Source organism: Manis pentadactyla, chromosome 1, assembly GCF_030020395.1.
Source record: "Manis pentadactyla isolate mManPen7 chromosome 1, mManPen7.hap1, whole genome shotgun sequence".
Taxonomy (NCBI): domain Eukaryota; kingdom Metazoa; phylum Chordata; class Mammalia; order Pholidota; family Manidae; genus Manis; species Manis pentadactyla.
In genome coordinates, this window is record NC_080019.1 from 128786401 (window position 1) to 128858489 (window position 72089).

Consider the following 72089-nt stretch of genomic DNA (forward strand, 5'->3'; position numbering starts at 1 on the left):
GAGGTTTACACCTGTGTGCTTGGCCCACTGGTTCTGACACTTGAGAAAGGCACTGCAGCCGAGAATCAGGAAACAGCTCTTTCCTACCCCCAGGCACCAGCGTCACTCCCCCATGACCCCCAACTCACTCCAGGGGCTGAGCAGTGCCAGAGACTAGAGATTCTAGGCACTAGAGGGCACCACATAGAAATATGAAATGTCCAAAGAACCTGGCTCAGACCAAAATCTCACAAAACCCAGAAAAAGGACCAAATGAAACTGAACTCACCAATATTCCAGAAAGACAGTTCAAAATAAAAATCATAAACATGCTCATGGAGGAACAGAAAAATATTCAAAAACTCAGGAATTTAAGACAGAGATACAATCATTAAGAAATTCCATATTTGAAATGAAACATACAATGGAGGGATTTAAAAGCAGATTACAGGCAGTAGAAGAGATGGTAAATGGAATAGAAATTAGAGAAAAGGAATACAAAGAAGCTGAAGCACAGAGAGAAAAAAGGATCTCTAACAATGAAAAAATATATAAAGAACTGTGTCATGAATCCAAATGGAATAATATTTGCATTATAGGGGTACCAGAAGATGAAGAGAGAGAAAAATGGATAGAAAGTATCATTGAGGAGGTAATTGCTGAAAAGTTCCCCAAACTGGGGAAGGAGATAGTCTCTCAAGCCATGGAGATGCACAGATCTCCCAACACAAGGGACCCCAGGAATATAGCATCAAGATATATAATAATTAAAATGGCAAATATAAAGGATAAAGACAGACTTTCAAAAGCAGCTAGAGAGACAAAAAAGATCACATACAAAGGAAAACCCATCAGGCTATCATCAGATTTCTCAACAGAAACTTACAGGCCAGAAAGGAGTGGCATGACATGTTTAATGCAATGAAAAAGAGGAGCCTCAAACCAAGAATACTCTATCTGGCAAGGTTATCATTTAAGGTTGAAGGAAGGATAAAACAATTTTCAGATAAGCAAAAGCTGAGATAATTTACATCCCACAAACCACCTCTGCAGTGCATTTTGGAGGGACTGCTATAAAATGGAAGCATTCCTAAAGATAAATAGCTGTCACCAGAGGTAATAAAACCACAGCAAAGTAGCACAATGAATTACTAAGCAGATGCAAAATCAAATCAACTACCCCCAAAGTCAATCAAGGGATAGACAAAGAGTACAGAATATGATACCTAACATATAAAGAATGGAGGAGTTAAAAAAAAAGAACCTTTAGGTTGTGTTTGTAATAGCATACTAAGTGAGTTAAATTAGACTGTTAGACAGTAAAGGAATTACCCTTGAACCTTTGGTAACCATGAATCTAAAGCCTGCAATGACAATAAGTGCATACCTATCGATAATCACCCTAAATGTAAATGGTCTGAATGCACGAATCAAAAGATATAGAGTCACTGAATGACAAAAAACAAGACCTGTCTATATATGTTGCCTACAAGAGACTCACTTCAAACCCAAAGACATACACAAACTGAAAGTAAAGGGATGGAAAAATATATTTCATGCAACTAACAGGGAGAAAATAGCAAGAGTTGCAGTGCTTGTATCAGGCAAAATAGACTTCAAAACAAAGAAAGTAACAAAAGACAAAGAAGGACATTACATAATGATAAAGGGGTCAGTCCAACAAGAGGATATAGCTATTATAAATATCTATGCACCCAACACTGGATCACCTACATATATGAAACAAATACTAACCAAATTAAAGGGGGAAATAGAATGCAATGCATTCATTATAGGAGACTTCAAAACACCACTCACTCCAAAGGACAGATGAACCAGACAGAAAATAAGTAAAGAGACAGAGGCACTTAAGAAAGTATTAGAACAGATAGACCTAACGGACATGTACAGAACACTCCATCCAAAAGAAACAGGATACCCATTCTTCTCAAGTACACACAGAACATTTTCAAGAATAGATCATATACTAGGCTACAAAAAGAGCCTCAGTAAATTCTAAAAGATTGAAATTGTACTGACCAGCTTCTCAGATCACAAAGGTATGAAACTAGAAATAAATAACAAAAAGAAAATGAAAAAGCCCACAACACATGGAAACAATAACATGCTCCTAAATAATCAATGGATCAATGACTAAATAAAAACAGAGATCAAGCAGTATATGGAGACAAATGACAACAATATTTCAGACCACAAAATCTATAGGATGCAGCAAAGGCTTGCTAAGAGAGAAGTATATTGAAATAAAGGCCCACGTCAGGAATGAAGAACAATCCCAAATGAGCACTCTAAACTCACAATTAGCAAAACTAGAAAAGGAAGAACAAATGAGGTCCAAAGTCAGTAGAAGAAGGGACATAATAAAGACTAGAGCAGAAATAAATAAAATCGAGAAGAATAAAACAATAGAAAGAATCAATGAAAGCAAGAGCTGGTTCTTCAAGAAAATAAACAAAATAGATAAGTCCCTAGCCATTCTTAACCCTATTAAGAAAAAAGAGAGTCTACACACATAAGCAGAATCAGAAATGAGAAAGGAAAAATCACCATGGACACCACTGAAATACAAAGAATTATTAGAGAATACTATGAAAAATTATATGAAAACAAACAAGATAATCTAGAAAAAATAGACAATTTTCTAGAAAAATACAACCTTCCAAGGCTGATCCAGGAAAAAACAGAAATATGAATAGACCAATTACTAGCAAGGAAATTGGATTGGTAATCAAAAAATGACCTAAGAACAAAAACCCCTGGACCAGAGGGTTTCACTGCTGAATTTTATCAAACATGTAGTGAAGACCTAATATCCATCCTCCTTAAAGTTTTCCAAAAAGTAGAAGAGGATGGAATACTTCCAAACTCTTTCTACGAGGCCAACATCACTCTAGTACCAAAACCAGGCAAAGACACCACAAAAAAAGAAAATTACAGACCAATATCCCTGATGAACATAGACACAAAAATGCTAAACAAAATATTAGCAAACTGAATTCAAAAATACATCAAAAAGATCATCCATCATGATCAAGTTGGATTTATCCCAGGGAAGCAAGAATGGTTCAACATTTGAAAATCCATCAACATCATCCACCACATCAACAAAAAGGACAAAAACCACATGATCATCTCCAGAGATGTTGAGAAAGCATTTGACAAAATTCAACATCCATTCATGATAAAAACTCCCAACAAAATGGGCATAGAGGGCAAGTACCTCAACATAATAAAGGCTGTATATCAAAAACCCACAGCCAAAATCATACTTAACAGTGAGAAGCTGAAAGCTTTTCTTTAAGATTGGGAACAAGACAAGGATGCCCACTCTCCCCACTTCTATTCAATGTAGTACTGGAGGTCCTAGCCACAGCAATCAGACAATACAAATAAATAAAAGGCATCCAGATAGTCAAGGAAGAAGTCAAACTGTCCCTGTTTGCAGATGACATGATATTGCACATAAAAATCCATAAAGAATACACTCTAAAACTGACAGATCTAATATCTGAATTCAGCAAAGTGGTAGGATACAAAATTAATACACAGAAATCTGTTGCATTCCAATACTCTAATGACAAACAACATAAAGAGAAATTAGGAAATCAATTCCATTCACAATTGCATCAAAAAGAATAAAATACCTAGGAATAAACCTAACCAAGGAAGTGGAAGACCTATACCCTGAAAACGACAAGATGCTCATGAGAGAAATGAAAGAAGATACTAATAAATGGAAACACATCCCATGCTCATGTATAGGAAGAATTAATATTGTCAAAATGGCCATCCTGCCTAAAGCAATCTACAGATTCAATGCAATCCCTATCAAAATACCACCAGCAATCTTCAATGAACTAGAGCAAATCATTCTAAAATTCATATGGAACCACAAAATACCCCGAATATTCAAAGCAATCCTGAGAAGGAAGAATTAAGTGGAGGGAATTATGCTCCCTGACTTCAAGCTCTGCTACAAAGCCGCAGTAATCAAGACAATTTGGTACTGGCACAAGAACAGATCCATAGACCAATGGAACAGACTAGAGAGCCCTGATATAAACCCAACCATACGTGGTCAATTAATATATGATAAAGGAGCTATGGATATACAGTGGGGAAATGACAGCCTTTTCAACAGCTAGTGTTGGCAAAACTGGACAGCTACATAAAAGAGAATGAAATTCGATTATTGTCTAACCCCATACACAAAAGTAAACTCAGAATTAATCAAAGACCTGAATGTAAGTCATAAAAGCATAAAACTCTTAGAAGAAAGTATAGGCAAAAATCTCTTGAATATATACATGATCAAATTCTTCCTGAACACATCTCCTTGGGCAAGGGAAACAAAATAAAAGATGAACAAATGGGACTACATCACACTAAAAAGCTTCTGTATAGCAAAGGACCCTATCACCAGAACGAAAAGGCATCCTACAGTATGGGAGAAAACATCTGTAAATGACATATCTGACAAGGGGTTAACATCCAAAATATATAAAGAACTCACATGCCTCAATACTCAATAATCAAATAACCCTATTAAAAAATGGGCGGAGGATATGAACAGATAATTCTCCAAAGAAGAAATTCAGATGGCTAACAGACACATGAAAAAATGCTCCACAATTATCAGGGAAATGCAAATTAAAACCACAATAAGATATCACCTCACACCAGTTAGGATGGCCAACATAGAAAAGAATAGGAACAACAAATGCTGGCAAGTATGCAAAGAAAGGGGAACCCTCCTATGCTGTTGGTGGGAATGTAAACTAGTTCAACCATTGTGGAAAGCAGTATGGACATTCCTCAAAAAACTAAAAACTGAAATACTATTTGACCCAGGAATTCCACTTCTAGAAATTTACCCTAAGAATGCAGCACTCCAGTTTGAGAAAGACAGATACACCCCTATGTTTATCACAGCACTATTTACAATAGCCAAGAAATGGAAGCAATGTAAGTGCCCATCAGTAGATGAATGGAGAAAGAAGATGTGGTACATATACACAATGGAGTATTATTCAGTCATAAGAAGAAAACAAATCCTACCGTTTGCAACAATGTGGATGGAGCTAGAGGGTATTATGCTCAGTGAAATAAGCCAGGTGGAGAAAGACAAGTACCAAATGACTTCACTCATCTGTGGAGCATAAGAACAAAGCAAAAAGTGAAAGAACAAAACAGCAGCAGACTCACAGAACCCAAGAATGGACTAACAGTTACCAAAGGGAAAGGGACTGGGGAGAATGGGTGGGAAGGGAGGGAGAAGAGGAATAAGTGACATTACGATTAGCACACATAATGTAGCAGGGAGTATGGGGAATGCAGTATAGCACAGAGAAGACAATCTTACTATGCTGATGGACAGTGACTGTAATGGGGTATGTGGTGGGGACTTGATAATGGGGGGGAATCTAGTAACCACAATGTTGCTCATGTAATTGTGTATTAATGATACCCAAATAAAAAAAAAGATTCTATTGGGCTGCCCATTAAGTTTTTCTTTCACTACCTCAGCCTTTTTCAAATCAACCCACATCTGGATCCTCGAGAGCTTCACAGGGCCTTTTGCATCTTTCCTTCAGTTGTAGCCCATACTTACTTCTGTGCCCTTAATGCTTCAACCTCCCCCAGATCTGCTAAAGTATGAGTAGCATCACTTATGGGTTACCCTATGTGGGGGGGGCAAGAGTAGTCACTATGGACCCAATAAGAGATGTAGGAACTGAATGCAGCACCAGATACCTCATTCTTACAGTAAACACCAATTATCGGGGCCCTGGGGATCCATTTTATAGATGATATTTTTCATACCCATTTCCCACAATACCTGTTGGAGCTCTACGTACATTTTACAGGTAGTAGGTAAATATGGTAAATCATCCTGAGCAGGCCAAACTGCCGTGACTGCAGCTGTCAGCCATTCCAGAAGCACAGGATTCCCTGAGGTCTGACAGGCACTTTGCAGCCACTGCCAGAGGGAAGTATGAGTCATCAGGAAGCTAGTCTACTCATTTCAGTACCTGACATAGCAATGTTGTCCACCCCCATATCCCAGAGATGTAAAAGCTATGTAGGCAGAAATTCTGATGGCTTCTGCCTATACCGAATGCTCATCCTGGGTATAGGGACAGAGCATGGAATGCTCTATAACCTGGGGAGGGGGTCGCTTCACCCCCTGAGGAGCCCATGGTTACTTCATTTCTGTTTTCTTAATTACAGCCGGGTGGGGGTGCCTTAATACAGGAAAGGCTGGTACCTCGCGCAGGAACCTCAGCAGCAGATCAGCCCATGGCTCCGCCTCCTTCCTCCCTTGCCCCGCCCCACTGCTCCTCCACCATCTCCAGGGCTGAAGGCACCACTCTTTCCTTCCCCTCCCAGTCGGCCTCCTGCAGTGAGGCTTCTCCTGTTCCCTTCCCCCTCGCCACTGCTAAGGAATCTTCCAGGAGTGCCATCCTTTTTCTCAATAACTGTCTCTTCCTTAAGGGCATCCCATAGGTTATAGCCTAGCTCTTCCAACCCATGCTAAAGTGTGTGTTTTTCCTGCCTAAGTTCCTGTCTCTCCTCACTAACCCTCTCGATAATCCTTTCTCCTCCATAGCTCTCTCCCTCTCCTGTATAACCCTCTCTCAATAACATTTTCCACTATCTTGAGGAAAAGAGACCCTAGAATGCCAGCTGCTACACAGCCAGTCAGGGCCTCTAAGTCTTCTAACTCATGGAGGGCTAATTCTGCAGCTTCCGGTGTCTCCACTTGTTGATATGGAGATGCACTAAAGCCAGGTGAGACATTCTGGAAATACTGCAGTTTTATCCACAAGATCTCTTAAAAAGAAATGTCAAACAAATAACATTTTGAAGATGCTTAGGAAAGAGTATAGTGAGAATATGAGATTTTGGATAGTTCCATGCACAGATCTTTATTTTCCTTTTTTGCACTTTTTTCTTCTCACTGTAGTATTGGAATTTGTTGATGAATAGTTTACCTGGAGTGGTAGGACTGTGGGGCTGGGAAAACTAGATAGAACTATAAAAAGTTAAAGTTTATAGCTTACAAATTAATAAAGATATTTTAGGAAAATCCATCAGCATGTAACTTGAGGCCAAATTTGGAGACATTTCAATATAGGCAACACTTTCCACCTTGTATCTTTCAAAATTCCACCATTTCCTTATTCCTTGTGCCTCTGGTCCTCCAGTGTTTCATACTGTGAAAATAAATAAAGGGAAACTTCACTGACATGTGTTGGAGGTCTGAGGGGACGCTCTCATGACCGCTACTGTTGGGAACCTCAGATCCTACTGAAGACGGACACCATGCTGTTTTAGCTACTTCACTTCCTAGCAGGAAGCAGACCTTCTACCTTCTCTTCCCTGCTACAGTCCAGCCAATGAGAGACTGTCACAACTAGGCCAATGAGAAACCTGGTATGTGGGACTCCCAAGTTGGCTCCAATGGACGTTTGCTTAAAACAGCCCTCCCAACCCAGCATCTTCCTCTATAAAAGACTGTTCCTCTACTTTGTTCTCTGGACGTGCCTATGGCTTTGCTGTAGCTTTCATTTCTCAGATTGCAATTCTCTGCTATTCTCGGTTGCAACCATTTTTGCTTGTAAACTGATTATTTTATTTTTAAGGTTAACAGTGCCTACTGTGACTGCCAAAATCAACCAAAATTTGCTCTATCCAATCCAAATTTCCCATTTTCTTTTTCTAATTCCAATATGTTGGTTTAATATCCTTGCATGTATTTGATCATCTTCAGCAATTCCAATTCAAGTGTTGGTGTTGGCAGAAACTACAACTTCCTCACCTTTCTTTATGTGGATCTTTGGGATATTTCCCATGTGTGGGCCTGTTGGGATGTCAATCCCAAATCTTGTTCTCTGCTGCAACAGGATTGGGAAGAGACCCAGGCTCATCCAGTATAGCTCTGTATCTCTATGGAAGAATGACTGCTCAACAAATGGGCACAAGGAGTTAGCTGGGCCCTTTGCATTTTTCCACTGGAAATCATGGCAAACACTGTCTTCATGTTGGATCATTAGGTGGGAGGATAGAATTTGGATATTTCTGGATGACATCTCTCCTGGTTGTGAGAAAAGCCTATTTGAAACAGAGGTGAATGAAGTTGGCGTCAAAAGAAAAGCAGAGGTAACCTGAACTGAGCAATGGGGACAGAGCCATGGCAGCACTGTTTGAACTCATCCTTCTGAACATCTAAGTAATGCAAATCAATAACTTCCCTATGTATAAGCTGGTGTGAGTTGACCATGTGTCACAGCAGAAAAAATTCAGTTAAATTCATGCGGTATATAAACTTTATCTAAACCCAAAGAGCTCTATGTTGATTAAGGTGGTAGAATTAATTGGAAGCAAATTTTGTTGCCAATAAAGTGTACAATATTTGTAATAATCATGCATATTAAATTAGTATAATTGACATAGAGCTTTATGCAGTTTTCAAGGAGAATGTGTAGTTTTCACATTAATACTTTTAAGTTAGACAGGATGAGTATTTTTAGTTTACATATAGAGACATTAAGTTAAATTATTTGCTCATAGTAAAATGTAATTTTTAAGCTGAGATTACAACTCAGAAATTTTGATTCACATGTGAGTCATGACTTAGAGAGAAAGTATGAGAAACCATAGTGAATAATGGAAATTCAGAACTATGCATAACTGCTTAACTGAATAATGCTTCCTGCACAGACAATTTGCAAATGTTCAATTTTGAACAATTGTTCAATTTCAACAAATATGAAAAGGGAGGCTCTAGTGGGTACTTTTCAGCTAATCTCTTACTCTATCCACTAGTGGAGGCCAATGGCCCTGTGTTTATCAATTTAGTAGCCCCAAGATATAAATGGCTTAAAGATGTAATTCTTAGCCTTCCTCAGAATCCCCTGGAGGGCTTGGTGAAGCACTCCCAGAGTTTCTGATTTTGTGTGCCTGAGATGAGGCCTGGGAATTTGTCTTTCTAATAAGCATAAGGTGGTGCTAATTCTACTGGTTCCAGGATAACATTCTGAGAATGATTTACCTGAAGAGTAACTTCACATAAGCAGATAGAGGTAGGTAAGCATTTACTAGATTCCCAAAGAACCTAACTTTTCCTTTTTTCCTCCTATTTGTTCAGAATTCATGACAAAAATCATTGGATATTCCACTCTTGCTTGCAGGGAAGTGTACGTGTCACTTATTGAGACCCAGGATACGTCAATGAAAAAGAGTCATGGCAGGCTGTCTGACATAGTGGCTGAGAGAACGAGACTTAGAATGGGACAACCCTGAGTCTAAATCCTGGCTTAGACTCTTCCAACCTCTGTGATTTGAAGTGCATTGATAAAGTTCTTTTCTCACACTCCTTAAAGTAGGGAGGATGGTATTATCTACTACTCTGTGTTGTGGTGAGCATAAATAATTAGTGTAATACACCAAACCTTTGCACTGGGTACTTGATATTAATAAACATTTATGAAATGATTTAAAAAGTACTTAGGTCAAAATATTATTATTGGCAGTGTATGTTAGTAAACCAAACTGACTTCCAAATGAATTTTGAAGCATAATGTGTTCATAATTTGATGACTATGTAGGTAAATTATGTTTAAACACTCTGTAAAATAATCTATAATATTTTAAGTAGCCACTGGCATAAAGTGGCAGGTGCAAGCACATTTGGTTGTTGCTTGCTCTGTTCTGAGTCTTTCTCTGTAGAGCATGACTTGTTGATGGTACCACACAATTGAGAATGTTAAAGATAGGCAGAGTCTTCTGTGATAGCTTTTATGTCCTATAGGGCAATGATCTTGTTGTTTATATGCTCTCCCACCATTGACTCTGTGTACATTTATTTGTAGCACTTAAAATACCTTTCCTATCTACCCCTCTTGCTCGACTGATTCATATTCATTCATTATATTTCACTTGGGATTTCTCTTTAAACGTGGGTCAGAAAGCATCCTATATATCTCCTAACAGAACGTTTAGTATGATAAATTTTAATTCAAAATTTTATTGTTTACTTCCATTATTAGATTCAAGGTTCCTTAAAAGGAAACATATCTATATATACTTAATTCATGCAGTATGCATTTACTGAGTGCCCACCATGTAATAGGATAGGTGCTGGGGATACAGGGATGAATGGAACACCATTTTTCTCCATGCTACCAAGAAAATCAATGTAGAATTGATAATGTAATGGAACTCCTTTTGAATGGAATACAGGGACGTTCCTCCTTTCTTGTTCTTTAAGTTGAGCTTTGAAGATGATAAAGAGTTTGTCAGATGGACAGTGTGGCAAAGAGTATTCTGGGCTAGAATATATCTATGGATAGCCTAAATTGGGAGAAAGCTTCTGAATTCCAGAAAAGAAAGAAGCAAGGTTGGATTGGACCATGGAGCAAGGATGGTGTTGGATGCAAAGTGAGCCCACAGAGGAGACATATGTAAAATCATATAAGACCATATAGATGATGTTAAAGATTTTGAATGGTAGGAGCAAAATCATATGGTGTTTGCTTATAGAAGGAAAAATAAAATTTTATTTATTTATTTAACAAGGAGAATTGACTGTATCAAATGCTGCTAAAGAACAAGAAGGATAAAGACTGACAGGGCCTCACTGAAAGGACATCAAGGAGGACCATGGAAATTCACTGAAGCAGTTTTGATGGTATGAAGGGAGTAGAAATCAGTTTTGCATTATTTGAAGAGTGGCTGCAAAAACAGAAAGAGAAGACAATAGATGAAAAATTCTGTGAAGAGCCTCGATTCATTACAGAAATATGATAGCTGAATGGGGGTCAAGGATTAAAAAGGCTAATTTTTTAAAAAAGTTAGAAACAGACACCTAGAACATGTTTGAGTAGGTGCCATCTAAATATTTCAATATGATTTTAAATTTGATTTAAATTTGGTTTAAAATTTGATTAAAAATATCACAGTAAAGTTTCTAGGCCAGTTAAAAGTCTAGAGTCAGACATTTATTATAACTCAAATCCTATAATAAGGCTAGAGGATAAAGATTTTGTAGAAATTTTTATAAAAACCTTCAATTGTAAGCAGAAATATTTTTTCTGTATTTCATATCTCATACCTAAAGTCTAAACTGTTATAATTACATTAGAAAATCTAAATGTTAAGAAATCTATTTTTTCTGTATAAAACCTTGAATTATATTTCTTTTTTAAACTTTACAGATGTCAACACTTCCCATAGTGCTGAAATTACTTCTACTCTGATGTCAGTATTTCAAAGCCCTTTAATTACTAAAGATATACATGTTATACACTTTAGTACAGATTTTTAATAAATGAAAAAGCAAGAAAAATAAAATAAATATAAATTATACAGTACACTGTGTAATTTTAGTTCATATGGGAAAGCATCACTTCAAAAAAAAAGGAATGGTATTTTTAAAAATTAAAAGTACTAGACCTTAATTTTCAGCCTCTTAGATGTGATCAAATTTGAGTGGAGTGATGGATTTCACAAGACAAAGTCTCAAATGTTACACTGATATTCCTCAGATAAGGAAAAAATTGTTCTCATTTTTCTGTCATGGACTTTCATCATGAAAAAGCCAGTTATCTAAACAAAAATTGTGCATCTCAGTAGGAGGAGCTGAAGGTCAAGGTGTCACCAAAGTTTGTAGCAGCTCTGCCTTTTGCTCTGTAGGTTGATGGGATAGTTAACTGACTGGAATCAAGATGGAAAAAAAAAGGTATTTTTCATACCAAGAGCAGAAAATTCACCAAAATTTAGTAGGGAAAAGAGCATTATCCCATCTGTCATTTTTCTGTGATTTTCCTTTTTGAAGCAAGCAAGTCCAGTCCCTTCTCCCAGGAGAGTTTGCAGTGAGTTAATCAGCATTACGTGCTACCGAATAATATCTAATGGGGCAAGATGACTAGTCCTATTTTGTCTCTTTGCTCAAAACGTTGCAAATGTAAAGCAAAGACCCCAGAAACTTCACCAAGGTCACACTTCACAGTGCATCAAATGTATATTTTTGAACATACTCTACTCCACAAAAATAGCATAAAATCAATTTCTGTGACCCTGTAACTCCGGGGGGAAAATCTGTGTCTCAGCCCAGGGCAAATTACCTTTGAAACTGAAATCAGTCAAAGGGAGAAGTAAAGTGGGAGAAACCTACTTACTGCTTACAAGCAGTCATCCACTTCTGTTTGCCTGTGTCTCTCATGAGCTGGATGCTAAAAAGGGGCCCCACCCAACCTCTCCGGTCCAGATATGTCCTCCCTCCCCCACGCAATCTCCTATTGATATGGAGATGGACTACTTCTCTCCACTCCTTGGAAACACCTATTGATATGGAGACACACTAAGGCCAAGCAAGGGATTTTGGAAATATTGCAATTTTACCCACAGACCCTAATTAATGTCTATTCTCAGTGAGTGAGAAAAACATCCCATGGGCATTTAAAAAATAACTCCTCAACCCTAGATAAAGAACTCCATTAGTAGGGCAAAGTCATCTTCCAAGGAGGCAGCTACACACAGCCAAATACTCCTGCTGCTCAAATGACCCCTTTTGGCTCTGCTTCAGAGAGTGAATATCACTGGTTATCGCAGTGAATTAAGAGCTATTTAAACAAGACAGTTCTCCTCTTCCAAGATTCTGGAAATATTCTTTCCAGAGCTATTTTAAATAAGTTAATATCTCCTCAGACTGCACTGGGCACTTTTAAGTTTGGCTTTGCAGGTCTTCTCTGATGAAGGCCCCTTCGTAACAGTCCCAGGAAATCCCAAGATAGCCTTAAAGGGGATTCTGCCTGAGCAATAAAATCCTCTTTGTTCCTGAAGTATCATCGTTTAATTTCTGGAAGTTCCCAAAGGGAGTGGGATATATTTGCACAAAATGAGCATGTTTATTGGCTTCAAATAACCAAATCTCTTTTTAATTATCTTCCATGTGACTATTCCAGGCTAAAGTCACCCACATATCTTTTCCTTCTAAAATGAAATTAAATTGGAAAACCACCGAGGTACCCATCCGCCTGTGACATAAAAGTTTTCTGATGGATAGAGGAAAAAAATCCAAGTTTTGTTTTACTTCAACAGAATTCTATTATCCTGGGTCCTTTCAATTTTCTTCTTTTTTTCCCTTCTCTAAGTTAAGAGTTGCGGGATAAATGCATAACCATGAATGAATGGTCAAATCTATTCCATTTATAAAAGTGCATTTATCAATGGGAAAATGAAAGCTAAATTCATTAATTTGATAGTCAGTTCACCACCTAAAAGAATGTATATATGTCTTGCCAATGGTTTTCAGCCCCGGACAAGTTCACTATGGATTCAATGAGACCAAAGAAATGACAGTAGAACGTTCTTGAGGTGAAAGGGTTTATACCCAACTTTATTCCTACCGTGGCAGGTCAATCACTAGAATCCAATCCACTCAGAGCGAGTCTGCATGCAGGAAGCCGGGCTCTGCCTCTGGGCCTCTCTACCCACACAGCCATCTCAGTCTCTATCCTTGGTGCTGCCATGACTCCAGTCTCATCTCTGCTCTCCGGCAGCCTTGCAGCCGTGCCACCCTGTGGCACAGAGCATTCAGCTGGGCTCTTTATATAGAGTCAATAATGATGTATTGCCCACATGTGTAGAGTGAGCTAGCCAACCAGGTGAGAATCCTGGCCACAGGAACCTTCACTTTTTTCCGCAATATATTTTTGTACTTATTTTTTTATTCCCTGGAGATCAGAAGCAAGAGACTAGGTATAGAGATGGGACAAGCTAACAACACAAGAAGAAAAAAAAAAGCATGTAGAAAGGGCTGAGCACAAGCCTGTAAATGTAAAAGGAAATGGAAACTCTGAATATTAATTTTTCTATCTTTTAGCCTTTTTCATCTGGATTTGAGCTAGAATGTAGACTAAAGATTACATATTATTCATATTAAATTTCTCTCTTCTTTCAATCCTACAATTTGATTTGCCCTATATTTTGTGTTTCTTTCTGCTTTCTTAAATTAACAGCTACATAATCTGTTTTGCCTTCATAGTTAGAAATTGCAATGCTGTCTCCAGTGTTTCCCTGGCGCGTATCTTGGAGTTATCAATCATAACCCTGACACTGCTCTCTCAGGTCAAGTATATCCATCTCTTCCACTCCGTTGGCTCTGCCTGATTCTCTATTTAGATGTTCATCAACTCGTCACTATGCTGTAACATAGTTTCTGGCCGCCAGCATCTCTTCATCTGCTTCTGCCATGTGGGTTATTTTCTAAGAATGCAGTTATGTCCAATCAAGCCACTGAGTTAACAAACTATGTACTGGATCCCATAGCATAAAACATTAATACACTTTCTCATGCTTATAAAAACTTCTAAATCCCTGTGAAATAGATAATTTTTAGTTCTCATTTTTATAATTCATACTTCTTTGAATCTTGCAATGGTGTGTCCATGCTTAAGGGTCATTATTTGTGACTTGATCTTACTACTTTCACTGCTTTCTGTTAATCAGATGTATTCCTGTCTTCTGAGTGGGATTTGTCCCACTTAAAATTGTAAAAAACATGATTTCTCTTCTAAGTGGGAAAAATTTCTTCTGTATTTGCCACATTTTCTCTTGAATCAAAAGAAACCCCCAAATGTTAAGTATACTGCACATTAATTATTCGCCTGAATAGGAAAATGTCATCTCTGTCCATAACATGTCTGTATCATGACACTAAATCCTTTCTAGTAACATCTTCATAGGTGACCTATCAGATTTTTGAAGATACCGTGTGTCTCATCTGAGGGTTTCAGCCCTGGGCAAGTTTGCTCTGGATTCAGTGAGACCAAACAACAACAGGATGTTTTGGGGGTAAAAGGTCTTAAACCAAGCTTTATTCTCATGATGGCAGGTTGAGCACTAGAATCATATCCTCCTCCAGGGCAGTGTGCATGCAGCAAGTCCATCTATGGTTCAGAGCCTCTCCTGCCAGAAATCCCCACAGTGCTGGGCAGAGCTCTTTATAAAGAGTCAACAATAGCTCATTGCCAAGATGTGTGCAAGCCTGTGCCTGCAAACATTACATGTGCACAGTGGGCAAGCAGACCAAGGTCAGGTGAGCATCCTGGACATGATAACCTCCATTCACCCTGCACTGTGCATTTATTTTTCTCACATTTTAAAGCCAGAACACCTTAAAAGATTTTGTTCTTTAAATAATTCCTAACAATGTTCCAAATTGTGGGGAAATTTGGGGTTCCTATGGTCAGGATCCTCACCTGAACTTAAACTACTTGATGATGTAACTGGCCTGCTGCGAGGCTGCTGCTTCCATATCTGTAGTCAATGAGCTATTACTGACTAAGTCACTATATAAAGAGCTCTGCCCTGTGCTCTGGGTGGAGGCAGAGAGGAAGGAGGATTACAGACCTGCAGACTATTGGATGCAGACGTAATTCTAGTGCTCAACCTCTCGCTGGGAGAACAAGCTGGATAATAAACCCTTTCACCCCAAGAACTTTCCATCGTCATTCTTTGGTCTCACTGAATCTATAGTGAACTTGTTCATGGATGAAACCCATTAGTAAGACACAAATATAATACCAATTCTCCCTTGCAGTCTTTTTGAATTGTATTCATACATTTAAATGTAAGATTCTTGAAAAAATGCTTGTTTCTAGACTTGTGAATCTTTCATGAATTTTTTAAAACTTTACTTAAAGAAACATTATAGCCTTGCAAAGGCCGTGACTGCTTCTGAATGAAAAATTCTGTTGTTTGAAAAAAAAAATTGAGATAAATTATTTATTCAACAAATGATGAATGGTGTGAACATAGATTTGAGGATCCCCTTATATAATTTGAGGCTTTCACCACTTCACCTCTGTATCTATGTTCCACTGGCTGGAGATTCCTAAATTAGAGCAATTAAATCTTAAACCCAAAATGAATGAACTTTGTTTCTCTAAATGCAGAAATGAGCTCAGAAGAAAGACTAATGGAGTTGGGGAAAAATGCAATTAATGGGGCAGAGGAGGGGTCAATAATTTAATTCTGGACCATAGGGGTGCATCTGTTTGCATTGCCCACATCCACCTGAAGGCTTTATACTACAAATACCTGAAACTCTCTGTTAGAGTTTCACTGCCTCCCTACTCCATGATGAACATCAAATTCCTAAATATTCTAAGGAGCTAATGGAGATGCCTTCTCAGTAGGGTTTTGTGATTTGCTGTTGCCATATTGTTCCACTTTCTTCACTTAGTCTCAACCTATGTTCTTTTGAAGTGATTATTCTTAGTTCTTACAAATATTCTTTTTATCATTTGAGCTCTATTTCTCTAATTTACCAAATTTCCCTGAAGTATTTTGCTAAATCCAGTGGTCATTTTTCATTGACTTAAACCATGAGGGATTAAGTTTATTGCTTGATGCACACTATGGGGAAATGGAAGTTCCCATGGTCAGGATCCTCACCTGACCCTAAACTACTTGATGATGTAACTAGCTTACTGCTAGGCTACTGTTTCCACACCTTTAGGCAATTAGCTATTATCGATTGAGCTACTTTATAAAGAACTCTGCCCAGTGCTCTGGGTGGAGGCAGAGATGGAGGTGGATTTACAGACCTGCAGACTATTGGATGCAGACATGAGTCTAGAGCTTGACCTACTACCTACAGAATAAAGATGGATATAATCCCGTTGCCCCAAGAATGTTCTGTTGTCATTTCTCAGTCTCACAAAATCTATAGTGAAGTTTCCTGTGGCTGAAACACTCAGGAAAACACACACATAATTGAAAATGCCTATTTTCTGCCATCCTGCATTCCAGCCTTCGTAGTTTCAGTATACTTCCGTTCATTGCCAAAGCAACAGTGTTTCCCATATTCCTTTTATGTTAATCATGCACTCAAAATATTCCTTGACATGAGAAAATAACTCATCTTCTGTTTGTGCACTCCACACTCACACTACTTGAGGTACAGATCAAGTTTTACCTTCTTCTTTGAACTGTTTCAAAGCTTACAGTGACATATTTCTTCATACTAACATAAACTCAATATTCTATGCTATAATTTTGCAATTATACAAATTGTTATTAGCTCAGTTGTGTTCCCCCAAATTTGGTCAATGAAAAATACCACAAATGTGGAAGTACTAACTCACAGTACCTTGTATTTGACTGTATTTGGAAACAGCACCTCAAAAGTGGGAATTAAAGTTAAATGAGGTCATATGAATGAATCCTAATTCAACCCAACTGCTGTCCTTATAAGAAGAGATTTGGACTTACAAAGAGGCATAAGGGGCTTGTGTGCACAGAGGAACAATTATGTGGTAGGGGAGCAAGAGGGTGAGCGAATGTAAGCCAAGAAGAGACCTCAGGAGAAGCCAACCCTGCTGGTACCTTGATCTTGAAATTCCACCTTCCAGAATCATGAGAAAATGCATTTGTGTTATTTAAGCAACCTAGTTTGTGGTATTTGGTTATGGAAGCTCTAGCAAAGGAATACAAACTTAAATGACTTCTCTATAAAGACACGTAAGATAATTCAGCCTGGGCATTATTATATTATTTGTGAGCCACTGGACTTCTACTGGCATTGGTATTGAGACTGTAACTCAAATAAATTATGAGTTAATTACTTTTGAAACCCTAGTCAATGCAGGGATTAATGGAAAATATTAACTACTGATTTCTGTGGAAGGATTGCAACTGCCCTTAGATTACTTATGTTTATCAAAAAAGAATGGTTTAAAGAAAAAGGTTATTGAAAATGAGATTAATATGTTTTCCTCAAACCATTTTAAAGTACATGAAAAAACATGAGAGTCAGGCTAACATAACAGGTCTCGGATCTCAACTATACCACATTTGCTTCACAAGACATAGGGAAGATAGCTTGACCTGTTTGCCTGGACTAAAATAAACAGGGGTATCCACTTTTCTATTCATAAAGAAATCTCTTAATACTTCACAGGCTGTTGATAATATTACATTTATATATTATTAGCTAATACAGACTTTAGCATATGCAAGTAATCAGAAAATAGAGCTACCATCATCTTAGAAAACTGTGATAAGTGGATTGAGATGAGTTCACTTTGTTGGTACCCTGAGAAAGAATCAAAGGCAGCTTAGAGATGGGAGAATTTTGTCCTCAAATACACAAAGTTAGATAATGAAGAAAAATTTACAGATATCTAAGAATTCAAAACTATGTACATTAGAAAATTAATAACTATTTAACTGTGGATCTCCTATGCTTATGATCCACTATGTCACTTTTTGGGGGATGTAATTATCTATTCAGATGTTTCTTATTAAGCATTAGTGCCACTTTTTTTATATTATTACTTTGCACTTTTCTCAAATTTCAGTGAGCAAGAATACTTTAAAAGTTTAAAAAATCAATAACTATACAACTGATAGAGTCAACATTTAACTAAACTGTTCATATTTGAGGGAAAGGGAAATACATGCACACAGGAAGAGGGAGTTATTGGGGATAGAAATGAAGTGAGGTTAGTTAATTAGGAAATATAGGAGAAATTAAACCAGCTACTAGCTTAAAGTGGAGAAATAGATGGACCAAGGGGGAGAGAGAAAAGAAAGGGCAAGAGAAAGAGAGAGTAAGGGAAAGGGTGAAAATGAGAGGGGTGAGGGGGAGAAGAAAATACAAGCAGAATTAGGGTAAGTGTCCATTCTCATTCTTTTGACCACAGGAGAAAACCAGTTAAGAACACAGGGAAGTTAACTTAGTAAAGTTAAAGTGTCATCAAAGATGGAGCTATGCCAACACTGTTCCTAGTTTCTCTGACTGTGGGACCCTAACCTTAAGGTGATTACAGCAAATGAGAAGAATAAATATAACTAGAATAAATAGTAGTCAAAGTGGATGCCACCAGTGGTCCAGTGAGCTGCCCTTTGGAGAAAATCCTGAGGAGTGGCTGGGACCAGCCAGTTCCATGAACAGAGATGAGCTAATGAGAGAGAAAACTTGATTTATGTGCAGAAAGGGTGTCATGTGCTTGAAAGAACTTCTGGTTAAAGCTCAAGTGTAACATTTCTCTCAGTGACTTAACACTGAAGTCTGTGTAGTAGTTAATCAATCACGTTGTTGCAGGTACCCTTGGTTTCTTCCATGTCTCAGCATCACAGTCTGGGAGTCACATTCAAGTACAAAATGGCAGAGCCTCATTCTCCTAGAGCTCTGTGCAAGGGGATTTGGAGCTTTACAGCCATTGCAGCCCTCCAAGGCTCACCTTGATCTTCTTGCCTTTAATCTTGCCCAAGAGACTTTTGCTCACCTGCAATCAGAGAGAGGCAATAGAGTTAAGATTCCCATAATGATTTGCATTATGTATACTTAGGAAGTGATTCATTTAAAAGACACAATAATTATAGAGAATAATAGTTTTTGTGTGATGGGAAATGAATATGTGTATACATTTTCAGATCAGTGTCATGACTTCATATGCCAACACGACATGCCCATGATATCATGCCATGTCCACCACTGATCACGTTACAACATCTCATAGAATACAAATTAAGAAGAGTTGAAATGTGTTTGGGGATTTGGAGAATCTTTGCAGCAACTCTTGATAGAATGAAAATCAGCCTAATATACAATAAGAATACTCACTTTATACCATTTTAGTAAAAGACTGAAAAATTTAGATGAACACAAAGAAGTAGATTGTTAATTATTTGCCAAAAATCAAGCAACTGCTTTCTCTTGGTAAAATGTGAAAAATTGTCTAATTACATATTGTATTTTACTGATGTGTGGTCACTGTCTCTTCTTTGCTTCTGAATATGCAAAGTGATTATAGAGAGCAATATCCTCACAAAGGCCATACTTTCCAGACATGGATTCAAGCTGCCTTTTCATTCATGCTCTTAATTTGCCACTGTCTTAAGCTCTCTGATTAAGAACTTCAACCCCACTAGTTATTTTCCTTAGGGGTTCCCACTATCTCTTCAAATTCCTTAGAGGAACAGTCATATTGTGGGCAGTTAATAAGATTAACATCATACATATTTCTAAAAGTGGCTACTAATCATAAACATTAAACCCATTCTAGGCACATGAAAGATAAATAGAAATATTTAAATGAGTTCATGTAAGTCTTGATAAAAACTTTTAACTGAGTTTTATTTTATTTTTCTTGTGGGCTGGTTAGAGAGTATGGTGACACTAAAAATATATTTTCCAAAATAACATAGATTTTCAAAAATCATGTTTTCTTGGATGAATGTTTAATCCTGTAAGATTTTCACATTTATATAAGTTGTCACACATGCCTCAGTTTTGATAATTATGCTTCACATCCAGAGAGGCAAATAATTTTTTTCTATTATTGAATCTTAAGGACAGACTATTTTACTTCTATCTTTTCCTTCTTTCTTCTTTGACAAAAAGTACTTGTCAAGATCAAACATGTTTCCCTCAAGGTGAACATACAGGGGAACATATAAACCAATGGCAGAACAAATCAGAGAACTGCTTTTTATTCTTTCAACTATGTTAACCCCAAATCTTTACAACCACTTGCCACCTGTTTTTATCACTGTCACTGTCTTGCCTGCCTCCTCCCTTTTCCTTCCATTGTTTGAATATATGTTCAAAGGTTTCAGATAATTAAAGACATAGAATTGTTCTGAACACGAATCTGCCCTGAGAGGCTTTTCAAACAATTAGCCTTTTTTGCAAGTGCTCAAAGATATAGGACATACTGCCAAGATTGTAAACTCTCCAGATTCCTTGCTTACTGTCACTGATCTATATTAACCTAGTCTTTTAAGGCTTTATTTCCAACTGCTGATGAGAACATAGACAGAAGATGGCACTGTTTATTCATTGTTAAGAGGTCAGCAAACCTCCACCTTAAAGAAAAAATGATTCCCTGCTAGGAAAGCATACAGTATTATTAGAAATTGGAAGTGAAACTATATGTAATGAACAGAATTTTTGAACATTGAATACAAAATATAAATTTAAAATTATACAAGGTAAGCTAAACAGTGGAAGCAGCTTTACTGACAACTGAATTTTCAGGAACAGCCCATTTCAAATGGTGAAGGGACGGACCAGGGACTTGGGTTTGAGCTCAAGTCTACCCTTAGAAACTGTAAGACCTTGGGCGATTGCTTAACCTCTCTCTGAGTCTAAATGTTCTTATTGTAAAATGGGGGTAATAACAGCAGTTCTGCAGGATTGTTTTGTGGATTGAATGAACACATAATAAAAGTTAATTAGCAATATTAAGCTGTAAGTCTTTGGTTATCTTGTTAATAAGACATCTATCATCACTAAATAACACAATGCCTAACCTAGAGAAGCAGTGTAGAAATTGATTAAATGACTGAAAAAAAGTACCAGAACTTAATTGAATTTTGTGTTGGCTTACAGATGGTTCTTACTTAAACAAGAATCAGGGCAAATATAAAAAATAATTAGTTACTAATCTCTTGAACTGTAGAGCACTTGGCTATTTCAATCTTTCTTTTTCCTTAGTAGAGAAATTTGATTATTCTCAATTAAATGATTGAAGTGTATTTCATTATTAATAAAGGAAATTTAATTCAAGTTTTCAGAAGCTTTAAGAGAATAAACAATTTTATCTAGACAGGTAGAAATAAAAGTATTATTCTTTTATGTTTTACTCATTTATTATTATAATTATAGGTACTGCTTCATGGCCTACGTTTCCTTTGAGGAATTTAAATGGGAAAATAACATAGTGGAACATTGTGACTCCATTAGCTTTCCTAGAATTTAAAGCAAAGACACATTGTTTGTGATCAGTCTACACTAATTAAACATGAACATTTTAAATTAACATACATAGATAAAAGCTTACTCTGTCTTATAAAATTTAACTTCACAACAATATTAAGTTAAATGGTTGTTTAGACATTGTTAATATTTAAATATTCTTTCTCATAACCCTCATGTTTTAGAACTATTCATCAAAAATCGATTTCTTCTTCTTGAACAAGCAGCCAGTCTACATTTCCTAATCTCTAAAGTTGCATGTGGCCACATGATTGAGTTCCAGCCAATGGAATGTGCATAGAAATGAAGTGTGCCATTTTTGTGCCAGTATTTCTAGGAAGAAGGTACACTTTCAGCCAAAAAACCTATTTTTCCTTCTATCGCTTAGATTCAGATGATCGAGAGGTCCCAAGGAATAACAGGAGCAGAAAGTGGAAAGAATCTGGTTCGCTGAGTCTTCATGTAAAGAAATTCATCCATGGCTGAGTAACTATTAGGTAAGTGGAAAATAAACTCTTTGTTCCAGCAGTTAGCATTACCCAAACTAATATACTCATTGGAAAAAAAAAAAAGGACCTAGCAATCACATTGTAGCATACATAATTTACTATGGTTCTTGAGAATGTTCTTGATTGAACTAGGGATACCAAGTAGTAAGTATATTTTGATGGGAGGGCCAGGTGTCTTTGCTCATTTAACTTAACAGCAATTCTATATAGTGGATGTTCACTATTTATGAAAGTAAAAATACCAGATAATGGCTCATTGATTGTTAGTTTTAGAGTACATTTGCACAGGTATCTATCTCCTCATGTTTCTGCTCCATTTTCCTCTTTAGACGGTATAATGCAGGAAAAATACTTAGAACTAAAATTGATAGCTGCCACTTATACTTTCTAAGGGATAGGCAGTAAATAGTATAATACTTATTTCCTTTACTTTTTCCTCCCATTCCCAGAGTCTAAAGTACAATGAGAAAGTTAGAAATTTCTAAGTTACAACTATTTATTTACTATAAAGAGGAGTCCTGGAGAAATGGCGCTTTGTAGAACTACTCAAAAAACAGTGGTACAGAGAACACTGGAGGCTTAGAGGCAAACAGAATGGAAAACTTAATTTTTCCAAATAATGATGTAAGAGGAAATAAGTGGGATGTATGGTGAGAGATGAGATACAATCTTAAGGAGAGGGGCTGGTGATTTTTAATAAAGCTTGACATATCCTAATGCTTTTCGTGCAGTGTTTACACTGAGGTCATGTGCTCAATCCTTTCCACTCAGTGCTCCTCTCTTCCTGCCCTGTGCCCCAGAAGAGTGATTTGTACAGATTCTACCTTCTGGTTTCCAGTTGGACTTGGCCAGTGGGAGGAACTTGTGGAAAAGTGGGTGATGGAAGGAGAGACAGCAGGGTACTTCTCTTGTTCCATCCCCCTTCTGCATAGGCTTCTGGAAAGCTTTGATAAACACCAGAGAGCACCTGGGGCCAATTCATTACTTCAGGTCTAGGGTGGCAATGGCTTCCCAGCTTGGCAGTCCCTGACTGTTGCTATCTCTATTTTTGGTTCTCAAACTCCTAAATAGTCTCCGTATCAAAATCTTTTCAGTTAAGCACTTCTGAGGGACTCATCTCCTGACAGGACCCTGATTAATAGAGAGTAGGGAGAAGGGGAGGCAGTTATGGAAAAGGTGCTGAGTTCGTGTTTGGCCAGGTCTTCATGTTAATTTAAAAGTCTTTGAAAGCAAGGCTGATACTGAGGTTATATTGATTTACTGACGTGCAACTTTGATGACCTTCTGTATCCAGAGAGCAGGAAGAGATCATTTGTGTACCTTCCGGGTTGCGTACATATATGCAAACATGGTGAATATAATACCATAGATGTATACTACAGGGGTTCCTCTAATTAAATAATTTAAACCACCAATGTATTTTTATCCAGGCTTCACCCTCCAGCGGCTGCAGAGCCTTTCTGGGGAGGGCTATAACTATCAGGTATTAGTGATATGTGTCAATGTGGGGATGTGTGGATTTTTAAGCAGAAAGGAGAGAAGAGAATAGTCACAGGAGAGAAGCAAAAATAAGATAAATAATTCATCAGAAGAGGATTACTGCAGCTTGAAATAACTGCTTGTACTAAAGCTGCCTGGGAACGTTGAGAAATCTTTGGAGAATGTTAGATTTTTCACAAAAAGTGGGTTGGCTAATAGAGCCAATTTTAAAGACAAATTTCAAGTAGCAGTAACCCCAGCTCATAGCTGGTTAATGCATGTCTAGATTAAAAACTACACATAGATTTATGGGTTTGAAGTTTTCTTATAGAATTTATATATTCATTTGCCTTATGATTTTAACGTTTTATTTTAGACTTTTAAAAATTATACTTGATATACAATTTTACATTGGTTTCAAGTATACAACCCAGTGGTTCAAGTTACACACGTATTAAATCCTCACCCCCAGTGCAGTTGCAGTTACTATTTGTCAACATAGGAAGATGCTACAGAGCCATTGACTGTATTCTCCATGCTGCACTTCCATTCTTGTGACCAACTTATATTATGATTGAGATTTCTGTGCCCTTTTATCCCTCTCCTTCATCCCAATCTCACCCCCATGGTAACCAATGGTCACTTCTCAGTGTCTGTGAGTTCTACTGTTATTTTGTTAACTTTGTTTTGTTTTTAGATTCCACATATAAGTGAAATCTTATGGTAATTGGATTTTCCCACCTGGCTTTCATTGCGCATAATACCCTCTAGGTCCAACCATGTTGTCACAAATGGCAGGATTTATTTTCTTTTTATGGTTGAATAATATTCCACAGTATATATGTACAACCTCTTCTTTATCCATTCATCTGTTGATATATACTAAGGTTGCTTCCATATCTGGTTATTGCAAATAATGTGACAATAAACATAGGGTGCACATACCTTTTTGGATCAGGGATTTTTTTTTCTTTGGGTAAATTCCTACAAGTACAGTTACTGGGTTGTATGGTATTTCTGTTTTAAGGTTTTTAGGAACCTCCATATTGCTTTCTATAGTGGCTGCACCAATCTACATTCCCACCAACAGTGTAGGACAGTCCCCTTTTCTCCACATTCTTGCCAACCCTTGTTATTTCTTGTCTTTCAGATAGTGGTTCAAACTGGTATGAGATGATATATCTTTGTGGTTTTGATTTGCATTTCCCTGATGATTAACAATGTGGAGCATCTTTTCATGTGTCTGTTAGTCATCTGTATTTTAGCTTTGGAAAAAGTCTGTTCAGGTCCTCTGGCCATTTTTCAAATGAGTCATTTGTTTTTTGGTATTGAGGCATATGATATATTTTGGATGTTAACCTTTATCAGATAAATCATTTATGAATATATTCTCCCATACCTAGGTTTCCTTTTTGTTCTGCTGATGGTGTCTTTTGCTCTACAGAAACTTTTTAGATTGATATAGTTTCACTTGTTCATTTCTTATTTTGCTTGCCTTACCTGGGGAGATGTGTCCAGAAAAAGATTGCTCACGCTACTATGTTCAAGAGATTTTTGCCTATGTTTTCTTCTAGAATTTTATGTTTTCATGTCTTATGTTTAGGTCTGTAATCTATTTGGAGTTTACTTTTGTGTTTGAAGTTAGACTGTAATTCAGTTTCATTTTCATGCATGTAGTTATCCAGTTTTCCCAACACCGGTTATTGAAGAGGTTGTCTTTTTCTCATTGTATAATCATGGCTCTTTTATCTTATATTAACTGGCTATATATGTGTGGATTTATTTTTAGGCTGTCTATTCTGTTCCATTAACCTATGGGTCTGTTCTTATGCTAGTACCTTACAGTTTTGATTACTATAGCTTTGTATTATAGCTTGAAGTCAAGGAGAACAATACCACCAGCTTTGTTCTTCTTTCTCAGGATTCCTTTGGCTATTGGGGTTTTGTGGTTCCATATGAATTTTAGGATTATTTGCTCTAGTTCATTGAAAAATGTCATTGGTGTTTTGATAGAGATTGCATTGAATCTGAATTACTTTAGGCAGGATGGCCATTTTGAAATATTAATTCTTCCTATCCATGAGCAGGGTATAGATTTCCATTTATTTGTGTCTTCTTTAACTTCTTTCATGAGTATATTATAGTTCTCAGAGTACACATCTTTCACCTCTTTGGTTAGGTTTATTCCTAGGTATTTTATTCTTTTTGATGCAATTTTAATAGAATGTTCTCTTATTTCTTTTTTGCTGGCTTGTTGTAAGTATATAGAAATGCAACAAATTTCTGTATGTTGATTTTTTATCCTGCAACTTTGCTGAATCCATTTTCTACTTTTAATAGTTTTTGAATGGACTCCTTAGGGTTTTCTACGTATAGTATCATGCCTTCTGCAGATAGTGATGATTTTACTTCTTTCTTACCAGTTTGGATGCCTTTTATCTCCTTATCTTGTCTGATTACTGTGGCTAGGACCTCAAGTGCTATGTTGAATAAAGTGGTGAGAGTAGACAACCTTTTCTTGTTCCTGATCTTAGAGGAAAAGCTTTCAGTTTTTACTATTGAATATAATATTAGCTGTGGGTTGTAGTATATGGCCTTTATTATGTTGAGGTATGTTCCCTCTATACCCATTTTATTGTGAGTTTTATTATGAATGGATGTTGAATTTTGTCAAATGTTTTTTCAAAATCTATTGAGATGATCAAATGGTTTTTATCCTTCCTTTTGTTCAACTGGTGTATCACACTGATTGATTTACAAATATTGTTCCATCCTTGCATCCCTGGAATAAATCCTACTTGGTCATGATGGATGATCCTTTGATGTGCTTTTAAATTTGGTTTGCTAATATTTTGTTGAGGGTTTTTTCGTCTGTGTTCATCAGGCATATTGGTCTATAATTTTCTTTTTTTGTAACATCTTTGTTTAGTTTTGGTATTATAGTGATGCTGGCCTCATTAAATGAGTTTGGAAGTATTCCCTTCCCTTCTTCTTTTTGGAATACTTCAAGAAGTATGGGTACTAGGTGTTCTTTAAATGTTTCATAGAACTCAGCTGTGAAGCCTCTGGCCACGGGTTTTCATTTGTTGGGAGTTTCATGATAACCAATTTGATTTCATTGCTGGTAGTTGGTCTGTTCAGATTTTTGTTTATTTCTGGGTCAGTCTTAGAAGGTTGTGCTTTTCTAAGAATTTGTCTATTTCTTCTAGGTTTTCCAGTTTGTTGGCATATAATTTGTCATAGAATTCTCTAATAATTCTTTGTATTTCTATGATGTTAGTTTAACTTCTTCTATTTCATATCTGATTTTGTTTATTTGTGTCCTCTTTTTTATTCTTGATTAGTCTGGCTATAGGTTTGTATATTTTGTTTATCTTCTCAAAGAGCCAGCTCTTGGCTTCATTAACTTTTTCTATTTTTTATTTTTCTCTATTTTATTTTTGCTCTAATGTTTACTTTCTTCCTCATACTAACTTTGGGTTTCATTTGCTTTTCTTTTTCTTCTAGTTTCTTTAGTTGAGTTTAGACTATTTGGGATTGCTCTTGTTTCTTGAGGTAGACCTGTTCCCTCTTAGAGCTGCTTTTGCTGTGTCCCACGTGTTTTTGAACTATTGTATTTTTGTTTTCATTTGTCTCCATATATTGCGTGATTTCTTTGATTTTTTTCATTGATCCATTGATTATTTAGAAGCATGTTGTTTAGCCTCCAGATGACTGTGCACTTTTTTGTTTTCTTTGTGTCATTTATTTATAGTTTGTACCTCTGTGGTCTGAAAAGATGCATGATACATTTTCAAACTTTTTGAATTTATTGAGACAATTTTTGTGGCCTAATATGTGATCTGTTCTGCAGAATGTACCATTTGCAGTTGAGAATAATGTATATCCTGCTGCTTTTGGATGGAATGTTCTGTATATATCTGTTAAGTGTATCTGATCTAATGCATTGTGCAGTACCTCTGTTTCCATATTTATTTTCTGTCTGGAAGATCTGTCCAGATTGATTAGGTTTAAGAGTCCCCTAATATGATTGAGTTGCAGTCTATTTCTCCTTTTAGTTCTGTTAGTATGTGTTTTACATATTTAGGTGCTCCTATGTTGGTTACATAGATATTTATAATTGTTATATCCTCTTTTAGGACTGAACTATTTATCATTATGTAATGTCCTTCTTTGTCTCTTGTTAATTTCTTTGTTTAAGTCCATTTTATCTGATAGAAGTACTGCTACTCCTGCTTTTTTCTTCCTCTTATTTGCATGCAATGTCCTTTTCCAACCTTCACTTTCAGTCTATGTATGTCTTCAGGTCTGAAAGGAGTTTTTTATAGGCAGCACATCTGATGGCTCTTGTTTCTTTATCCATTCTGCCAGCCTATGTCTTTTGATTGGTGCATTCAGTCCATTTACATTTAAGGTAGTTATTGATAAGTATGTACTTATTGCCATTTTATTAATTGTTTCATGGTTCCTCTCTGTTCCTTTCTTCATCTCTTATACTCTTCTCTTGTTATTTGATGGTTTTCTTTAGTGTTGTTATTGGATTTATTTAAAAAAATTTTTTGTATATCTACTATAGACTTTGGATTTGTGGTTAGCATAGGTACATAGATAGTTTCCTAAACATATAACAGTCTATATTAGGTTGATGATCATTCTATTTCCAATATAATCTAAAAGTACTTCTTTTTTATTCCTCTTCCTCCTCTACACTTCATGTATTGGATGTCTTAATCTATATTTTTTTGTGTGTGTGTATCTCATGACTGATTTTGTGTATAGCTTATTTTGCTACTTTTTTCTTTAACTTCATACTTTCAAAGTAAGTCACTGGTCTACTACTTTTATTTTCACTGATGAAAAATATTTCAGCTTAAGAACATTTCCATCTATAGAAGTCCCTTTAACATAATCTGTAAGGCCAGTTTAGTGGTGGTGAATTCTTTCAACTTTTGCTTTTCTGGGAAATCTAATCTCTCCTTCAATTCTGAAAGCTAACCTTGCTGAGAAGTGGATTCTTGGTTGCAGGTTCTTTTCTTTCAGTACATTAGCTATTTCATACCACTCCCTTCTGGCCTGTAAAGTTTCTGCTGAGAAATCTGCTGAGAGCCTCAGGGGGTTTCCCTTATAAGTAACTGTCTGCTTCTCCCTCACTGGTTTTAAAGTTTTCTTTATTTTTAATCTTTGCCATCTTAATTACCATATGTCTTGGCGTTTAATTTATAGGTTTTTTGTTGCTATTGTTAGGAGCTCTCTGTGCTTCCAGGACCTGGGCATCTATTTCCTTCCCGAGATTGGGCACATTTTCAGCCATTATTTTTTCAAAGAGACTTTCTACTCTTTTGTCTCTCTCTTCTCATTTTGATAAACCTATTATGCAAGCACTGTTTCCTTTGGAATTGTGACACAGCTTTCTTAGCATTCTTTTATTCCTAGAGATTCTTTTTTCTCTCTGTTTCTCAGCTTTGTTGTGTTCCTGTTCTCTAATTTTCATCTCATTGATTATCTCCTCTACTTGGAGCAATTTATTATTCCTTCCCTCCATTATATATTTCATTTCAGTTACTGTAATCTTCAGCCCTAAATGGCTCTTTTTCAACTCTTCTATCTCTATGTTGAAGTTCTCCCTGAGAACATCAATTCTTTTCCATAGGTCAGTGAGCAACTTTATGACTGTTACTTTGAAATATTTATCAAGAAGATTGGTAATCTCCATTTAATTTGGCCTTCTTTCTGGTGTCTTTTCATGTTATTTTGTTTGTAAAATATTCCTCTACCCATTTTGTTTGGTTTCTGCATTTTTCCTTTGTATTGGATAAATGAGCTCTGCCTCCTGGTCTAAAAAGTAATGGCTTTATGAAGAAGGTGTCCTGTGGCACCCAGAAACTTAAGACTATTTGCTCCTCAGTGCTTGGTTCTCCTTTGTGGTTGCTTTTTGTGGGCTGTGGTTAGGGCCACCTTTCTACCTATCTGCCAGCAGTGGCTAATCTCTGTCAGCAGAGGGCAACACCTCCCTCTGAGCCCTTTGTGAGCCATGTGGCGGCACTACTGCTCCGACCATTGTGGGCAGGGCTGCCTTCTTGCAGGGTAGCAATAGAAGTTCTGCTGGGCTGGTGGGACAGGTGGGACAGGTGTGCAGCAGAGTATGATGTGGGACTGAGCCACCAGCAAGGGAGGGGAGTATTTGGAGCTGGCTCCCATGAGCACACACCCAGATGGGCTGAGGGAGGCATGAGAAGCATCATGCACATGCTCTTTCTCCTCTGGAGGGAGCTCCCTCTAACCCCTGCCCCTCTGACTCACTTCCCACTGCTGGTACATCTTTCAAACTGCCATCTCTGTGTTCAGTTTCAGCAGGTCCAACAGAGTTTGCCTGTCTCTGCAAGTTACAGCAATTTCAGCCTTCCAGAGTGCTCCATTCTCCCTGGTATCCAGCCTCATTAATCATCAAAGCCCAATGCAATGTGGACTTGTGTTCCCACAGCAGACCTCCATGGCCAGGTGCGCAGGATTCCTGAGTGCTTGTCCCTTTGCCATTCTATCCGTTCCCTCTTGCTTATAGACTGAGATGGGGAGAGAGTTTGTGTCCCAAATGATCATGGGACTGCCAATTTACCCTCTCTGTCTGGTTGTCTCTTCTTCACCAGGTTTAATGGTCTGTTCTGCAGTCCTCAGGTCATTCTCAGGATGAGTTGTATTTGCTGTAGTTGCTTGCTTGGTGTGTATGTGTGGGAGGAGGTTTACACATTGCCTTCCTACTTTTTCATCTTTTCCCCTAGACTGGGTTTAGATTTACAGAAACGTTTTGAAGATAGCACATATTCCATATACCCAGTGCCCAGTTTCCCTATATGTTAGTATGGTATAATTCCTATAACTAATCAACTGGTGTTTATACATTATCATTAACTGAAGTCCATGCTTTACTCAGATTCCCTTAGCTTTTGCTTAATGCAGTTTTTCTGTTCCACTATTCTATGCAGGATACCACATTACAGCTAGTTGTCAGGTCTTTTCAGGCTATTCTTGGCTACGGCAGTTTCTCAGACTTTCCTAGTTTCTGAAGGCCTTTCTGATGGCCTATGAGTTTTGAGGAGTACTCATAAGGTGTTTTGTAAAATGTCTCTCAGCTGGAATTTGTCTGATGTTTTTAAACTGGGGTTGTAGATTTGGGGGAGGAAAATCATAGTGGTGACATGCCTTTCTCTTTACATCATATTAAGGGTATATGTTATCAATGTGACTTGTTATTAATGATATCCATGCCTTATTTTTTGATGTATACATTTTAGGTTCACTATTAGATTGAAAATGCTCTGAGGATGGAGATGCCTTATTCTCTACTATGTGCAAACTATGTGCTATTATTGCCAGAAATGACTAGTTTATAATTTTCCCATTTCAGTTTGTGCAATGTAGAGACCATAGAGAACAAGTCAGGCTTGCTTTCCTCCTGCAGAGTTTTAACCAAGTCATAGAAAAGCTGACTATACAGTAGAAAATTTTACATTGTAACAAAATGGGATGCACTCTACATGAAACTGGAAAAGATTATTTTCAAAGATTTTAAATGCCTTTTCATCTTATTGTTGCTGTTACACTGTTGTTTGAACTTATATGTTTAAATTTATTTCTAGAAGTCAGAAAAACATGTGATGCTAGATGTCTGTTAATCTAGTTCCTCACTCCACTACTCTTATGACCAGAACTCAGAATATTTCTTCATCAGTTCCTTTTGGGACAGAGTCTACATTAGTCTTCACAGATTTGGTGTGGAGATGATAAGCAATTGTTCTTGGCTTTCCTGGAAGTTCATTAGTAAGAAGAATGCTTTGTCTTGGATTCCCTTTATTTACTTCAGTAGGTATAGATATGGGAAGTGTCCTAATTAGTGTCAACCATGTGTGAGTGTGCCTTCCCATGTTCAGAAATTTATCATAGGAATCCCTAGGTGCCCAGTGCAAATCTCTCTTGCAGGAATAGACACATTTCATGTACCTAGATCATTTTATCTGTCTTAGGTTCTTTTGATTTTCCCAAAGTTCAATTTGCACATGCAAATTATTCCTAGAGTTCTACACAAAGAGGAAAGGAGGCAACATGAGGGAGAAAAAGAGACTTTAGTTCTTTCCCTGATATTTTTTTATTCTTTTTACTCTAGTTCAGACAGCTTCACCTTGCTCATAACTTGGCGGTAGGCAGATTCACATTTCTACTTTCTTTGATCACTCTCTTCCTAACCAATTTTCAGAAACAGTCTCCTTGTTGCATAATTTTTTCAGATTATAATTGACCTTTGAACAACTTGGGGGTTAGGAGTGCCAACCCCCAATTTAGTCAAGAATCTGATTATAACTATTGGATCCCCAAAGACTTAACTACTACTAGACTTACTGATAACACAAATAGTCTATTAACATATATTTTGTATTTCAAATGTATTATATATTGTATTCTGATAATAAAGTTAGCTAGTTAGAATTGATATCAACTGAATTTCAATTATATATGAAACTTTACTTTTATATAACTTTTTTCTTCCTTCCTTTGTGCTGTTATTGTCATATAAATCACATTAGTATAAAACACAGATTTATAATGATTTCTTTATGTGGTTGGTATCTTAAATGACGAAGAAAATAAAAGGGTTGTAATTAAAAATCAAATGCCCTGAGGCAAGGATTTTTCACACTGGGAATTCTGAATCAGGTTAAATTAAAATAACCTTGCAAAGAAGTTTGTCCTGGTTAAGTAATAATTCTATAGAGTAAGACCTTAAGGGTGCTGCAATCCTGTTCTGCCATCTCCAGTGGCTGACAAGCTACAGATTTTCACCAGGTTTTTGGGTTGTTGATTTTCAGGACTACCTCTGTATTGAAGAGTGAGGATTGCAACTAGGTGAAATTAAATAGCCAAATACTGTGCTTTTTGTTTTAAAGGCTTTTCAAAGATTTACTCCATTAATAGAAAGTGAAAAAATATCAGGAATCATAAATTTCCAAACGAATTGCTTGACCAGGGTAAAAAATATCATATACTGATATAGGACCACAAGTACTAAACAGTAATAAATGCTATTTAAGTATCCCTAAATGGTACCAAGATGTATTAGTCATATAAAAATGTTTATCATGTAAGTACCAACATAACATTATTTCATACACAAAGAAACCCCATTAATCTTTGACCCAGAAATTCCACATCTAGGATTATATTGTAAAGATGAACTAGTATTTTCACTAAAATAAAAAAGTATTTGGAATGATGTGATTTCAGCATGGTTTGACAGCAATGAATTAGAAACATCCTGAGTTTCAATAGAAAATAGTTAAAATTATGGTAATAAATCATGAAAGAGAGTGAGATCATTCTCTATGTGCTTATATGGAAATATTTTCATGAAATATTACAGACAGGAAAAAGCAAGGTGTAAAACAGTTTGTAGAAAGTAGTACTATGTGGAAATAAGAGCATGTACATGATTATACACAGAAGGACTATCACTGAAAAGACCCATAGGCAACTTAGAAAGGGGAACTAAAAGGCTGAGAAATTTGGAAAAAGGAATTGTATTTGCTTTTTTGGTATACACTTTCTTGTATTTCTTAATGCTGTATTACACATAAGTACTCATTAGCTTACTTAACCTAAGAGTAGTATGCTTAAGCCTCTATTGCTTATCTTTAGAGCAGGCTCTATCAGTCTCTACCTATCTATATTTTGTATACACACATACATCAAAATGTATACACACTGAATTTTCCAGGATTCTCCAGAGAAATAAAACTATACATATATTCTGTCCGGCTGGAAACTCAGGCAGAGTTTCTATATTGAAATCCTGAGGACAATTCCTTCTTTATCAGGAAAACTCAGTCTTTTTTGTTAATTGAAGTATTGTTGATATAAAATATTGCACTTGTTTCAAGTGTACAAACAGTGATTTCGCATTTATACACATTATTAAATACTCACCGCAACCAATGCAATTACTATCTGTCAACATGGGAAGATTTTACAGAACCATTGGCTATATTCTCCATGCTGTACTTCCATCCCCATGACCAACTTATTTATGATTGAGATTTCTGTGCCTCTTTATTCCCCTCAACCTTCCCTACTCAACCATTCCAACCCTTCTCCCATAGTAATCTCCAGTCACTTCTCAGGGTCTCTGAGTCTACTGCTATTTTGTTCATTTTGTTTTATTTTGTTTTCATATTCTGCACATGGTATTTGTCTTTCTCCACCTGGCTTATTTCACTTAGCATAATACCCTTTGGGTACAACCAAGTTGTCATGAGTGGCAGGATTTTTCTTTTTTCATGGCCGAATAATATTCCATTATGTTTATGTACCACATCTTTTTTATCCATTCATCTATTGACAGACACTTTGGTTGCATCAACATCTTGACTATTGTAAACAATGTGGCAACAAACATAAGTGCATGTATCTTTTCAAATCAGAGATTTTAGGAAATCTCAGTCTTTGAATTTAAGGCCTTCAGTTAATTCCATCAGTCCCACCCCATTATGGAGGGTAATATGCTTTCCTCAAAGTCTACTAACTTGAGAACTAATAACATCTAAATGTTGCCTTCAAAACAATACCTAGACTGGTATTTGACCAATGAACTAGCTCCATAACCTAACCAACTTGACTCATAAAATTCACTCTCACATGTACTCTGAGAATCTTGGGTTTAAAAATGAAAAACATTTCTACAAATGACACAAAGGATAAACAAGTCATTAAAAAGGTGATCTGCAGACAGTTTTTCCTTAATAATGCTATCTATTCAAATAGGGAACAAAGAAATAAGGATAAAGTCAGCAAATAAATAGATCTTCTGTTAAAAGCTTCCCTTCAGAAAGAAATTCTCTAGTTAGGACAACATAAATTTACCCTCTTGGGTATCATGGTATCCAAAAATGAGTGAGATCCCAGTAGGCAGAGTAGGAGAAAATGGAGGTCTATAACTGAAGGGAAAACCTAGACTTACATAAATGTATTAAGTCAATATGTTGTGCACTTTAGACTTAAGAATGTTATATGTCAATTACACTTCAATAAAGCTGGGGAAACAATAAAATAAACAATACCAAAATTCACTCAAACAAAACAAAAACTAAAGGGTTTGGAACATGCTGCCAGTGAGACTTCCTTACTGTTAAATGGCAGAGAGCAGAGGATTTACGTATTACAGGAAGTGAGTTGGTCATGAGTTAAAAGGAACAAGAAAACAAGAATATGATGTAAGAGGCAAGGCAAATGACCCAGTCCCACTTCTTAGAAATATATGGCTTAAGAATAAGCATGTCTGTGGTTTAGAATTTTGCAGGAGAATTGGACAGTTTGAACTACTCATGGAGAGCACATTCACAGCTTGGGGTTTAGTAAACAAACATAGACTCTTTAGGTGAGACAGTTGCAATTCATGGTATAAGATTTTCTAAAAGACTTTAGCTTGTATAAGAGACCTGAAAATATTCCAGATATTTAAATGCTTTATGTCTGTGGAAAAGAACTATGCAGTCATGTAGCTATAAAGACAAACTGTAGATCAAGATGTTGTTAATATATGAATATTCAGGTTCAGTTTAGGTAGATTTTTAGAACAGTGGCTGCTCTCCATAGCAGTAATGGGAAGTCATGTGACGGAAACCATAGCAGCAATGTGAGGTGGTGAATATTTTAGTAGTTAAACAGAAATAAGACGGTAAGGGAAGTAAATGTAGGTGCCATGGTGATGGAGTTAGGCTAGATGACTTTAAGATTTTACGATTCTAAAATTTATTCCCTGCTACTAAAATATATTTTGTCTTAAATATACCAGCATGCTATGCTTGTGACTATTTGAAGGCAGTAATTAACATACATTTCAGCATCTCTATTTCAAACTTTTGATATCACATTTAAAGTGGTGCGCATATAATATGCTTTTAGAGTAGCTGTTGACAGAATTATATTTTTAGTATCTGTGCTTATTTTTGTCTTGTTGTATGGCATGATCCTTATGTCAAATTTTAGCCATTCAGAGTTTTTCAAAGAAATTGAGCTAGAAAATTTTGATTCCATTCTGTTTCTAGGATTCTGTATGCAGCAAAGAGTGATGTGATAAAATTTTGGAAGATGGTCAATAAACATATTACATTTATAAAGAAGGAGTCTTGGAGGGGCAAAATCAGGAGTTGCATTTGATACCCAGACTTTTGGACTCCAAGGGCGTATAAAACTTTTATACTTCAGCGAGAGAGAGGACTATCAATGTTGTTTTTCAACTAAGACTGTACTGAAGAAAAATTAAGAGAAAATAACTAAAGTCTAATATTGCCATCATTTCAAAGAACTTTTAACATATAAAATATAATTAATTCCCTAAGTTATATTAAAAATATTAAGCAACTGGTATGTACATATTAATTGACCACTCAGACCAGACATTAGCTGCTAAACTATATTGGTTAGTAACACTTAATGAATGTAATCTTACAATAAAGTAGAGCCATTTGTGTCACACTTTAGAATCATGAAAACTTACTACTCTTTCCTTATTTTTCTCTCTTTGCCAGGACTGTGTAAAATTTTGGTAGACAGACCAGCATTTGCAATGTTGACTCAGAATAACTTTTCGGTTACAGTTGCCTTATAACAAGGCTGGGGGTAATTTAGAATATTCCTGAAAAAGTATAGAATTCTAATCTATGAATTCATTCTCTCAGGATTTTTAATGGAAAGTAGCTCTTAGGAATGACTTATAATAATGGGCATATAATACTCAATGTAAAGAAAAAATAGTCAACTGAAGATAGATTTCAGCCTAACTAGAGAAAGATATCCTATGTGTGTGAAATCATGGGAAAATAACTTTAAAGCAATTAACTAGTAAGTATATTACAGGGCTTTGGCCCAAATATATAACTGCTAAGGTAATCTAAGGTAAAGGCTTATTACATGGAAGTAAATTTAATCTGAGAAGACTTCACAAAGTTTTCCAGTACCAAGTATCCTATTTTTTAAAATTTGTAAGAATATTAATTTTCCTGTGTGTTACAAACAAGTCTTAGAGATTTGTATTTAAATATTAGATGGCTTGGTTTAAAGTTTCAGAATGAGTTAGTTAGAGTGAAGAATACCCGTAGTACATCTTTGCTTTATGCTCATAATGGTGTCTGGGGTTTCTTGACATATATTTGTCTCAAACCTTGTAACTTGGATGTTCTAGCCACTCTCAAAATATTCTATGGTTAATACATAGATTCATTTAGTATTTAATAAAGTCACAATCATGAGCTTATTGGGAATATAGAGAAATGAAAATGATTTTCTTTTCTTGGCCACTGCTCTGATTTTACATTTTAAAATTAGGGTTCACTCAATGCCTTCCGAAATGAGTAGCCTGTATCATATTCTGTCTTTATCAACTATGTTCTGTTTTTACTCACCTTTTTTTTGAATGGCAAACATCCAAAAGGAAAATTACTTGAATTAAAGAGGAAGACATATTTAGCATTTTCTTTTTCTGAAGCAGCATATCTGAAGCCAGATAAGTGCATATGATTTATCTTACTCCTGTTGGAATCTAAAAAGTACATGGACTTTCTCATGAGATAACAAAAAGTCCATTTTTTGACAACACAAATAACTTCAAACAAATCAAAGAGCCAAACATAAAATTTCATGTAGAGCATTGCACAAATTTTCTCCAGTGAGTAACTTTGAAAATGCAACCTGTCGATATAAACTAGAAATACACACACTTACACACAGGCACATCCACATGTTCTAGTACAAGAAGTCTCTCTCCCTCTCTGTGAATGACTGTTCATTTTAGACTTTAAGTAATGATATCACAAAGAAACAAGTTGTGAATCGTTAAAAAAAATCCCAAACCATTGTTAATAAATGTATGGGTCACTATCCAGAGAACCAAATTTGTTTTTCTGAGGTGTTTATCAAAAGAAGTCCTCTAATATGCCATGGGAAAGTTGACTCAAAATTGGAAATCTCTTAGAACTGGACAAATTGTCATGCATGAAAACTCAGCTGAGGTTTGTACAGAAGCAATTTTGGAGTGAGGCTCATCAAGCAACTAACTTGTATTGCAGATTGAGAACTAAGACCACTTTTCAACATAGCAACAATTTACCACAGGGAATTCTTACGTTGGAATATCAGACTGACTCCAATAAGTAATGCCACTACTTTAGGAAATTCTCCTTAACCAAATTATTCAAGAAAACAGTTTACTTCTCTGGGAAAAGAGCTATCTTTTTAGAATAATAGGTTTTTCATCAAAATTCACCCAGCATCTTTGACTCACCATGTCCAACAAGTCTTACCTTACTAGCTTGTGAACTTTCCCAAATTTAACCAGTTTCCCACCTTGAAAAACTTGCCTTAAATTACTCAAATCATGTCCCCAAACTTTATAGATGTGCTATCTTAAATTTACCCTTTTGAGACACTATCAACACTTCTCAAGGTAGAAATTTCTCTTTGCTTCTCTCTTATAAGTTAAATGAATTTAGCATGGCTCAATCATCATGTTTTTGTTACGGCCTTTTAAAGGAAATTTACAGTTGAATGGATTAAATAGTAATTTAATATTAGCATAGGTAAATCAAAAATTAAATACTTTTCAGATAGTGGTGTGTTCAAATATGAAAACCACAAAGTCAAACAGTAATGTAATTATTACTTTATTAAAATCAAGGATTTGAAGAATTAGGTTACATTTTTCTAGCATCAGAAGTCCTATATCCAATAAGGTTTATACTCCCTTGCAAGTCATACTATTCTCTCTCAAGTGTGCTGAGGATAATGTAAGTCAAAATTCTTTCCTTCCTTCCTTCCTTCCTTTCTTTCTCCATCCCTCCCTCCTTTCAAATATTTTCTGATAGTGTTTTACTTCTTTTGAGTCCCTGTTATTTTTATCATTTATGGCTGCTCTAGAGTAGTCTTTACCTCAGTGAAAGACCATTTTTTGAAGCTCTGCTTGTCCTTTCTATGTTTATATATATTGGCAAATATCTGGCATTTTAAAATTAAATCACCTTATTTCCTTTAGTAGTGATGGAAAATCAATGTTTATGAATAATAAATGTAGAAGAGTTATTGTTTTCTATTTCTATTTGTGAATAAAAATGTTGGAGGATTGACACAATACTGAGATAGTACCTGTAGTCAGGGCTTTTGCAATTGTTACAGAATGAATATCATAATGACTACATGTCAGTATTTCTGAAATATGATTATTGTAAGAAATTTAATGCACCATTGATTACTTTCATGGAAGGTAAAAACAATATGTTCAGACTACATTAATGTCTCATTAAAATAAGAGGATACATTCTGTTGTTAGACTGGCAATTTACAATATAATGCTTTCATAGCAGAAATCAGGTATCTACGATCAGGAGCAACTGATTCTCATATTTGAAGAGATAAATTTAGAATATGGAAAAGGGGAATATTGAAAACCTACTGTTATTTGAGAAATACATTAAAGGATAGAAAGATGCAATTGAAGGCAGGGGTGCAATTATGAAGATGACACTGTGGACTGGAGACTGTCTTCAGGGAAACCTTGGACGAATGTACTAAGGATGTCAGGGACACCTGAGGGAAGGAGACTGTGTCACTGTGTCACTCCTGGAGGAGGCTAACCTTCTTCCAGAAAACACGTGAACTGAATGGGGACATACTGGCATCACATAAAATTCATGAAAACTGTAATACCCTGTGTAACTCTGGGGCTGGGGGGAAATGTGTTCCTAGCCTTGGGCAAATAAACCTTTGAAGCCAAAATCATTCAAAGGGGAAAAAAAAGTGGGAGAAACCTGTGTTTTGCTTGCAAGAAGTTGTCTGTTCCTCCTCTGTCTCTCCCTGTTCTGACTGGAAAACAGCCCCAAAAGTCCTCTCCAGTCCAGGTGTGTGCTTTTGCTACATCCCCCTTGTAATCATCTATTGATATGGAGATGAACTATTTCTCTCCACCCCTTGGAAACACCTATTAATACGGAGATGCACTAAGGTCAGGTGAGAGATTCTGGAAATATTGCAATTTTACCTACAGCCCACTCCTCCAAACATCTCGACTTACAATCTACTCACTGCCCATCTTCTGCAATGGCCCCTGTGTGAGAAAACTAGACTACTGTAACCAGACTAATAACATACAATAACAAAAGCAATAAAATTCTGATAATCCTCAACTAGGTTCAAAGTCCTATGCACATAGCTCACCCATTCCACAGGAGGCCAGTAGCTGAACAGGTAGGGAGTTCAGAGCAATCATCATGTGGCAGATGCAGTCAGGGGGTGGATCCAGGCCACAGGGGCTATAGAAGAAAACAACCCTAAGGGTGATAAGATACATGTTTTAATGACACTAGCATAGGCAAATCTTGTCCATCAAGTAGGTTGCATATAAGACAGTGGTCCTGTAATAGGGCAGTGGCAGGAATGGGATCTCATCCTGGTCTAGTATAACAGACCTTCACCCCCTTCCCTCTGGAGTTACAGAAGGGTCAGTATATAGGGCTACAGGAGGTACATGCACTGGCCATAAGGATAAAACAAAACGTCCCTGTAAGGTGCTCTTACCTCCTGGACATTTTGGACACACTACTATGATCTTTGGGGGTCACTCTGCTGTTACTCCAGCAATACACTGAAGGCCAGCTTTCCCCCAGGGTGCCATGTGTTGAAATGTCCAGGGCCACATCCAATCAACAGGGTCTCCAGGGTTTAATGCAGTGATGGCTGGCAGCTCTGCTGGCCATATTCTGGCTTCAATAACTCCTTTGATTTGCACATACAGTTGTATAGGAGAGGCAGGAATGCTTGTTAGCATGTCCACAAGGCTCCTTTTTGGGGCTTCTCATTCAAACGCTGTAGCACTGTCTGTAAGTGAACTGACCAGCCACATACACTATTAGTATCTGACTTCAGGCCAGATTTCAACAAACCATTGTACCTCTCTATTATGCCTGCCCTTGTAGGGTTATATGGTACATGAAACTTCTACTTTATCTCTAATTGCTGCACCCATCCTTGTAACGCATGTCCAGTAAAGTAGGTGCCTTGATCACTCTCAATAACCTGAGACATAGGCTGCAGAGAGATGCTCTAGACCCCTTTTGGTGGTTTGCTGATCTGCAAGACATGCAGCAAAAGCAACCAACAGTCCAGTACCTATGTCCACACAAGTCATGGCATACCAATATCCTTCTGATATGGGCAGATGCCCAATATAGTCTAACTGCCACCTGACAAGGGGTATTGGCCCTTTTGCTATTGTCCCGTGTTGCTGCAGGACTCAGTGTAAGTCCCTCTTAGAGCACACAAGACAGTCCTTCTGGGCTCTGCTGACTTCTTCAAAGGTCAATAGCAAACCCCACTGATGGCTACAGCCCATATTGTCTTTAGCCTCATGTGCAACAAATGCTGATGTAACCACTGGGCTACATCAGAGGCAGGCTTTCCTTCTAGCTAGCACACCTGGGCCAATGTGTCTGCTTCATCATTCTCTGGGGATGCCAAAGGTAAATAGTCAGTCACATGATATGCGGTAACTGTCTTAGTCTGACCAGAGGCCCATAGGTCTTGCCACAACTCTTGCCCCCAAAGGGGCCAGTAACCAACCATGAGGCCATGATTCTGGTTTCTGTGTCCTGGATCTCAGCATCTGCTCTGACATTAATTGGTACCACAGTTCTAACAAGATACTATTGGGCTGCCCATCAAATTTTTATTTCATTGCCCAGCCTTTATCAAATCAACCTACATCTGGGTCCTCAAGACCTTCATGGGGCCCTTTGTACCTCTCCTTTTAGTTATGGCCCATACTTCCTTCCATGCTCTTATTGTTTCAACATCCAGCAGATCTGCTAAAGTACAAGTAGCCTCACTTATGCTTTGCCTTACATCAGGAGCAAGAATAGTCACTAGGGACTCAAAGAGAGATAGGGGAGCTGTATGGAACACCAGATTTCTCAATCCTATGGTGAGCAATTCCTCACTGGGGCCCTGGGGGTCCATATTATAGATGATATTTTTCATGTCCAGTTCCCATAACACCTGCTGGAGCACTGCATATGTTTTCCAGCTCGTGGGTAAGTATGGTAAATCACCCTGATTAGGCCAAACTGCCCTGATGGCTGCTGTCGGCCAGTCCAGAAGCACCTGATTCCCTAAGGTGGAATGCTGCTGGAGGTAAGGGTGAGTCATCAGGAAAGCCAGTCTACCCATTTCACAACCCAACATAACAATGTTTTCAACACCCCCATCCCAGGGATGCAAAAACCATGTAGGCAGAGGTTCTGATGGCTTCTGCCAAAACTGGATGTGCATATCCACAAACTTATCCTAGGTATAGGGGTAGCGTATGGAGTATGGAGTGCTCCACAGCCTGGGGAGGGGGCTACAGCCCAGGACAAATAAACCTTTGAAGCCTAAATCAGTCAAAGGGGAGATGTGAAGTAGGAGAAACCTGTTCATTTCTCACAAGAAGGTGTCTACTTCCACTTGCCCGTGTCTCTACCCATCCTGGCTGGAAAACAGCCCTCAAATCCCTTTCTAGTCCCAGTGCACACTCACTCCAGCTGTCTTGTAATCACCTATTGATATGGAGAGGGACTACTTGCAAGCACCTATTTATATGGAGATGTACTAAGGCCAGGTGAGAGATTCTGGAAATATTGCAATTTTACCCACATCCTGCCATTTCCAAATGATTTCTCCTGAGTTCCTACCACTGAAATCCAGGTTTTTTAGTGAATACCTTTGGGGAGACCCTTCCATCCACTGTTCCTGATTTACTGCCTTGACTAAACACAAAAGTAAAAGGAGCCTTCAGACGAAGAGATTCCTGGGAGCTTTTTAGGCAGGACCAGTAGAAACTTGAAGTCAAGAGAATGGCCTCATCAATGGATGAGGGTCCCACTACCATGCCCTGACAGACTTGTGTAGTGAAAGGGGTACTTTGACCTTCTAGGTTTGCAGCAGGTTCAGGTGGGTCCTATAGTGGGCTAGTTCCAGACTGCAATCAGCCCTTTCCTTTTCCCCTCATGTCCTATGTAAGGAATGTGATTTTCTGTTCATGCAGTGTGCTGAGCAAAGTTAGGGAGCACTGTTTTCTAGAACCTGATTGGCTTCCCCTCTCCCAGCCCAACTATTGGAATGCCATGGTTGCCTGCATACATTGGAGGCAGAACACTTTAGAAGGCTCCCTGATGTCACATGTCCCATAGGACACTGGAACTCAGAGGCAGAGCTACAGAGCCCTTGTGAGCCATGGAGGGCCTGCTGCCTGCCACTGAGATGTCTTTTCAGCCAGTCCTGGAGCAGCTTTTTTGTGCTCTGCCAATGATGTGTGAATGCTTGACACAAGGCCCAGGTCTTCTTGGGTTTCAGGTGGGAAAGGCAGAACAGGGGAGAACCAATGTATAACTTGTGCAGATGTGTTCTTCTCACTTACCCTCAAAAATGCCCATATTTATCATAGATGCATCTTATCCCCAGAAAACTGTCTGCTCAGAGGAGCACAGTGGACCACAGACTTGTTGTCACCCTTGGGGAAGCCAGCCATAGATGACTGTACCTCCAAAATCTCCTGTGTAAGTAAATAGACCCACGTCCTCTTGGTTCACCCCTCCTGACACATCCTTGTTTCTCCATCCAACCCCACAGAATGCACTCTAAAAGTTCTTCCAGTCTCTTTTTTGCATCTCCACAACCATCATCCTATGCAAACCACCATTATCTCTTCCCTGGATTACTGTTACTCAGTCCTGCTTAGTAGGTATCTTTCCAAATAAGTGAATTAATTATGGAAGTTTACTGATATGTCAGTTAGAGGTACTCTGTAGAAATATCAAAAGTACAAATGAATACATTGATGGTTTCCATGAACTGAAGCTATCTGACAGGGCAATAAAATGAAGATAATACGTACATTAAGATGACCCTACCTTTGACTAATACTACCAAGGTTTGGGCATAAGGCAGTTTGCATTATTGTAAGAGTGTACTTAATTGTCTTTTTTATTCGAGAATCATAGTCTAATGAACTGAGTACCTCCCAGGGTAAAGAGCTTTGTGTTGGGTTGTGCAATCAGTGTAACTTCTTGCTAATTAGTACACAATGCACAAGGGAGACTATTGGCCCCTATGTTCCCCAAAGATGCCCATGTCCTAATCCCTAGGACCTGAGAATATGTTCATCTGTATTATCTGTGTGGGCCCAGTGTAATCATATGATCCTTTAAAAGTAAAAGAAAGATGAAACAGCAGAAATCACAGTCATTTCAAGAGTGAGTAGGAATCTGTGTGCTGGGTCTAGCTCTGGGATGCAGGGGCCATGTGCAAAGACTAGAGAGCATCCCCCATTGACAGCCAGTACGGAAATGGGGACATCACTCCTACAAGTAAGGATAACTGGATTCTGCTAATGACCTGAATGAACTTGGAATCCAAATTTTTCCCAAAGCCTCCAACAAAAGCCTAGTTGATTAACATCTTGATTTTTTGCCTTGTGAATCCCAAAGCAGAGAAACCAGTTGAACTGACCCAGACTTTTGACACACAGAACTGAGAGATAATAAGTAAGTGTTGGTTTAAACCTCGAATTCTGTGACAATTTGTTAGGGCAGCAATCGAAAACTAATACAATGAAATTTTAGTAAGAATAGGATATATGCTGTAAAATATTATTCTTCAAAATAAAAGTCACTGTTTATTTCTGATTGTAACAGCAAAATATGCTCACTTTTGGAAAACAGGATTACATGGATAATTGTAAAGAAAAATTTTAATTATCTACAATCTTGCCAGGCAGAGATCATCACTGATAACATTTCCTCTATTTATTTCCAATGTTTCTATGGATACATACAATTTTCTTTCTGGTAAAAGTAGTATGTCATGCATAGTTGTATAGCCTTTTAATAAGTAAGATTGTATCATGAACATTTGCCCATGTTAATAAAAAGACTTCAAAAACCTATTTTTTATGACTATGTATTTTTCCACAGTCTATAATGGCAAGACCTTTCTTCCCCCTCATTTTTAAAAGCTGAGTTTTAATTTACATATAGTAAAATGCCCAGATTTTACATATTCACCTTGATCAGTTTTGACTGATAACATGCATGTATATAAATCACACCCCTATTAACATACAGATCATTTCCATAATGTGGAAAATTTCTTCTGTGTCCCCTTTTCATTGATCCCACAACTTTAGAAACAATATCTCTTCTCATTTCTGTCACCTTAAGTAGTTTTGCTGTTTTAGAACTTCACAAATGGAATCATGCACTATTGTATTAGGGTTCTTCAGAGAAACCAATAGGATGTGTATATATAGGGAGAGATTTATTTCAAAGAATTGGTTCACATGATTATGGTGACTAATAAGTCCAGTCTGCAGGATAGGATGGTAAACTGTAGACCTAAAGAAGTGTGGATGTTGCAATTCAAATCCAAAGACTGCTGGCGGAATTCCCCCAGCTCATTTCCTGACTTGTAGAGTTAGGACTATTATGGAGGAAAAGACCAAGAGGAAACCCATAGAAAGGTTTCTACCTAGAAAAATAGTGAACCAAAGCAGTACTATACTCCTGTATATACTGTAACACACATTCTATTGGTGCTTCTTCCTGGAGAACCCCAAATAATGCAAAACACAAAGACTTTTGTATTGGTCAGGGTTGCCCAGTATCTGAATGCTGAATGTTATGGGCTGAATTGTACCCCCTCAAAATTCATGTGCTGGAGTTCCAACCCATAGAACCTCAGAATGTAACCATATTTAGAGAAAAGGTCTTTAAAGGGATGATTAGAATGAAGCTGGTAGGTGGGGTCTTAATCCAATATGGTGGTGTCCTTATAGGAAGGGGAAATTTGGGCACACAAAGAGACACTAGGGATGTACATATACTGAGGGAAGGATGTATATATATGCAGTAAAAAGGTAGTCATCTTCAAGCCAAGGAGTGAGGCTTTAGGAGAAACCTTGATCTTAGACTTACAGCTTGCAGAACCATGAGGAAATAAATTTTGGTTGAATCACCCCGCCTGGGTTTTTTTTTTCTCATGGTATCCCTAGAAAACTAATACACAGGTCATTGTTGGATTTATTTCTATCATTACCAATGCCAATCATAATTTTACTTCTAGTAACTGCAGAAAATATTTCCCAACATAATTAACAACTCCACTATTAGTTTTTCCCTAGGTTTCAGAAGTTCCAAGGTTTAAAATTCAAAAGCATTTTATATTTCTGCTCTGTTAAATGGGGTATGTTTTTCCTAAGTTTTTGCAAGAACAACAAAGTAGAAACTGTAGCTTGACTTCTTAAATAGTCATCCCACTAACCAGGAAAATCTGCAGCCTTTATCCTTGCATCTGTGCCACAGAATATCCTTCCTCCTTAGTGAAACAGTTAGCCACATTCCTACTGGCAGGTTTATTTTCAAAGTGGTTTTATTTTATTTTGAAACAGCATTGTGCATATATGGAGTATACTAGTAAACCATGAGTGCTGTTGGAATATTCTGAATTTTCAAAGTATTTCCTTTTTTTATCCAAAAACTTTCAACCTTTTAAAGAAAAGGATGCTTTTGAAATATTTTTATTTGTGGTTTGTTGTGTGTCTGTGTGTGGTGTTGGGAGAGATGAAACAAAAAGAAGTTAAGTAGAATACAAATTTTACATGCATCCATATTTTACATGATTGTTTTAAAAGTTTTAACATAATTGGATTACATTCTAGTGAATCAAATACTTCTAAAGATAATAGTAATAATAATAATAGCAACAGCTTTGGGATATTTACTGTTTGATAGTGTTCTATATCCTCTACATTTGTGAGCTGATACCATTTTCACAACAGTTTATGAGATAGGAGTTATTATTTCCCTTACCTTGCAGGTGAAGAAATTGAAGTACTGTGATTGTACATCATAGACCCAGAGTTGAAGTCAAGAACAGAGGATGTTTTAAAGCTTGGATTGAACCAGGGCAGTCTGTTACTACATTCACTGCGCTTGATGATGTAACACATTGCCTTACCATGGAAACTGCAAAGCTTCTAAGAATAATGAAAATATCTTCATATTTCATTGCCACCACTCTAAGTAGATTGATTTCTTCCTATATATATGGTATATTGACATATCTGTGAGTTTATTTGTATCCCTTATATGTTTCAACTCAAAAAGGAAAACTCAGTCTTTATATATTTTTATATTTTTTAAAATAGTGATATTTAATTTGAATTTTAAAAAATAACTGTTATTTTTTTTCTTTTGTATTTTACTAATAGTACATGCCATACTGTTAGGAAGAAAAGGACTCTGGTTGGTGTTGCAGGGAAGTCAGATACAGTGAGACGAGAGACCAAAGTCAGGAAAGCAAAGTAAGTTTTAATGCCCTCTGCATAGAGTAACAGGGCGGGCCTGCCTAAGACAAGACAGGCCCGAATGCTCATTCTGAGGCTTCCGTGGTTTTGACAGCTGACAGCTGTCAGCTCTTTAGGCTTGTTCTGACTGGTGAAATGGGAACAGGGGCTGTGCTGTACCTGTGTTTCTGATGTTTCTTGTCTGGGAAGACCCTGGATATTTCCTGAATCACTCTTGGATGATGTGGCTTCATCTGATTAACTCTCTGAGTCATTTCTGGCTTTCTGGCTCTATTTGATCAACTCTCTGAATCATCTTTGGGGTGCCCTTTCTCCTTTTCATCCTGCTCATTTCTGTCTTTCTGTCTAACAAATTATTTTTTTCAAGTTGAAGAAAAATTTATAAAAAGATGTAGTAATAATAAGAGCAAATGCCTAAATACTGCTGATAGTGTGTTAGGTGCTCTTTTAATGATTTACATATTATTTATTTAATTACTTATTTATATTTACATATAACTTATTTAATACTGAAAAGAAGTCTATGACATAGGTACTATTATTAGCATGAATTTACAAATAGGAAACTGAGGCACAGATAGGTTATCTCACTTGTTCAAGGTCACAGTGCTGGATTTCCAATCTTAAATGATTTGCTCCATGCTCTTAACCTTTTCATTGTTTTGCTTTTCCACATAGCAAAAATCAGAAAGAAGTAATTTGAAACTGCATAAAATGTCAGGCCAGCGTATACATACATTTTTTTTAGCAATTATTACATGAGAAAATTAATTACCATATACTTATAACATGTTTGTTTAATCCTTACCTATTAAAATTGACTACATGCTATAATTTCAAAACATACTTGAACAGAGTTATTTACTGGTTGTCAGATTTAGGATGGCTGCAAATCTTTGCCACTGCTCTTAACCAGAGGTGAAATCTATTTCTTCATCTCCTGAATCTTAGAGGGTCCTGTGACTGTTCAATCAATAGAATATAACAAAATCGATATGTGTCAGTCGCAGGTTTAAAATTTCAGAGGACTGTCAGTTTCAGACTCTGCCTTTAGGAACCCATCAGCCATACTACAAGGAAGTCTGAGTAGTGAGAGAACTGAGTCTCCTAATAGCCCCACCCAGCTGAGGTCCACCTGAGAGCCAGCATTGAGTGAGCCATCTTGCAAATAGATTCTATGGCCTCAGTGGAACTGTCCAGCTTGGAATACCTCCACTAAGCTCTGCCCAAATTGTAAAATTGTGAGCAAACAAATTATTGCTGTTGTTTTAGTTCATTAAGTTTTGGGGTGGTTTGTTATGTAATAATAGATAACCAAAACATTTATAAATACTTTTTATTTTATTTCAATTTAATTATTTCATTTAATACTTTATTGAATGTCTATTCTAGCAATGTTTGAAAATGAAAATTATTATGTTAACATTCTTATTTTCTAATATTTGTAATTTTGTTTCATTTATAATTATCAAGCTGATTTTTTTTTTTTGGTACCTTGAAATTTACCTATAATATGGGTAAAATTTACCTATAAAATGGGCTGGGCTGGACCATTATATTTTGAACTTGGTTAAGTGGAACTATGTTTCCCAAATATTACTTTCTGGATTTTAGTGGAGTTGGCTACAAAAGATACTTGTGTGAGATTTGGATAGCAGAAATGGGACATTACCCATAGTTCTCTGAAGGTTGCGGTGCTGAGTGGTGGTGACAGGAAGACTCAAACAGACCAGCAGATTCCAGTGTATCCTCACATCCCTTTGCTCTGTATCCAGCTCATCCTTCCAGCAGCTGACCAACCAGGGCCTAGCCTGAGTGCTTGGCTGCACACTTGAAGATTTCTCTGTAGACTTCTTACCCGTCACAGCTCCCTGTCAATGGCTGGATGCTTGTGGCCTCTCAGATTGACTGGTTGGTCACTTCTTTGAGTCCCCATTTCCCCCTTTTCAGACCTTCACTTCTTAAGCTTGTCTCACATAGCAATTCTGCTTTTGTGATTGGATTCCAGCTGATTTGGGGTTTATGGAGTTTTGGGCTCCATACCAGCCACATTTCATGTTCAAAAATATTTGAATTTTTATAGTATTTCATGGTATGTTGGTAGTGGTGAGATATATGATGGCAAACTCATTATACACCATCTCAGCAAGTACCTGTGAAGAGCAATCATGAACGTGAATGAGAACCATGGCAACTGACAATACAATAATGAAGGTACACATCAGGTATCTTTGTACCAGAGCTGAATTCCTACAGTATGGTACATAAATTAAATATTATCACTTTTAGTTCATTCAGCAAGTGCACAATGAGAGGCATGCTATATAACAGCACTAAATTAAGTGTCACAGTAAAGAAAAAACAAATGTAGTCCTATCTATCCCATAGAGTTTATAGTACAACACAAAACATAGGCAATTAAATTAATAAAATTAGTTTTATAATAGAAGTGTAAAGTTCTTGAATTTTATGGTGTGGGAGCCCAAACAAGTCTCAGGGTTCTTGACAGACATTCCAGGGGAAGTGAAAGCTCAGCTAATGCCTGCAGAAGGAAAATGAGTTACTCCTGTGGGACAGGGAGAGCATTCTTGGCAGAGATCAGAAAGGGGATAGAGACCCTACACCAGGAGAACTGGGCGGGGCCACAGGAGGGCTGGAGAGCACAGAGTGATGAGGGTTAACAGTGGGAAATGAGGTTTGGGAATTAGGTAGATTTGGCCTCTAGATTTTAGAGGCCAGAGTCCCAAATAGGAATGACATTTAATCAGTTTAGTTAGGAGGAACCTGGAGACATTATGTTTAGTCAATAGGAGCTGAATGGACAAAAGGAAGCAGTAGCAAGATATTTGATTTCCAGCGAGAAGTGAGGGGTAGGGGCACTGGTAAGAAGAGGAACCAAGTTAATGTTTGTGGAGAGCAGTACAGGAAAAAGGGAGTGTTACATAGAAATACGCGGAGAGACTGTAGCTGTCAGGGATTGAGCAGAGCCAACATTTTTTTTTTTATAAAACTGTTCCAATTATTCTGATCATATGGGAGCACATGCTGATGCAGGAAGGTGGGGAGGTGGGATCAGGGACAGAGACCGCCCTACCTCCACAGTCCCATCACCTTCCCTGACCTGGTGGGTCTGTCTGGGAACAACCAATGACCTAGGACACAGTAGTTATGGCTTAAAGCCGTTGGTGATGGTTTTGCATCTAAAACGCATACATTTTCTGCCGTCCTCAAGAGTCAGTCCCCAAGGGCTCCCAGAACTGGATTCTTGTAGTTTCTAGGTATTTTCTGCAAGTACCAAGGTGTAGTTTTGATCCTATGACTCTAGGGAGAGAGGTTGTACAGACCCTCAGCAGCCCAGGCACAGCTCCAATGGAGAAAGCCCATGTGCCAGAGGGGATGTTCTCCCGGACGTCCTGTGCCATGCGCGGAGGCAGGGCGTCTGTGAGCTGGTAGCAGAGAAGGTGGGGGGTTGGAGTCATCACTAAAGTTCTCTCAGAAGGCACACCATAATCAATGGGGTCACGGAAAAACATTGTCATTTTAATGAAATGAGCCCGACACTGAGGAAGCCTTGGCTATGCTTAGAGAGACGGATTCGAGATCTTTACAGATAAATTCGGGATGGGGGTTTTAAGAAAGGGGAATCACAGTATTTTGACACTCTAAGAATATTTTCTACTTAAAAAAATACTTAAATATTTGACAAGTTTATTTTGGAAATATAGTCTCTCTTTAAGTGCTGGACAGACTAACAATATGAATGACCAGAACAGAAACTTTTTAAACCACTTAATTGAGGTATGGTTGACATACAAAAAATTGTACATGTTTAATGCATACAACTTGATGAGTTTGGAGAGAAGCATACCTGACTAAAACAGTTACCTCAGCCTAGGCCAACCCAATTCCTACTCCTAGAGTATATAAAGTGAACATTTTTCTTATTTCCCAATTTCATAGTGGAATGAATAGACATCACTGTCCTTTCCCTTTTCTACATCAAATTGTTCATATACAAGTACAGTCCCAATTAAAAAATATTTAAAACCTTATCTTAAAGAACTTGGCATAATTCACAAATGTAAAAATCATGCTTAGGTTTTTAGGCTCTTGAAAAAGAGAAATTTCCTCCTCACTACACAGCAAACTGCAAACCTGATTTCTCTCCACAGACATAATGGAGGGTAAATGTCATGAGGAGAGATGGTGAAAGTAACACTGTACAGGCATAAGTCAGGAAGCAGTTCATCGGCTAGTCTTAATGAAATTTCTGAAGAATTATATTTTTCATAGGCTCTATTGCAGGAAAAGTATCACTGTGGGGTTTAATAAAATCAGAGGTTAGTAATAAAAGGAGCAGGCTGAAAAAAATAAAAAATAAAAATTTTTACTTCATAAAATATACCTTTCCACTGAAATTTCAAACATATTATAGATGAAACTGTACTAAAGTGGAGAAAAGCACATAAATTTTATGATTGTTTTTTAGCCTGTAAAACACTGCTTTTTCTATTTACCTGCTAAAACTTGAGTTTGGGGATTCGTTCTTTTCCAAGTGATGATGGTGTACTGAAACGGTCAGAGGCCTGCATTCTGCACTGTGCCTTAGGCATTCGTCAAGGACTGGAGTCAAAGGAGAAACTAATGAGGACTGAAAGGCCGACTGTTCAACTACAGATTGTTAGAATATTACTGAGATGACATGGCCATGGTTTTCTGTTTTGTGTCATTTTAGAATTCATTTTGAAATAAGACTATCCATTTAGATTGCTCCTTCTCCTATCAATAGCTGAGTTCTTCAGAAGGTTTTAATAATTGTCATAAAGTATTCTTTCACATCTCTACTGGAATCACATATGCCTGCAACTACCAGTGTAGAACAATAAACATACTCTTGACGCTGAACTTTTAAAAAAAACAACAACAACATTATTGTGGTTAAATTTCTACATTTAAGAAAATAAGCAAAAGTGATATTTAAGGTTAGCAGAATAAGAATTGGAATAAAGCAAATAAGACACTGTACCTAATTAGTTGAATAATCCTGGCAATCATATATATAAATGTGTTTGTGTTGTACACACACACACACACACACACACACACACACACACACACACACATATATATTATATATATTTGGGTTTTTTTTGTTTTAGTGGGTGGATAGATGAGGAAAGAACTACTGGAAACAGATACTTCAGAGTGGATGTGGACTTGTGTGAAATAGTTTTCCAATTAAATATTTCTTAAGAGCAATCACTTCATTGAGGGTAGGAAGAAATTTTGAGCCAAAACTATTGATGCATACATGATTAGGACAACCCAAACACTCTGATGACCTTATTTCTGCTGTTAATTATAATTGAGGACTAGCAAACAGATGAGAGCAAATGTCTGGAGTGCTCACCTACTACCAGTGCCCCAATGTGATGGAGGAATGATCTCTTTGACTTTCTAACCACCAGCTGTATTTATACTAAATTGTGTGTCACACAGTGTCATGGATTAATGTTGTATCTCTCCAAAGCTCCTATGTTGAAGCATTAACCCTCATGTGATGGTATTTGGAGGTGAGGGTCTTATGGAGGTAGTTTTAGATGAGGTCATGGGGGTGGATCCCCCATCATGGGACTCGTCTCCTTATAAGAAGAGGGAGAGACACCGTGTGAATATACAGAGAAGGTTGGTAGTCTGCAAGCTAGGGAGAGGCTCTCACCAGGTTCTAATCTGTCAGCACCTTGCTCTTCACTCCTAAGCTTCCAGAACTGTGATAAACAAATATATACTGTTTAAGTTACCCAGTCTACAGAAATTTTTTATAGCAGCCCTAGCTGAGCATGACACATGGTGTTAATGCTGTGTTATTTCTGAAGAGTGGTGACTATTGTGGATCGGAATTGTGAGGAAAGCCATTATAGAAGATGCATTTGAATAGATAAAGCAACAAGCTTTACAGGAAAAGGAAGACAAGCATGAAAATGAAATGATGAAAAAGATGGTAAAGATGATGGGGAGACTACACTGATAATTCCATTCTATACATTCACTTACACATTGATGGCCCTATGGATTTGGCACTGATTATAGAGAAACTAATTACCTCTCATTTTCTTTTCTAAAATCCTTGAGTTAAATACTCTATGTTCCATAGATCAATGTGACTGTTCACTTATTTTCCAACATTTTTTCCTTGTCTTCTTATGTTGGATATTTTCACCACCTGTCTTCAAAGTTACTTCAAGTTTACTTCTACAGGGTCTAGTCTGCTGCTAAATCATCCCATAAATTTTTCACTTTGGATGAAGTAGTTTTAACACTAGAACTTCCATTTGGTTAGTTTTTATAGTTTCCATGTCCATATTGAGATTCCCTATTTTTCCCCTATTCATTATTTATTGGTCACATTTTCCTAATTTTCTGCATGCTTAGAACAAAAATTTTTCTTGGCACATTAGGTATTTAGGATGCAATAATGTGGACTATCTCCATTTTATTATCTTCCCAAACAGAGTTTTTTTTTCTTACAGGTACTTATTTTACTTGAAAAATCAGCATACTTACTAGAATCCTGTCTTTCAGCCATGTTAGGGTGGTTCTAGAATTGCCTTTACTGTAGACATAGAGTGTATTTTGGGGATATTACTCAATGTCCATGGTGTAGAAAGTGGTCTCTCAACTTTGGCTGGTGTGTACACATACTTTTCATCCCTTTTATAGGCCTAACAGTTTTCAGCTCACAATTTCATATAGATGTTCTTTTTTTCAGTTTTTGTTTTCTGTCTAGTCTCATGGAGTCTTACCCTGTGCATCTGCACTTATACTCAGCCAAACAGTAGCCTTATTATTATCCAGAATCCTGCACAAATTTCTGGATCTCCTTCTCTGAATATCCTCTGCCTTCCTGACATCTTTTCTGACAAATAGGTTCAAACTTCCATTTGTATCTACACACATTAGCAAGGTTTCTGTGCCCTCAATCTCTGCACCACATCCATATACAATGGATTATCTAACTATTGGATATGCTAAGGAGGATGTGAATATTGACCTTTGGAAAATAGTTTCAGTAGAAGTGTCAGGATAATCCTGTTTCAGGTTCATAGGTGTGAAGAGGATGAGGAACTAACTGTAGTTATTGAAAATCTCACTGCATGTTCTCCTGGTCAATTCTTCAGAATGTCAGAGAGATAGGTGCTGCCATATTTTTTGAAAAAAAAGCAGAATAAAGGAATCAGTAACCACAAAGCTGGTGCTGATGGCCATGCTAACAGAAATAACAACAGGGCAAAGCATCATTATCACTGAGGGGAGGCAAAGAAAACTCTTGCAATGTTATTTTATTTCACTCCTAGCATTTTGTTGAAGTGAATGCTTGCATATTTAGTGCAAGGTTTTGTAGACATTATGACTATGTTTTTTTTCCCATTGGACTGTGAGAATCTGCCTCTTTGACTTTCATTCTATAGTTCATGAAAGAACTCGTCTAAGATATCTTTAATATTTAGGTAGTATGGATTTTTTTCAAACTAAGGGTTATTTATTATTGATTTCCATGGCTAAAATTGTGAAACAATAATGAAGTTGTTATATAAATGAAGAAAGCAGCTGTCTGCTCTATCTAGGGCAAATACAAGAAATAAATAATTAGAGGGTTAATATTATTTACTAGTCTTATATAGTATAATCCATTAAAGTATGGATGATATAAAATATCACACAACAAAAGCACTGGAGTATAGAATTCACCTGTCTTTTGTATTATCATTATTATTCCAAAGAAGCAAGAAGGAGTTGCTGCAAGACAGTTCATACACTGAACAATCTTGGTCCTCTATAATTTTGTAGATTATTTTCAATATAAGTCAAATCTACCATGTAGGTAAAATCAAATTGAGAAAAGAAAATATAACAGACAATAAGCTTTAGAGGAGAAACTTACAGTTTGAAGTAAGACTTTATAAGGGTGAAGATTGCAAAGCAAGAGGATGAACAAATTCTCAGAGTTTTTCTGCTGCCACGACACAGCCGGGAGCATGTCCTCAGGACTCACTGATATCTTTGGAAATGGTTGAGTGGTTTGTACATACCTCACTCTGCAGCTGGGTTATCCCTTAAATAATATGGTAAAATAGATTTGTCTTTGTTTCTGTAAGTGGATTGGCCTTGGTAAAAACAGTGAATGCTTCACACTCTTAGGTCATTGTAGCCTGACACATTTCTGCTATACTTATCTCTTAACTGCTCTACACAACACTCTGTTCTGATTATAGGTTGTATTCTACATAGTTGGCTATCTGTGGTTGCTGTATTGGAAGCTTGCTGATTTTCAGTGTAATCCACTGTTGATGATATTAATCACTTCTTGCCTTTACTTAGGAATAAAATGTTGATAATTCTAGAAATGGAGAAAAACCTGAGGATTCCATAATTTAAAAAGTTTTAGTTGAGAAAGTCTGGTAATTCAAGTGTGACTATTCATAGGAAAAATGAATGTATTTCTTGTAGAAAATAAATGCAGAGGAAAAGAAACAAGAAAGGATGGTAAATCAGATTTCTTTTTTCCTCTCTCATTTTTTCTACCTGATTTGCCCTGAATGTTGGAGTTAGAATTTTTTAAATGTATTAGTTGGTCAGGGTAGCAGACTTGTGTTTTTACCTCCTGACACAGCAAAGTACCAAAAGAATGATTCTGCTACTAAGGATTTCTCTAACAAGGAACTATCTGGGAGACTACACTGAAAGCATACTGATTGAAGAAATGGGACCTAGCATGCACCCCTTTTGCTGCACTCAGAGAAGCCACACTGCAGCTCTCCTAAGCCTTTGTGCCTTTGTACTTTTCAAATTCCGTAAGAGCAATGCACAAGACATAACAATAAAAGTTATCAACTCAGAAAGAGTTTGAATATCTATATAAGATGATTTTTTTTGTCACCTGATATTCTAGTAACATAACATTTTTCTCTTCCATAAAATGGAAGGTTGGGGAAATTAATGCATAGCAGTGAATTCAATAAAATCATGTTTATTCATTATTTAATGGTAACTACAGAAATATGCAGTTAAGAAAGAATTTTCAATAGGCTCCCATGCTAAGTGCAAATGCCAGGGGCAGTCATTCTTCAGTTCAGGAATTGCAATAATATTGTACCTAACGTTGATCTAGGTTCGAGTATAAAATAACGTTCAAGCCAGACATTATCCCTCAACTCAACTATTCTTTCAAGACACTATCCTTCAAGTAATCAAAACCAAGCATTTTATATATTACAAGTTTTAAAAAATCTGGCGACTTGTGCTTTCATTAGTTTCAGAATTCTTAAAAATTAAAGTTTTGAATTTTAAATAAGTGATTTATTTTAAAAAACTGTTTTTCCTATTAAAGTTACAGAGATGGTAAGGGGCTCATACCAGGATAAAAGACTGATGAACAAACATTAATAAATCATAAAGTGTCATTTCCATGAATTATGGGAAATAGAAACCTTGAAGAAAAATGGCACTACAGTCATCTAGAGAAATTTTGGAAGCATACTTTGAGAATAATAAAGCACTTGGCTTGGTCTGTAGTAAGTATTTAGTAAATATTCAATCAATGAGGAAAAGTTTTGAAAAAGTGATAATACTATTTTTTTTTCCAGGAAAACCAAAATGTTAAACAATATTGTACTGGATCATTCCCCTAAGAGTCAATAAATATGGGTCCCTGTGCAAATCAAAGCACAGAAGCCTGAAGAAACTGAAAAGAGCTGAAGTGGATCACTTTGGCCTATGAATCTCAGTGGGATAATAAAAAAACTAAGGGGAGCTATGAGAGAACTGAAGCAGACACAGTCTGAAAATAAAAGAGAGAAACTGACTGGAGAATAAGTATTTTCTACACCAAGATGAGGTGTATGCACACTATATTTTCCATTTTAATATAAAATGTTCTGAATGCTTGCCCATTTTTATAAATTGGTACATTTATTTATTTATTTCTTCAATAATTCAATAATTGACTCTTTATACCTGGATTAAATTCTTGCAACATGCCAGGACTTGTGCTAAATTCTAGAAAATATTCTGCCATGGTTGCCACTATTGAGAAAAGTAAAGAAAATTATTTCTGAAAAGAAAGAAAAAGAAAAAGAAGCATATAAGATCTGTGCTAATCCTAGTAGATAGCATAGATATTTATGTGTGTCATAAACAGGCAAAAACTGAAAATTTTGTTTTAACATTTGGATTATGAATCATGTGGTAAGGATTAAATGAGTCAGCTTTTCAAGTCCTTTGTAAGATCTAAAAATAAGTGTAACACTGTTAAATTTAAAACACACTGAAGTTTTGAAGGTAGAATGAATTTATATGAAAGACTTCCATTAAAATGCTCAGAGGACACCCCAACTGTCAGTGGTCATTGAAAACATGTATGCATTTTTTAATGAGATAATGCAATTAATGAAACAATGTCAACTTTAAGAAGAAATCATGTTATGTTGCCGTGGCACTAAATCATTCATTATATTAAGTATAAATTTGATCTTTGATAAAAGGACAGGATATTTGAAAGAAAATATAGCATGGTGGTGAAGAACTATAGTGGTGAGCTTTAGCTCAGTAGAACCAACCAACCCATAAACCACAGTAGATCACAACAGTTTATTTCTCAAATTGTATTTATGAGGGCTGCAGGGTCTTTTTCTTCATGTGTCTTTTGTTATGGGCCCTACATTGAAAGATCGTACACCTTAGGAGATGTCATTCTGTAACAGAGAAAAAGAAAGCTGCTGGAAACACATAGAGCTCTTAATGTCTGCTCAGTCGGTGTATATATCATATCTGCTTATCATTAACCAAAATATGTCATGAAGCCAAGCCAAAGGTCACCAGGGCAGCATACAATACTCATGCCATGTCTGATCCTGTGAGTCCCATGGCAGTGATTAGTAATAGATAATTCTCCTACAGAGTGGGGAGTCAGTAAATGAGAACAGAGTCATGTTACCTTAAAATGACAGATTCTGGAGCCAAACCGGCTGTATTTTCCACTTAGTAGCAGTGTAAACTTGGGTGAGTTATTTAATATCTTTATGCCTTAAATTTGTCATACAGAACAGAAAATAATAGTACCTTTCTAAGACAGTGGAAATAAAGATCGAGAGAATTAATATTTTAAGGAATTTTGAATAATATTGGGTCATAGTAAGTATGATATATACATATAGATGTTGCAAAATTAATTAAACTGATTTATTTTAGTGATTCTAATTGTGCCTTAGGAGATGCTCAACTTTAATATACGTAGCTGTAAATAAATAATACCATTTTTATTAGATTTATATGATTTAGTTCATATGAAACCAAGCCCCTAGGGACTGTAGAAGCTTTAAGTTAGTTTTTTTTTCCAAGTTCTGATACCTGGTATTTATAATAAATACCACAAAAAATGAATTCACATGAAATATGTGATCGTTTATGAAATAACCAGAATGGGGCAGTATATAGATAAAGAAAGCAGACTGGAGGTTGGCACAGGCTGGGGAGAGGGGAGAATAGAATTGCTGAATGGCCCGGAGTTTTCTTTTGCAGTAATGAAAATGTTTGGGAACTAGACAGAAGTGGCTGTTGCACAACATCATAAATGCACTAAATGCCACTGAGTTGTGCACTTTAAAATGGTTAATTTTACATTCTGTGAGTTTCAAAACAAATTAGCATTTTCGGGGATAAAGCACAAAATTTCAATCATAATATAAAGTGGTCACGGGAATGAAAGTACAGCATAGAGAAAATAGTCAATAATTATAAAACTTCCTTCCATGTTGACAGGTAGTAACTCTACTAGTTGGAGTGATCATTTAATAATGTAGATAACTGTTTAATCACTGTGCTGTATACTTGAAACCAATATAATATTGTATATCTACTATATTTCAACAAAAAGTCATTTATGTGCCACCGTTATAGTAACAAAGGTAAATTAACTGATTTCCAATTGGTTCTTTCATAATACTGTTACCATTCATAAATAACAAATTACAAATGTGGACTTACCTATAGGAAACAAAGCTTTGATCACTTTGTTCGTCTAATGACCCTAACATTTATACATTTATTACTACTCCAGATCTCCTCTTTGAGTTCCACATACATAGTTAACTGCCTACAAGATAAATCCTCTTCATTCTTTCCAACAAACTCCACACTCAGCATTTCTGAACTTGAACTCATCATTTTTCTCCCCAATCTTGTTTATAAAAAATCAGTCTCCAACCCCCAAAATGATGCTATCATCTCTCCAATTTTGCAGTTTAGGAATATGAGAGTCATTCTTGATAACTCTCTCTTTCTTATGTCTTTGGCCAATCCAACTCCAAACCTATTTTTTTCCTAACTCTATCTTGCTCTCCTGGATGACCCCAATAATTTCCTAACTGGTCTCCCACATTCACCCATTCAACATCAAATGCTATTGCGTGCCCGAACACATACCTCTCTATTCTAAGTGTTGAAGTCAAACTTACCTTTTTAATGTGAAAATTAAGCTGTCTGCCCTTAAAATCTTTCACATGCTTTCGATTAGTTTTTCTTGGTCTCCAAGTCCCTGACTTCATCTTCATATGTATTTCATGTTATGTTTCTCCTTGATCTAGCCAGATCAATCCTGTAGTCCCTTCCTCTGTTCCCCAAATGCATTAGGCTTTCTCCAGGCACAGAGAATTTACCCAAAATACTGTCTCCCCCATTCGTTATGGGTTGAATTCCCCAACCCCCTTAACATGTATGTTCAAGTCCTTATCTCCAGTACCTGTGAATGTGGCCTTACTAGGAAATTAAGTCATTGCAGAGGTAATCAGGTTAAGATGAGATTGTTAGGATGAGCCTTCATCCAATTTGACTGTGGTCCTTAGAAGAAGGGGACAGAGATACACACATACAGAGAAGAGAGGATGTAGAGATACATGGAGAGAATACATGTGACAGTGAAGGCAGGGTTTAGAATCATGCTGTCACAAGCAAGGAACGCAGGAAGCTGGAAGAGATAAGGAAGGTTCCTCCCTAGAGGTTTCAGAGGGAGCATGGCTCTGTATTTATTTTAGACTTTTAGGTTCTAAAATTGTGAGAGAATAAATTGTTCTCAGTCAGTCTATAGAGCTTTATTACAGTAGTCCTAGGATACTAATAGATGATCTAACCCCTTTTATTTCATCTTTCAGATTTCAATTCAATCACAGCACACTTTCTACTTAACTGTATGGTTAGTTCCAATCCTTCTGTTAGGAATAATCATAGAACCTTATATTATCTGTCTAATACTTGCCAGAGTTGTAATTTTGCATTTATTTATATAATATTTCAATTAATATTTACTTCCTAGTTCCTGCTTCATTCTAATTTTTCTCAGTGTATTTTTGCTATTTTTGCTCATTTTTATATCCCAACACTTATGTAATGGCTATCATATAGTGTATAATTAGTAATATTTGTCAAAATAAAAAATTCAATATTTTATTATGCATAAGACTTGGGAATGAAGTGATACTTAAAAGAGAATGTGTATACAGAGAAACTACTAAAGATTTATAAATATATTGGTTATTATTATTGAAATTTTTTATTGAATCTGTCAGATATTCATGAAGCCATGCATTCAATTCGAGAAACAATGGTAGGAGATCATGTCATGAGATGGATAACAACGGAATTCCTTATCTTACTGAGCTTCATGACTTAATCTGCTTGCTATATCGATCTGAAGCAGCAGACTGTTATTTAAATTAGGAAAGAAAATCACTGAATTTGGCAAAGACTTGAGCAATCTGTCAGTCATCTATGAAAATTACACATCTGAGATGTTTAGGGATTGAAATTTCTAATGACATCAACCTCTAGGGGAATTTGACTCTTTGGCCTAATACTAAAAAAATGTATTCTAAAATCTTCTTTGAAAAACTTAATACTGTAAGGGTAATTAGGAAGCACTGTGTCATTACTGACAAAAAGGATTTTGTCTATATAATACATCTCATGAAAGTAACTAGTGCATAGTTATTCAATTAGTGTTTTCCAATAACTAATTAATAATATGCTCTTCATGTTTGTTTTCTTTTCCCTTCTCTACTGTGAATTCACTGAAAAATCTTAAGTTTAGATCTCTTCCAAGACAGTTATTTTCACCTGCCCAAAACAACTCATATTATTACACTTACTCTAAGTTGCAATTTTATTCATAACATTTCTTCAATTCCCTTTGCTTAATATTTTAATTTCCTGATTCTACCAAGAAGGCACTGCAATAAGACCAATATTGAGAAATGTCTAGATGATAATTAGACAATGCAAAATGTAAATTATTTTAGTTTTTAATTTTTCAGTGTTTCTCATGGTTGTCAAAGACTCCTGTAAACTTTCTCACTTAATCTTTCTACTATTCTGTAGACTACCAACTCGTTCAATGGTTTGTGTTTCTATGTTCTTTGGTGATGGAAAATATTTCAATGTAAGAATCATCAATCACTTTGGGATGCTTTGTTGCTTTAAAGATATATGTTTAGAAAATCAGGGTTTATAAAGTGTTGTTGCCTAAAAATCTACTGCATCTTCATGATTACTTAAAGAATAAGGTGACAAGAAACATCTTAATGTGTTGATATTGGTTATAGAATAGTCATATTACAAAAGAATCCTAAGGGAACTCTCAGGTGCTGAGTGCTTGACTCTAGAGGTCTGAGAAAGCTGACCTGTCAGGGGGAGTGTGGTTTAAAGGTGAGCTAACTTTGCATAGAGAAACTATTTCTTTTGACTTACCTTCAAGTTTCAGCTAAAAAGTTTTTATCAAAACATGTTGTGGGATGTCTCACTAAAGATCCATAATTTTTCCAAAATGCTACAATAAAAAAGGTAATATTTAACTATTAAAGTCCCAAGTTTAAGCCTTTACCCTGCAAGTTATTTTGTATGTGGTTTCAAAAAAAGTCACTTGCATAGTAATGTTTATACTTATAAAATGAAAATCAGGTTAATATGAACCTTACAGAATGGCATAAAGATTGAGTGAGAAGATTTATAAGAAGCTTTGACAACTATGAGAAACTAAAAAAATGACAAGTGCTTCCTTTTTTAGTTATTGTAATTATTTTATTTTTTCTATTATCATTGTGGGAAAATACCTAAATATGCTCTCACTCTACTAATTTTGGGTCAACAAATTTTACTTCTTTGTGGATGGTAATTTACATGACCAGACATGGCTTTGATTTCTGAAAGACTGGTATTGCGAAGCAAGCCATGTTAATGCAAACCAGCTTAAGAAAGTGTTGTGAGGATTCCATGAAGACTTGCAGCAAATGGTGCAGTGCCTGGCACAAAGTAGGTGATCACCATGAATTTCTGCCTGTTTCTGTCCTTTATGTATTATTCTAAGTGAACAGTTGGATTACAGTTGTCATTATGCAAAGAGCCTTGCTAGTAAGGGGGAAAAATGTGTTTTAAGTCCAAGAATTTCATTGCCTGATAGCTCTGCTCAGTCTTATAACTGCACATTTTGCAAAGCAATTAAATTAAGAAATTAAAGCTTGATATAAAGGATCTATGTCAGAGAAAAAATTTAAGCATGATGTGTTTGACTATGAGTGGAAAAATTAAGTCCTTTATTATAACAACAACTTATTACTTACTAGGCAGAACAGCCCAGGAAACTTATTGCTTTAAATAGTCACAGCTACTTTGGGCCCTGGGATGCCCATATTATGATAAGAATTAAAGCATAATGCATATACACACTACTGAATACTGAACACCAACTGAAATTCTATGAAGAAAGCGTTTACTATACCAAAGAGTTACAGCCTACCCACTTCTTAAATGCTCCTGCAGAGGTGTTAGCAAATACCTATTTAGTTGTGAGTGACATTTAAATTTGTTTACCATAATAAACCAAATAGAAATGTGATTAATATTAACTTTAGAATGTAAGTTACTGACAAAAAGGATTTTGGCTATATAATACATCTCATGAAAGTAACTAGTGCATAACCAAATAGTAAAAATAAGTTGAACTCCTCCTTAGAATGTTTAAAATGCAATATCTTCAGATGCTCAGCTCTCATGCTAAGGACTCTCTAGTGTTCTAATATTTTCCTTTCAAAATATCCTTCACTTATTATGTTCCATGAACAATAATCAATTTTTAAATTATTAACACTCTGTGATACATCCTTGTGAAAATTTGTTTTCCATATTATGTTGTCATATTGAAAAGAAAAGATACAAGTGAAACCAATTATCAGTTGAAAGAATCCATTATGTTTACTCTCAGTCTAATAACCAATTAATTGTGGGTTTTATAAGGACTACAAAATACAAAACAGATTCGATTTAAATAAGAAATGACAGATACAGGAAAGCTTATATCTGGGCATGCTGTGCATTTTGAAAACATGGTTTAGAAATGAATGTCCTCTCTGTAATGTATAGTCAAGTACACTAATGCATTTTTTATTTGAAAGTTTTGGGTACAATATTAAAAGTTCAAATGGGATTTTGAAAAAAAGATGGCTACTCCCTTTTGAACAGAATGATTGCAAAATTATACTTGGAAAACCTTTTCTGTGTGCCTTTTTAATATTTTCACATACATTTAAATTAAGTAGATTACTTATCATCCTTCACAGCTTGTTTCAGAGTGACTGTGGAAACCAAACTCCTTACCCTTCCTACAAAGCCTGACAACAGGTGGCCTCTTACTCGTCTTTTCTTTATCTCAGACCCCAGTTGCCTCCACTCACTCTGGCCTTTTCGTTCCCAGAGCACACCAAGCCTGCCCTGCCGTAGGGGCTTTGCTCTTTATAGTTCATCTTTCCTCAAATCATCTTGTAATTCACTTAGCAGCTCAAATGTCAGCTCCCTCAAATCATCTTTTAATTCACATCTCAGTTCAAATGTCACCTTTTTAAAGACATTTCCCTGGGCCTTTAGACTCATGAGCAGCATGCAGCCCATGTTTCCTTGCTGTATCCATGACCACTTGATGTTACATTAGTTTGCTAGGGCTTTGTTAAGGAGGAAAAACTTTTCCTCCATTCTCTTAGCTTTTATTCCTGGGGGCCTTCCGATTCAATTATTGTAGAATCTTGTGGCTCATGGTTAATATTTGAGTTAGATTCATAGGGCTTTTCTAAGGGGAAAGTGATCATGTGTGGTCTGTGTATGAAAATCAGAGATTTTAAAGTAATAAAAAAAGGGTTCTTGCTTTTTTGATGTACTTAGATTGTGGACCTAGATTGAATTTGTTATAACACAGGATATATCATTACCAACTAGAAAATTAGAAATGAAGAATTAGCTCCCTTTTCTACTGTAAACTCGGCAAACTGGTTAAGGCATTAATTGTGCTACTATTTGTAATGTGGGAGAGTCTAGAAAGATTTCATGGTTTAGAGAAAGAAATAATGCTATTCTTTATTCATGTGTAGTGTTTTTGTAAAATAGAAAGCAACATAAAGTAGAACTTTGAAATAGAACACATCTAAATGAACAAAGAAGTTAGGGAAGGCATGAAAATTTTATAGTCAATAGGGAAGAAATGGTCTCATCAAGGACAGAAGAGAAATCAGAGTAAAAAAAGCTAATTCTCAGGCTTGAAGGATGACCACATGCATAACAAATTATATGATTTTTAAACAGAATGTGCTATCACAAAAAACAGGAGAACTGCAAAGAGATTGTGTCTCAGTTAATAAATTATTTTCAGTGTGGAACATCATCACCTTTACTAGAAAGAAATTATTTTACGCTCTGTTTTTTCATTCTGTGCTGGGAAATGGGCTGGTTGGATGGCAATTTGCTCTCACTCTCCATTGTCTTCAATTCAATTAAGGGAAGACAATCAAAATTTTTATTAGTGATGGTGATTTGTGATTATGATTTTTATTATGGAATACGTGATTTTGAATTCTCCACTCCATCCCTATCATTGTCATTGTTACCACCTCTGAAACTCACTTTCATCTGGAGCATCCTGAATTATGGATAACCCACAGGGCATAACTTGAGGAATGGTGAGAAACTGCTGCATCATACACCCAAGGTGCAGTTGGGTTGTTCTCCATACAGTATTTTAAAACACACATACTTTTAAGATAGTTAATAAATGAACGTTATATATAAGAGGGACACCAGCTGAGGACGTCCCTAGAAAGGATCCTGGAGAAGAGTTGCAGAGCGGTGAGCAGAAGGAGAAAAAAACAAAAACAAAAAACTCCCAAAACTTCAGCAACATCTTGACAATTTGATTCTTTCTCCAACCTCTCATCACCAAAAGTATAATAATAAAAATAAAACAGTGATAATACATAAAAGTCTCTAAAAATAAGCCTAGGCTAATCATATTGTTTTATATTTTTATTTTTGTGCAGAAGCAGCCTGACACTGAAGGTGCATTTGTAGTGCCTTTAGCTTTCCAGGGGGCTGTGCAAACAGAGCACATTGCTGTTATTAGAAACTTTTCCTCCAGGTTCTCAGCATTTCATAGGTTGGAGAGTTTTCACATATCAGAACAACCAGCTCAGTTCCAGTGACCATGGAAACAAACTTCTGGCAGGACTGTGACCTTTCTAACTAAACTTGCCAGTTCCTCCTCCGTTTGGATCTCTAAGCCAAACTCTACTATTTTCTCTCCCCATTTTCATCTGCTGTGAGAAAATAAGGTGAAAAGCAAACCGTAAATCCCAAGACACTGAAAACCTATTCTGTTCTGTTTTCTTTTGGCCATAAGATTTCCCCACTCACTTTCAGGAATAAGCAGTTTCTGGAAGCAAGTTTTACAGTTTTAATAGCTTGTGGCATTTATAAGCTCTGAAGCTGAAACTTCTCTCTGAAGTTCCTTCTTCAACCACCTGGGACTTCTGGGTTTTGCCATTCGTGCTCTGAACAAGATTTTTCTGCTACATTTCTACTTGATTTTCCTTTTTCTAAACCAGATCCATTTGGACCTATTTTGTGCCAATCATTGGTACAAAATAATACATCAGAAATATTTCAAAACTGTTAACGTACAGGTTATCTACATCTTAAAGATATTTCTTTCATTTGCTTACATATATATTTGATACAGGCAGCCAGAGCTCATGCATGAATTGTCTTTCAGACAGAGCTTAGAATCTAGACCTTTGTATTATGTATGTGGAAAATAATTCTGTTAAGTGAAAAATTTGGAGTGAGTATGTTTGCTCTTTTTCTCAATTCACAGACTCCAGCATCATCAAGAGAAGGTATTTTAGTGAAAAAAATGATCTAAATAATTTGTCTGTGAATGTAAGGATATGGAAAAAAATATAAATGCATATATTTGACATTCTTGAAGAAAACAACACTGCTCCTCAAACTCATGCACGGGTGTAATCCTCTTTGTAAAGGTGTACTGTTTCCAATTGTGTCCCAGCTGTGCTTTCATGTGATGGAAAATGTCCTTAATTTTTTTCTCAGATTAAGTAATATGTAGGGAGGCTAATTTGAAGACAAAAATGTAAGTTTGATTTTAAAAAGTGTCTTCTAATCAGTTGATTTGGATAAACTTTTCTAATTCACTTCTTACTTAAAAGGAATTATACTTTAACACTGTGAGTCTTTGCTATTCTTGGATACAGCCATTCTTTTAGACCTGGATTGTCTGTTTGATAGTATAGCTTTTTAAACAAAATATTTTTGGTCATGAAGAGATCATAATCAGAAAGTCACTTTTAAAGTTAAATAGTTCTTACCCTGAAAATTGTTTCACAAGGCACTATTTTAACCACTTAATGTGTTATTGTACAACTCGTTTAACAGAGAAAAGATTGAAAAGATTATTCTTCTAAACTTTAATTGTTCTAATTTTGTCACATATAGATGTCATACAATTCAAAACCCTCTCTGTCCATTTTATCAATATCTATAAAATATATTGGCATGAGGCATATAATTTCACATATTTACTTAAAAAGAAAAAATTAGGTCCCCCTAACCCCCACCAGGAAGAACTTGACACATATAAATAATGTATAAATCAGTGTGTATACAGTAGTGGGATGTAAACATATGTATGTTGAACATATATATATAAATAAGCAATATAATGTAGTGAGATTTAAATAGATAGACATATATATGATTGATCTATCATCTATCATCTATATCTATATTTATCTGTTTAATATCCCTCTTTTCATGAAGCATTGGTTCAAATGGCACTTCTCTGAGATGTTACTGGATGTGCTAGGTGGGAACTTAGTCAGTTTCTCCAATGTTAACCAGCTTCACTTCACAGTATTTTCCACTACCTTAAACTAGAATGCCTGTTTCTCTACCTGCCAAATCTGTTTAAATTCCATTACTTTATATTTTTTTCTGGAAATCTAGCCTTCTCAATTATAAAAAGCCAAGGTTCACATAAATTTAAAGTATCCAGGATTTAGTTTTGTAAAAATTTTAACTAGTCCTCTACTTTTTAGTGCATAGAGGTTCATAGGCATAATTTATGGTAGCAGTAGAAAATTTTTTAAAAATGGTGCAAAAGTGAGTCAGGTAAATGATAAAAGTAAGATACTGAATTAGAATAAATTTTTTTTAAGTGTAAAGTCCAGCCAAGATGAAAGGAAATAAATGCCATCAATATACATAGAAATTGAGAAATATGGAAAACTGGAAAACTCTAACTATATATTAGAGTGAAATGTAAATGATGAGACAATGTGTACAAAAACTATTATATATTTAAAGCAGAATTGTTTTCCTTGTTATACTAAAATCTGAAGAATGCATTAGTGTGCTTCCCAAAAAGAGAGCTAGACATCAATATGCTAAACATCATCCCGAAGGATCAACACAGATGAGGTTTCTTAACTTAGAGGCCATTTATGGTTTCAAAGTGATAGATTTCTAGAATGAGCAACATGTCATGTTTCTCAGCTAGATTAGAAGACTCTTGCAGGCAAGTTACTGATCTTTCCATCTTGGTCTCAACAATAACATAGTGCTTTCATATTTTCTTTCTGATTCCACTCTTGTCCTCTCAGTTATGATCAACAGAACAGCAAAATTATCCTTAATGTTCTCATCTTCTATCTTGTGGGTGAATAAGTAAATGGATAAGAGCAAAGTATGTGTTCAAAATTAGGTGGTAAAAACAGAGTTCAAAAATACACTTAGGACTTTTCAACTCCTATTTTCTGACTAAATGCTTGATAAATCAATCAGTCATCCTCTAACTTGGCTTTTCAATTCTGTGTGATTCTCTCAGTCAGTCAGTCAGTCAGTCAGTCAATCAGTCAGTCAGTCATTCTAGCCAGCAAATGATATTTTTAATAGCACTTGGAAACCCAGATAAGAATATAAGGGGTGAGCAAGTCAGGACAGTGAGAATTCCTGCCTCAGGGAGCTTATATTTGAATAGAACGACTATACCTATGCCAACAAATGAAGACTATAATGACACCAGAAAAGAAGAGCCCTGCAGGGATAGGTTTAGGATCCTGGGGTTTATTTCACGTAAAGCCACTGTAGGGATGAAAAGAGGAAAGTGAAAATACTGGGCTATGCTGCAGAAAGCTCACGTGAGACACACATCTGGACTGCTACACTACTCTGCTGCCACAGTGACTATTTATCTCTTCATCAAAAATGTGAGAATTCAATGACTTGAGAATAATGTCTGATTTGCTTTGATTTTTAAATTTTACCGTTATGTTTTTTCGTTAAACATGTCTGGATATGCACTGTAATCTGGTGAGTCTATCAGATTGTCTCAACTTGTCCATTTCAATTTTTGTCTATCTTGCCCTAGTTATTATAGTTAGAACACATTTTATATCTGGAGAATACTTTTAATATGGACACTGATATGAGAGCCCAGTTGGTAAATAGTGACTAAAGTAATTGTGCAATCACAATGAAAACACGGAATCTCCCGTGTTTTTAAATCTTAATTAATTGAATTCTATGTCTGTTTATGCTACATTTTCATTTAGAAAGGGAAGTGGAGGAATATGACAAGTGAAATGAGAAATTTTACAAATTTAGTCATCTGAAGAACTGTGTTACTTCTTTAAACTTGATTCTCCCATGACAGATTTATGTTTATTATAACCATAATAAGTTTAATATTTTAAATATTTAATATTAAGATTTGAATTATGTCGATCATTTCTCTTAATTTTTTAACTGATGAATTACTTTCTTCAAACAAAACTTCAGCTCTACAGAATGAGGCAGGGCTGCTTTGGTTAAAACAAACAACATATATCTTGAACATTGCTATGCAAATGGGTGTTCTCACCACACACACAAAAAATGGTCAAATCATGTGAGATGACAAATGTGTTAACTAAATCTATTGTGATAATCATTTCACAATATATACATATATCAAAATTGTTACTTTATACGCATTAAACTGGCAAACCAATTTTTAAGGAAGGGATTTGTTTCAACACATATTATAAACCAAAGGCTAATTGGCTGGACTGTTGCAGTTGTGGACTCTTCTGGATGCCTGAGTGGAAAGTTCACAGGTGAATAGTGGACACTGCTGATCTCAGGGACCATGTGAGTAAATTCAAATCTGAAGTGCAGATTTAGTTGTTTTATAAAAGTAGCTAAGGAGTTAGAAGGTATGAACAAAAACAAATGACTTATTTGAAGATACAACATCGTTATGAAAGGATCCAAAATCATCCCCAACCTTTCTCATATTTAAGAGATGATCTTCATGATTAAACACAAACACAATACATGGTAAGTGCATAACACAGATGTAGTAATATAGCACTCAGATGCTAGATTGCTGTATTTGAATTAAAATAAATGTGATTGCTGTCACTGGGGTGGGGTATGTAACCAGCTTCAGTAGTTTGTAGTGTAACACTTATAAAAGTCTTTGAAATATATCAAAGTGCTCTTTTGTGACTTCCAATTTTTTCCTTTTTTTGAAAAAGTAAATGTCATACAATTGCTGGATAGTGTAATATTGCTATGTCATTCAAAAGAACCAAGTTGTCCTTAGCCACAAATATGTAAATGACTAAAGGACATCTATGAAGATTAGGCAGGTTTCTGTTGTTACCCTTTTCCTTCTTTCTTTCTAAAATCTACCACATCTTATTACAAAGAGAGAGACGACTGTTTTCCTGTAGAGAATTTTGCTTATTTTTATCTCAGAGTTCATTTTTGAAATGTATCATGTGTAGACTGTTGTCTGAAGAATATTTAGAAATAGCAGAAGTTCTTAATCCATCTTATATGACAAAATAGGATTAATTTTACATTGACAATATGTAGTATTTAATAATACTAAAATATGTAGTGTATCATGATACTAAATGAAACAAACTCTGACCTCTTTTGTAGACTTTGACTCATGTTACTTGGGAATTAAACAGCAGTGGAAGGAATATAATTTTTGTTTAATTTTATTTTAATATTAAGCTTCTGATTTCAAAAATTGGAACAATAACATTTAAGAAAAGGAATACAGGAGCATTATTATACTTTAATAATAATCAAAAAGCTCATAATCAAAGTTAAAATATGAATTATACAAAAATATTCAGCATACAGCTAATTCTGTTTTCAAAATAAGAAAACATTAACTGAAAAAATTATATAAAATTATCTATCTTACTATTAATACATATTTGTAAGTTGTCTAACGAGAGGAAATGCACTGATTTATATTCCCTACTTTTTTCTCTTTTATTTCTTTATTTTCATTTATCTTCTCTTACATTTCAATTAAGTGTTGTTTTCTTAAGAAATATTTATGTTTTTATATGGATTCAATTAGTTTTAAAAATCCTAGTTATTTTATTTTTCTCATTTCTTTCTTTGAAGATTTTATTTATTTTTGCCTTTATTTTTAATTGTCCCATCTGGTCCCTTTGTCCAGAAGAGGAGACAGATTCACTGATTTTCAAAAAGTAAGTCATTTGGACTGATTCCCCACTGTAGGTCAACATGACTTATCCATTCTAAGGGTTAATCCAAAGTTTCTGATAAAGTATTAACTAAACTTGACACTACCACAGACAGGCCATAGCAAGGGATTTTATATTAAGACTCAAAGATTCCCAATAACTCCTTGACTTTAGATTATTATTATTTTTTGCAACCATAAATTGTTGCAAAAGAAGTTGCAAAATTGTGCTCAGAAGAGCTTAAAGTATACAGGTTACTGGGAAGCCTGGTTTAGGAGAGAGTTTAGAATGATGCTTGTGGGTTTTATTGCAAAGTTGAGCTCCAAATGACCCTTGAAATAGAGCTTTGCTGGAACCACAGTCTTGGATGAATCCACTTTGTCCAATCTTTAGACATATAACGTTTGTTCTGCTACTGTGTGATAGCATAAATGTATTTGTTACTGTCACGTGGGCTTCCTGCTCTGCTTTTCTTACTTACATTCTATTACGTGAAATGTGTAGCAATGGGGAAATGAACTAAGGCTGAGAAGTCTTGGATGTAATTTTGATTCTACTGGAGGGCATCTGTTTAAGAAAATGTGGATGAAAATATTCGCCCCATCTGTGATGTATTTTTTGACAGTCACATGAGAAAATTAATACCAGTTGGCAATGTAACTTATAAAACTGCAGAGAAAACTAGTGGTATTTGTCCTATGATCATTTTTATTTTGTGAGGGACAGAAACCCTAAAAAAATTCTCGAGCAGCTTTGTTTTTGTTTTTGTTTTCCAGAGACAGCTGCTCATTTTCTCTTCATTGCTACATAATGAAATTTTGATCTGGGAGGTCATACTGTCACTGAGTTAAGTGGCTATTTCTGTGTAAGCCACCCCCAAAACTCAGTGCTTAAAGCAAGAATTGTTTATTAGAATAGCTCTCAAGTTCTGGGTTTGCAGTTTGGCTGATCGCAGATGAGCT